Here is a 71,773-nt window from a genome sequence, read left to right as displayed (position 1 = left end):
TGCCCTTCACATCTTACCAGAGTCACAGTAGTACAACAGCCACAGAAAATGGAATCCTATCATACCCTAGGCTCATATTCCTCTTCTGTTTCCTTAAGTGTGCAAGTAGCACAGAACCCCAGAATGGCTTGGGTTGGAAAGGACCTTAAAGCCCATCCAGTCCCAGCCCCTGTCTTGGGCTGGGACACCTTCCACTACCCCAGGGTGCTCCCAGCCCTGTCCAACCTGGCCTTGGACACTGCCAGGGATGGGCCAGCCACAGCTGCTCTGGGCAGCCTCAGTGCTTGGGCCTCACCACTTCACAGGGAAGAATTTCTTCCTAATATCTAATCCAAATCTACTCTCTTTTAGTGTAGAGATTTTCCCCCTTGTCCTATCACTATGTAAAAAGTCACTCTCCATCTTTTTTATAAGCCCCCTTAAGGTACCTGAAGGATGTATCTTCTCTGTTTCCTTCATGCAGGTGTAAAAGAATTCCTCCATAAACACAAACTTCATAAACTCATAATAAGCTGTTATCATACATATCATTAATTCTCTGCTGTAAATCCATCCTCTGGATTTCAGCCATGTACCCAACACTACCAATAATATATCTTCAAAACTCAGCTAACATTTAGTTCTTTTAAAATGAACACTTGAAACCAGTTCAGATGCCCTAGCTCCCAAGCCAGCCTTCCAGGGCAGAGCGAGGTGTCTCCTGGCACTTCCAAGCTTTCAGTACTATGGAGCTGTGGTAGCTGCTCACAAGGGGCCAGTCTTGCTTGGGCAGCAACCATGGGCTCAGCCCTGAGGGCCAGAGAGACCAAAAGGTATCTGCCAATTTTTCTTCCTGCTTGGTACCACTCTTATCTCATAAAAAAATTGTGCCTGAAGTCCAATTTCTGATCTCAGTTTTGCTGTCCAGACATATAAACTTAATTTCCTGATCCTGATTTTTTTTTGCAGATTCTTGTTCTTTCTTAGCTTCACATTTTTAAGGCTTCATTTCTCTTTGCTTGTAAACTGTGTTGTTCTAAAAATAATCCTGTGATGAACTAGAGGAGGAAAAACCCAGTAACACCTGTATTCGTAATACCCATTTTCTTTACAGTTTTACACAGTCTTGTAAATTTTTTTGGAACAGCTCTTTAGTGCTGTTCCTGCTCTCTGCAAATAAATGAGATGATGGCAAAACACTCTGAAACTTCAGTGGGAATAGAGGGGACTACCACTGTGATGAGACTGCTGAAATTCTGGTCTTCATAAGCACACTGGGCTGTTGCTGTTTGAGGAACCATTTTGCTCATTCCAGCAGACCATATTGTCATTATTAGTCAGTGCAGTTACTCTTTCCCCATGGGGCTGGAAAACTGTAAATAGCAGAAGGAATAAGAATAGGCAGCAGTCAAGAAACAGAATATTAAAAAGGTCATATGAAGTGCACAGGACCAAAATAATGGCATGGCTGTATTAAAGGGTAGAATTCTGATAAGAGCCTCCCAATTCCAAGATAATATTAGCAAAGATAACTAGCACAGAATGTGAATTTGGAAACAAGAACTGTTTAAAAGACAGGGTTTTCTTTCTTCAATACTCAAATTCCTTTTCTGAATGTCAGCTAAATTCTGTGAGCTTTGTCATCCTTTCACCGGAGGTTTTAATGATGCTCCATTATATGAGACTGCAGCAGAATGAAGAAAACCCTCAGTTGTTCTCTTTGACCCTCCACTTCCATTTCCCATGACATGTGCTTCCCTTAGTGGCTGGCAACCAGGCCCTGTGGAGCTCAGTAAATCCAGTGTATCTCCCACAAACATGAGAACACACCCAGCTCCCTGCTGGCACAGGATCAATCCATACTAATCACGGCTGCAATCCCAGGGAAAGAGTGGAAGAGGGAGATATGTAATTGCATATTGGATGAGAGATCAATGGCTCGTGAGCCCATCACCCTGGGAGATGGGACCAAGCTGCTGAGTCATTGATTATTTCAGATGATGTGCCTACACATCAGTGTCTGCTGTTCCTGAACACCAGAGCGGCTTCAGTGATTTCTTCCATCACCCTCCTGGAAAGGAAGCCAGTTCTCAAAGACTTCAAAATCTCTGCTACTTCAATAACTGCAACAATTGGTTTGCTTCTAGGAGTTTAATCTAAAAACTATATATAACCTTTCAGGGCTTCAGTCAGAACGCCAGAGATGGGGAGAAATCCGTGTTGCTACTGGAGACCAGAGCATGGAAGGGATAATGGTTTCTGGCAGCACCAGCTGACAGCACACAGCGAACACAGTTCTCAGCTGGAACAACAGGCAGCACCTGAATGTCACCTTTTAGCTGGGTAAAGCATATTGGTATCAGACAGGGAAGCTGGAATTTGACAGGGAAAAGAAGTGTGTGGCTTTCACAATTAAATACCTGAGCAACAGGTTCAGGGAACTGTGAGCATGTCACTGGGAATGAATGAGGGGCTGGTGTGCTTCAGTGCACACTGGAAACTTAAATCTGCAATTTCCATTACATTGGTAATGTAATGAAAGGGTGTGAGGGTGGGCAGGCCCTGGCACAGGGTGCCCAGAGCAGCTGTGGCTGCCCCTGGATCCCTGGAAGTGTCCAAGGTTGGACAGGGCTTGGAGCAGCCTGGGACAGTGGAAGGGGTGCCTGCCCATGGTAGGGGTGGAACAAAATTATCTTTAAGGTCCTTCCAACCCAAACCACTCTGGGATTCTATGATATGTAATAAACTGCAAATAGGGTGACAGTTTCTAGAGGGTGAATGTGCTGTCCTGTGACAGACCAGGAGCTGAGGGTGGCTTCACCTGGGCACAGCATCACCTAAATCTGGCTTCCAACATGCTGATCCTACTTTTTCCTGCCAGGGAAGTCACTTCTTGGCCATGCATCAGGTTATGCATCAGAGAGGCACTCTAATTTTTTGGCAGCTTTTGACAACAGGGCACAGAGTATTCTTTACTGCATTTCATTACAAGTTTGGGCAAATCTGAATAACAAAATCTTTGGTACAAATTTATATCTGTTGTACAGATGGACTTACAAAGTTTTTTCAGAGCTTTGCAGAAAATATTTACTAAAAATAAATAAAACCAGTTAATAAAATATTTTCATTATTATTTTAAAGCAAAATTCTCAGTTCTTCCCTTTGTGCAATATCCTGTTACAGCTGGATCTCTTTCTATTTCATTTTGTGGGGCAGAATTGCACTCCATAAGGCAGTAAGGTAATACCTCAGTAGGGAATTCTTCAAGCTCATTCTTTTAAGCATTTATATTTTCTAAAGTATTATTCTATTTTTACAAATAGACTCCAACTTCTATAAGTAATTGAAACTCTGTGTTCACTAGATCGAACATCCCTGATCTGAACCACAGGGGAGCAAAAAGAAACCTTTATCCTCTGCACTGAAATCCTGATGCCTGAATTCGACTCTTTCCAGTGATCTTGCAGATTTTATAGCAGAATTAATTACTCAGTGCCAAATTCTGCTATTGGCTTCACATCCATTTGGTCTAATTACTAAATAATAGAAACATTGGAACAATAAAAGATCAGTTTCAAGTGTGTCCTATTTAAATGCATCTGCTTATCCCTAAGATTGTTTGTATCAAGGATAGAATAGCATTATTGCAGTAGACATCAGGGGCTGTATCACAGCAAGGAAACCACCACTGCTTGGGAATGCATTCTCCCAGTGTGATATATATACATACACACACATAACCCCATCCTTCCCAAACACGGCAGCTGTGGGGACTTCCAGAGCTGGAAGAGCAACAAAGGGAGCAGAGGTTCTTGGGAGTGCCATGGAGACAGACAGGGACAGCACCAGTAAAACCATAGAACCATAGAATCTCTTGAGTTGGAAGGGCCCTGGCCCTGCACAGACACCCCAGCAATCCCACCCTGGGCATCCCTGGCAGCGCTGCCCAAACGCTCCTGGAGCTCTGGCAGCCTCGGGGCCGGGACCATTCCCTGGGGAGCCTGGGCAGTGCCCAGCACCCTCTGGGGAAGAATCTTTTCTTGATATCCACCCTAACCCTCCCCTGGCCCAGCTCCAGCCATTCCCTCGTGTCCTGTCCCTGTCACAGGGAGCAGAGATCGGAGCTGCCCCTGTGCTGCCCTTCGGGAGGAGCTGCAGCCCCCGCTGAGCTCTGACCTCAGCCTCTCCTGTTCTCCAGGCTGAACAGACCAGGTGCCCTGAGCTGCTCCTTGTACATTCCCTCCAGACCCCTCGCCATCTTCACAGCCCTTCTTTAGACACTTTCTAATGGCTTTATTAAAAATCATCACACGGTGTCTCTCTGACACGGGGTAAGAGATCACAGTAACAGAAATCTCTTCATGCAAGGCAGATGTCCTAAAGGCACTCAGCCTGCTTTTATCAACATTCTCTGAAATGCTTTGCCAGCATTTCTGTAGGTAGTTGTGCACTATCAGCCTTTGTTTCATCAAAGGACGACACAAGCTCTGCAAAGCTGCCTGCCCAGGGCAAGGCTGGGCTGTGATGACTCTCACAGCCCAGGACAAGAGACAGCAGCCAAGACAAAACCTTCTTCGAGTACATGTCTGCATTTAATGCCTCTTCCAATGTCTTAAAATAGCTCTATTTGCTTTTCTTTTGTCATGACACTTTCTTCACTCAAAGGCTGGAGCAAGAGTATTTTCTCACTTGATTAATGTCCCCTAGCAAAATGACTCATGAATAGATAGAGAGCGAGTGCTGCTGAAGTGTCAAGGGCTTGAGCCTGTCTACCACTTTGGGTTTCATAACCATGAACATGCTGCTTTCCAAGACTTAGCCCTCCTCTTTGCCATTCTTCTGACTCAAAAATAGGCCTGTGTTAGGTTTTTTCATAACCACCATATGGTGCCTAGAAAACCTTTGGTACATTTGCAGTTCCCTGGGGCCTGCTCCAGATTTAAGAAGTAGAGTTCTGAGGATGGCAATCATTTATGGCAGCTCAAGCAATTTTTAGACGTGGTTCTTTACATCTTTTCTTGTGCTTAATATTTTTCCAGCAAAGAGCCAGCATCTGAAGACAAGTGGCTCCTCAGTGAAACTGTGTACTGCCTTTTCAGTACACCAGATTTGATGCCTCTTGATTTAAAACACTTGCTCCTGCAGCAAAAGTACACAGAAGTGCAAGATTCTTCTTCAGGTCTCTAAGCACATCCCCTCTTACCTGTACACTCCCTGCCTGCCATTTGTCTGGCTTATTTCCTACCTTCTTTTCTCACTACTTCTTATTTAAACAATCCTTTTGCAAACAGAATTGAAAGTTGCGCTGCAGGTGAGGCTGCGATGTGGATCTCAAATAGGATGTGGTTACATTTGCTGTGGCATTTATCTAGATTATTATCCATCTTCTCACACTTTATGACATGGCCACGGCCACACTCTGATCAGCTTCCTTTAATTTCATCCCTGCAATATCTAGAGATGCTTCAAGTTTCTTTTTCATTGTGGGTTGCTTTTTATCAACCCTAAATTTTATCTATTTTATGGCTTGGTTGGTTAGGTTCATCTGAAGTATTTAGGTTTTATCTTTTAAACTAAATTTCTCCTTGCAAAGTGTGGTATGAGTCATTCACATTTACTGCCTTGCCCTCTTTGCTTTAACGCCTTCTGCAGTTTCTTCTGTTCCAGAGATGAGAATAATTAGTACCCACTCTTAATTTTATAGTTTTGGAGTGTACTATTTTTGCTAGAATGAATATTCCCCTTCTTCTGAATGCGTTTTAAGACAGCTGGAGGTAGGTGACTTGATCTGAATAAATTAACAACTAAACTTCCCTACAGAACAGACCAAGATGTACTCTGATGAGTTAATTCGTTATTTCCCTTTTTTTTCTGGAAGCTGGTTTTGACCCCCACAATGGAAACAGAAATATTTAATAATAATCATACAGGTTACCTTCTTTAAACCACTAAAGTCTCAAAGACATGCTCCAGATTGTGCTGGCAGTTTGTTTTGGGGAGACTTCTGACCAATTCATCACTCCAGGCCTTTGATCAGCATTTTTCCAAGTAGCTAATATGTAGCTGTCATTACTTACAAAGTAAATAAAAATAAATGAGCTCGCACTTTCATTATGAAAATTGGTTTGAACAAATACAGCAGCCTGAAATTAATCTACAGTGGATGTACTATAACCCCCAAAAGCCAAATGAGTGCTATGATGGGAGCACTCTCATTAGCATGGACTTACTGGAATAAGCCATTGGAAGTAGGTGCTTTTAGACTAGACCCATTAGACTGTGGAATTTTCATTAAACACATTTCAGATGTTAGCTAGGAGAACAGTTCAGCAGATCATCTCCTCTGGCTTAGTCAATTACTGTGACTTTGAGATACATAGTTTCAGACACAGGGATTGACAAACTCATTCCTAGTGCAGCCACCTGGCAAAATACTGGAACGGGCTTGGGGTGCAGAACTCCTGCCACCAGCTTGGTAAAGAGCTCCCAGCAAGAATGGCCCTTGTGGGTAAATCTGTGCAAGAGACAGGTGACGCAAACAGAGTAGCTGAGAGTGTTGTAAGAATGAATTAGAGACATGGGTTAGTGGCAAACAGGGCAGTGCTGGATTAACCGTCGGACTTGATCTCAGGTGGCTTTTCCAGCTTTAAAGATTCTGTGATTCTGTCCCTCCATGTGTTGCACAGACCAGGCAGCAGCACAGACTGCTCTCTGCAGCAGCAGGCACAGCTACCACCATACCCTCACCTGGGGACAAGCGCTCCCCACCAGACACAGATTCCCTCTGCCCAGGTCCCACCATCCACACAACCAGCTGGAACTCACCAAAGGTGCCTTCTCCTTTTGTTAGAGGGTTTTTCTTCACATTTTCCACTTGGGTGGTTCAAACACCTTATCTGGTGGAAACATGCTGCACAGGGCAAGCTCCCAGCAGAACAGCAGAGGCATTTTCCTTGTTAAAGCAAATAGTATTTTGAGAAACCTAAGACCTTAAAAGCTATAATAAAAACAATCAGGATAACCCATGCTGCCATACGTGTGCACTTGTCAAATAGTTTGCGGTTCTAACCACAAAAGAACAGAAAGGAAATGCTACAGAGATTCCTGCCAGTGCTGCAGTGGGTGCATGCCTCACTGATCCAGACTTACCACAGCCTGCAGGAGCTGCCTGTTTGAAGCAGGCTCTCACGCTGGGTCACTCACTGGCTCCTCACTATCATGAACTAGCAGCCATGGGAAGATGCATCAGGGTCTTGCATTCTTCCAGGTTTCAACAGTTTATAGGGAAACATGGGCTGATTCCAGCTGCTCATTCTGGAGCTGAAGTTAATGAACATAACAGCAGATAGAAACAGCTTCAGATACAGAAAAATAAGGAAAACCAGCATATAAGGAAAACCAACCAAAATAAGGGAAACATTCACGTAAAGTTAAAAAATCTTTGGTCAAGCTTTTTACTGGGTCATTATTTCTGCTGTCAGAGGGGACATACCTTACCAAAGAGAGAGAGTTCAAGTGTGACTGCAGACAGTTGTTGTTTTCTGCTAGAGCTAGATAAAGATTCACACCATCCAAAAACACTTTCTGATGCCAATAACACAAATACAGTATATAGTGCACCACACTTTCAGCAGTCCTCCAGCTTGTTGTGTGTTTTCATTAGGGCTTCACTGCCATGCAACGCTATTCATAACTCATGTTAACTTTCTTCAGACCTCCCTTCTGCAATAAATAAGAGTTTCTTAGAAGAAAGACAACTCAATGATAAGAGGTAATGGACCAGGCAATGTCTGTTACATATCATGGCTAAGTTGTGAGGGAAGCCTGGTTTAAGGTTCATTTCAGTGAGCTGTGCTTCCTCTACCTGCATGTTCCCCTCAACATGTTCTGAACGCAAGATTATGAAACAGCTGGATAAGATGTGCACATCAGGTGAGGGTGCTGTGTGTGTGGAGTGGCAGCAGTGGTTAATATCCCAGCTGCCTTACCTCTTCTGGGAGCTGACATATACAGAATTTGAGATAGACCTGGAAAACCTTATTTAAAAACATGATAGCAAAAAATATATAAATGCAAATATGTGAAAAATCAAAGTTTGATGGTAGTGGCTGCCCAGTTTTGTGACTCTTGGGCTAAAGAATATATGGGTTGGAACTAGCTTATCTTTAAGGCCCTTTCCAATATAAACCATTCTGTCATTTTATGATCCTATGTCTTTTGTCACAGCTGTAAACCAAGGAAAACCAAGCAAAGTATCATGGTCCTAACCAGCTAACTGATGACAAAGTCAATTTCAAGAATATTCTCTTCTTTATTATTAAAAGAAGACTGTATTAGTATGCACAAGATAGTAAAGCAAAGCTGTCTTTATTAAAAACTAAGCAAGGGCTTCTTGCTATATTTAGACTAGATCAAGAGAGAGAGAGAGTTTTTGCCTATTTTCATTACATTACTTTACACTGGATGCATTTTTAACAATAATGGGACACCCTAGAAAGGATGCAAAGACCTGTCAGTGGTTTTCACTGAATGCTGTGACATTTCCAGAGTACTCTGAATGATTCAAATTATGAAGAAATGTAATAACTTCTGGATAAAAACCCTGTTGGATAGTCACTAGCTGAATATTGCTTAAATGCCTTTTGGGTGCTAAATTGCCTCAGAAGGGAAGAAGAGAGGAGTGATTTTGCTACATTCCCACCCTGCCCAGCCAAGGACTGGATGAGATCCATTTGCTTGGAGAAAAACAAAAGAAAAAATTAAAAAGCAAAACAAAAAGCTCTTGGATCATAATTTCTGATGCATCATAACTTACTTAACAGTGTTCATTCATGTCAGTCAGAATGTATTAAAACAAACCACTGCCATTAACAGCACAACATCCACCACTTCAGGATGGTTGCATTTCCCAAGGAAATTAAGGCCCCATCCAGCTTTACCTGGAGACATCATTCTAAGAATCTAAAAGGCCTTGCATTGAATTAGGGCAAATTTAAATATGTTTCTTGTTATCATTTCTTAAAAGCAAATACATTCCACCTTTTGTGCAAACTCAAAAGGTTACAAAGGCATGGGATGGTTTTAAAGAATTGCTGCAGGTTTTCCTAGAGGCAGGAATTTGATCTGGATCAACTCTTTCAAAGTTTTTAAATGACAGATTTAAAGGAATTTAAACAGCTTTTGGAGCACCCTCCTGGAACCCATCTGCGTATCTTTGTCTTCTCTGTGTGTGTCCTGCATTCTAAGACCCCTTGACAGGCTTGTCCATCTGCTCTGCAAGTTCTGAGTGTGGGGTGTGGGCACCTCTGGAGTGCAGTGCCATGGGAACAGCACATGGGCTTTCCCTCTCCATGCTCCCACCAGAGCTGTATACTCCTCTCCATCTCTGCAGCCCTCCCCTGGGGTCTGAGCCAACCTCCACTTCTCTATTTTCTCACAGACAAAGATAGAAAAAATGACTTTTGGGGGCAAAACTTCAGAACTAGACAGAGATGTTGCTTAGCTACGCACAGGCATTTACATTCGTATCGCCTGTCAAGAGGAAAAAAGACAACTCAATTGGAGTAGCAGGGATAAAACAGCACTGTAGAGAGGTCACCCAGGCCAGCCCGATGCTGTGAGGCAGGCTCCTCTAGGCATGCACCCCTCCTGCCAAGTTACATGTTGTTCCAGCCTGTTCTTAGCAGACCTCCAGTGGTGGATAACCCACATCTCACAATGCAGGCTGGCGGCCAGGGCCCCGGTGGAGGATCCTTCCCTCACACCAATAATGGTCCTTTTTATTCTGTTTTGGCAAACGCAGAAAGGGATTTCTTCTATCCCATAGATCAGGCTAATTCCCTTGCTTGGTTTGTTTCTGCCAGCTGAGCTTTGAAGATGTCCAATAATTCTAGCCCTAGGAGAGTGTTACGAGCTGTTCTCTGATGAGCACATCATCAAGGACAACACTCTAATGGTTTTTAAATTGTTTCTCTTAGTCATAGGCTTAAAATAAAAATTAAAAAGAGGCAGAAGAAACAGTACAGGCTTTAGACAAATGTAAAAAGAATGCTTAGACACTGTGAAAACCACGGAGAACATAATTACAGACCATGTTTCACTGAGAGCATGACTCATTAGAGAAGACTAAAAAATGCTTTAAACATATATATCTTAGCTGTTTGGCTGATAATAAAAGTGATAATTAAAAACAAGAACACCAGACACTTTGGGACTCCTCAAATCCCTCAGATTCTTACATCCAGAAATACAAATCAGAGCACATCCTCAGGTGTTGCACAGAGTGTGCCAGTTCCCCCCAGCTGCAGCAGCTGCAGAGCATCTGGACCTTGGACAAAACACATGTGCAGACCCAAATCACAAAGCCACAGGCAAAAAAACCCCACAAGCCTGAGAACATCTCATCTAACAAGGAGCAAGGAGTTGTCCTTGTGAAAGATACTGCTCCTGACAAAAAGCAGTGCAGTCTGCTGTACACCTGCCTCCAGCAGTGGCCTTGGACACTGCATGGTGCAAAGCCAGTAAAACTTTGGAGTGTTCACCTGTACCCAGGGCATTCCAACCCATCCACGTCACATAAACACAATGCCATCAATCATCAAGTGTTTCCTTCAGCAGTTCAGTAGTTCAAAAAGAGACACAAAAAAACCTTAATTCAAGAAAAAGAACTTTGGACAGCCACAAATATTTATGTGTGTATTTTACATTTATATATATATGTGTGCAAAAATGCACACATGTGCATTTGTGTGTAAATACATGCAATGTAAATGCAGCCAGGAGCTGCCTGAACTGTAAGCTACCTATGGCCCCTTGTTGACAAGAGGAATCCCCTTCCCAGCAGCATTCCTGGCTGCTTTGCTCTGCCTCATGATCAACTGGTGAATGTGGAAATGGATGTGGAGGGAAATCAGTGGCAGAGGCAACACTGGGGAAAGAGCCTCCCCCCTTCCACAGCCTGAGGTATCAACCAAGTTTTCAATCCTCAGGGAAGGCTGTAAAGCAGGAAAAAGCAGCAGCAACCCCAACAAGCCCATTCCTCAGACAAAAACTGCTGACAAGGCATGGACTCCATCCTAAGTCCTTTTGTCATAAACTGCCCTGGTTTGCCTGGCAGCTGAGATCAGTTTTGAGCTTGTTCTACACAGAGATGACTATATTTTATTTTAATTTTTTTTTAAATAAATAAGCAATAATATTAACATAACTTCAAATAACCTCATTTTTGTGGCAGGATAATCTATTCTCTCCTTAGCTGCCTGCCAGAATTGACTGAGACATCCTTGGTAATGTAAGTGCTGAAGCCATCTCTACAGAACTGCCTGGGGATAGCTGAATTCGTATGACTCACACTATTACATGCCATTAATTTTGTCTTCAATTATTTAATTTTTTGAAATGTAAACAAGTTTGTACACTGATTTCAAAATTACTGCTGTTAATTTTCTACCCAAATGAAATGTCTGTCTTTCTGCCCATCTACATGGGATATCCAGGTGTACTCCAGCAAGTAACAAACCAAGTGTTATCTAGGAAATAAGGCACTTGTTGTCTGTAGAACATTTAGCATGTGTTGAATGTTCTGCATCATCAGCAGTATTCAGAACTCCTACAAAGAGAACAAAAATTTGCCATGAAGGGTGCAAAATTTTACCCATCTCCAGCAAGGCCAACAGGCAAGGCCAGATTTAACGTTCTATCATGCCTCTCTTTTGTTGAGAAAAGTGAAAGAAAAAGAAATCTGTTGATATCCAATCACTGAACAGGTATACTCCAACAGGATTTACATGGGCCCCCACATACACAGAGATGTTGTCTGATGTGTGTAAATACAGGGTAGACACATAGATATGTGTATTGTTTAAACTCCTGCAGCAGTTCAAACCAGCTATTAAAAACTCCAAAAAAGCTATCAAATTGCTTAAAAGTTTAAGGAAAAGCTACTTTTCAGGTTTGATTATTATTATGCATTCAGTCTAAGAGCACTGCAGAAGTCTCAAGGCATGTGTAGAGAGACATAGTAATGCTGGTAAAATAACCTCAAGATGCTTTTGTGGAAACCTGTACTATGCTGTGTCCCTGAAGTCCCATCAGCCCACGAAGATAATGTTTCCATAATGTAATTGCAGCTGCATGATGTTACCACTATTGCATTTTAATAACACATGTTTAACTGTATCAGAGAATGAACAAGTGCACTGCAAAAAGTCATGGCACAGTAAACATACTCAAGGCAATTTTCTTAATAAAATTTGAAAGAACCCTGGAAACCTGATTTTACATAAGTTAATTGCAGAGGGGAAAAAATTTAATGGGAGGCGTTAGAATTGTGCCGCAGTTAAAACACAACAGTCAGCAAGGCAAATTAGAGACTGCTTTTAAAATTAATATCCAACTCCAGCATGAAACACCAAATATGCAAATGTCTCAGAAGAAATTCAGCTCTTTTCCTAAAATCAAATGTACAGACTCCTCTTTGGAGTGTATAACATATCCTTTGTGCCTCTGCCTAGCAACAAGCTGCCTGGGGCTGGATGCTCCGGGGCGGGACATTCCTGTTACCCAGACCTACCATCTCTTTATGTCTTCTGCTGGGTTTTTGGGGGAAGTCAGTCCTATTTCAGGTTTTCTCCACACCCATTCTGTCTGAAGCGGTGGGTAAGGTGTGTAAGTTGTGGAGCTCTTACATTAAACAGAAAGTGGTGAGCTGTGTTCTGTCACTGCACAGCTGTATTCACAATTGCAGTCTCACACACAAGGTTGATTGTGTTTACTGGCAAAAGCTATTTTGTAAATGATGACCAATGCACCTAATGGCTTTAACTTATTTATAGGACCACACAAAGGCTTCAGACCCAACCTTTGCTCTCATATTGCCAATGGCTATAATTAAATTTTAATTGACAACCTGAATCCGCCCAAGAGTTTTTTCCTCATCTCTCCCAAGGACTTGCAGGGCGCTGTTACCTGGACCTGGCTTGCACTTACTCAGAGCCAAAAAGTGGTTAGGGTTTTTACCAAGTTTAATTCAAGCTCCAGATCTAGAATGATGAGTACCACACCGTCCTGGGGTGATGTTATGAAGCTGCTTTATTCCTTAACCATCCACTCAATGCCCAAGGACACGGTGCCTTTAGGATGGGCCCGAGGGGCAGTTGAATGGTTCGTCCCAACAGCTCCGGGGTCTGGGCAGGGCTCGGGACGGAGTGTGCTGCTTTTCTGGGGTTCCTTTGTGTTCCAGCTAGCCGGGAAAAGGTTCTGTTGGTTTTTTTTTCTTGTTCTTTTTTCCCTTTCCTTCCCCTTGCCTCACTGCCTCCCTTCACTCCTCGCCAGTCCGGGGAGCCTGCGGGGTGGCCCTGGCTGGTCCGAGCCCCCATGTCTGTTCCCTCTCCAGGAATCTGTTGTATTTTGAGGGTTGTTTTTCCCCTGTTCTACCCTGTTTTGTTCGTGTGTTAATAACCAGTTTGGTTTCTTTTTCCCACTTTCACTCCTTGTGACCCATTTGTCTCATCGATGGAGGAAACGGGGAGGAACACTCATTCCGGAGTGTTTCCTACTGAAGTTTTGTCTCAAAAACCAAGACACACACCTAACCTTTGTCTGAATTAAAGGCTTTTCAATTTTATGTGATGGATTAGAATTCCTGAGGATGGTGGCCATTCCCCATGGGAGGGCTCCCAGCAATCCAACATGTACCTGCATGAGTGCCTCCTATAGCTCCAGCCTGAACAGAGAAACCCCTTGACTAGTGGTCTCAGATCCTGTTTATCAATAATGAGGTTTGATAAACTCTGTAAAGAGGATATCTTTGCTCTTCCAGCCTACACCTCAGCAGAAATTGTTCCCTCTGCACATGTAGAGGAGCAATTGGATATGCTCTAGAGGATTAAAGGAAAGTTAAAACACTGGGAAGAGGGAAGATACCACAGGAAGATGGAACAGGTAAAATAGTAAATAGCAAGGAAGGAGATGGAGAGAGCAAGATAGATTCTTTACTGAAGTACCATCACATTACCAAAACCCCAAACCAACCAAAAATCCCAACCAAAATCCCCGCAACAAAACCCCACAGCAATTCAGACTTTAAATAAGTTGGTTCTTTTTTTCCCACACAGGCTGTGAAGGTCAATGGGACATTTGATACAGGCAGTATATTTTCATTCTGGAAGCAGCCTGGTTCTCCCTCCTGACAGTGTATGTTATTCCTACAAAAGACTACCAGCTAAGAAGAGGAACCCACACCTACAGACTCTGTATAAACTGAAACAGAGAATAGCTATTGTAGGCAAGGGAGATCAAACACACAAACTACACAGCGGGTATCAAATGTCTTTTTTTTTTTGTATTTAACACAATGTTAAATACAATGTTAAATAATGTTTTACTGCAATCTTGGTTCACATTCAACACACTCAGCAAAAGCTCACTGCAGGATTTCCTTCAACTTCAACAAGATCTGGATCAACTCATGAGCATACAGGCTCCCTTTCCATTACAGAACCACAGCACCATGGAATGGGTCAGGTCAGAAGAGACCACAGTGGGCTCACCCAGTCCAAACTCCCTGCTTGAGCAGGGTCCCTGGGAGCACATTCCCATAGAAGATGCACAGTACACGCAGGCATTACGAGCAAGGGGCTCTCCCACACATCTACAACTCGGAAATCATGTTGGTAGCACCTCCCTGCCCATGAACTACTTCATTTTGACAATCAAAAGTGTCTTTAAAGATGCATCAGGACGATTGCTGTACACTAGCAGATTCAGGAATGTTGTCTGGCAGCCAGCACACACAGCTGTGCTCTGTACTGCAGTACTAGCCAGTTAGGACATAAATATTGGAGCTGGGTAGGCAGTTTACCTCTCTCTCCAGCACATGTTTCAGTATAGATATTAGGAAGATAATGCCTGGTTGTGCCAGGTTGTTTCTCAAATCACTAGCCCCATGAAAAAGTGCTATCAATTATGTTTGCATATGTCTGCAGATCTTTTCTTTAACTGGGCCATTGGCCTTCCCAGTAACACACAGGTGCTTTTCACAGCAAGTCTGTAATGAATTGGGTTTGAAGAGAATGGCTCTAGATACCCTTGAGGTTCTAAATCAAGCTGTATCTCTAAACCTGAGCAGATACACAGAGAGATAGAAGAAATACTTTTTTAATCTTACTCTCCTTTTGCTAATTCAGTAGTGTTACAGAAAAGCCTGTGCAAAAGTGTACAATTGTATTCTAGAATCATACTTTGAAAGACTAACCCTCTAACCCTCAAAAGACTATCTTCAAATGTACTGTCTATAGACCTGGTTTACCTTTACTAAGAAGCCTTTTGTTTCCTTTGAGTAATTTCTGAAGGCACCATACTTTTGATTTTTGGCTTCTAACTTGAGCTGGAAACTGAGAGCAGCTTTCTTGTTTCAGTGCATACTCAGGCTCCTTGGCACAGCAGAAATATCAGGGCACCTCATGGCCTCAGCACAAAAGCTGCTTTTTGTACTGCCTACCTGCAGCCCCCCCGAGGCGATGGCACGACAGGTCCTGCTGCAGGGAAAGCCTTGCACACCATGGCACAGCTCCACACCAGATCTGCTGCCAGGCCCAGGGATGTGGAAAACTCTTCCCTGGCACAGAGGCAGCAGCTTCCCCCACAGCCTTCCCAAAAGGGCAGAAATCCTGGGCCTCAGCTCTCACTCAGTATTACCTATAGACACAGTCTTATGACTTTTCTTTGTTTGCAGCTGCTTAACCAGGGTTTAGCTCATGGTCTAACAGGGCCCCTAACTTTGATTACTCGAGAATTTTAAGTTCTGTTAAAACCTTTGTGAAAAAAGTAAGTTAAACACACCAGCCATTTTCAAATCCTCTCTAAGAATCAAAGCAGGTTAAAGAACTGCAACGTGCAGTTGGTTCATTTGTGCCGCTTTGGCTCCATAGGGCTGTGTTTTTTTCAAGCCTTGTGTAACTGTCCTTAATTATACTTTCAATTAATTTCCTGAATGGACAGTAATGCTGTCTGCAGCAAGGCACGCCACTTAAAAGCAAAGCAAATAATTTCTTGGGATCATTACTACAACATGGTAATATAAACATGTATTTTGTGCCCTGAGCAGCATCAGAACAAACTGACTCAGACCACTGACCAAAGATGCCCTTTCCTACTGCTTTTGACAGATATAATTTAAAAAAAAAAAAAAAAAGGGGGGGGGGGGAAAGGAGAAAATATATTGTGGGATAGATAGTCAGATAAACTGACAGGCAAGCTTTGTATACTTTGTATATACTTACTGGATTAAATTTCCTTTAATAAACTGGAGCTGTTTCAATAATAATAATAGAATCCTAGGTGCTGGTTTCCAATAATTTATCCCATATAATAGTGCAATTCCATTTTGCATTGTTTTCTCTATGACTTGGATGAACACCATCTGGCAGCAGGTGTCGGGAGGATTTACATTGTGAACTCACCTTCAGAGTTTGCCCTAAGGTTACCAAAAAAATTTTAAGTTCCTGGAAAGCCACACTGATCCTACATCTCAGAGAAAATGGAATAAATATCTAATTTCTTTTCCTAATGGCCCTGCTGTTCTGCAAGGACAGAACACGAGGGATCTCTTTACATGCTAGCTCACACACATACCTCCTATTTTATCCGATTATATAGATGCTTTTAAGACTCCACCAAAATTAATCAAGATGCACTTGACTATATCTAGTCTGAAAAACAGTTGAGAACAATTAAAAAAATTAGTGTTTTTTCGAACTAGGATGTAAAATTCATCTTGGTTTCTAAATTGTGTGGTCTTTGAAACTACCAATGGATCTGACATAAAGGTCTCAAAGCTGAAGCTTTCTGGACTCTGAATTACGAATTTTTTAATATATTAAGACAAAAATTATTTGGAACATATATATAATCAGAAACTGGCATCCCTCAAATTGGGACAATTGGAAACCTTAGTTTTCCTGCAATATTTTCAGTCAGATGGTTTGGAAAACAGCCCCAATTTTAAGCTTTTAATCCTCATGCCAGGTGTGGGAGAAATGTGTTTTTAGGAGGTAAGTAACCAAGCAGTAGCAATCAAGTACATCTAGAGCAGTTTTATTTCTCACATTTTGCATTTCTCCTCACAGCAGTTCTTTAAGAAGGTCTATGCTCAAGATATTCATGTCTCACTTCCCATACAGCCAGCACCATTGCAGAAGCATCTGCCAAGGAAATCTGCAATGTTACTTACCAAGGAGATTAACCATAATTGTTGACAATAATTTCTTTCAATATTTACACCATACCATAAACCAAGGCTTTAGAACACAGTGACTGGGGCACGGTGCAGCCAGGCTAAGGAGTCTACATAGAGACTTCTTTTTCATCTTCCTCATTCATCTTTATTTGCCACCAATACAGAAAAAATGCAGCGTTTCTAAGCTAGGCTGAGATTTTGTGTTTTCCTTTCTTAAAAATGTGAAGGTGTTAATTTCTGTCTTGCTCATTTTATTTTTTAACTTTTTCAAAATCGCTGTTCTGTATTTTGAGTCTATAGTTGCAATCCTTTTATAAAGATCCTGAGACTGCCCAGTGTTGTGGTATAAGTATCCATTACTCTTAAACACTACCATTAGAGTTTCTCTTCTGAAATAAAAAACAAGTGCCTAGAGATGCAGCACACAACAGCATCCAAACCACAGCTGCCCTGGCCTCAGCATTAGGACGTTTCCTGTCTCTGTCATTGATTACCTCTGGTTTGTATATTAATCCTGCAGAAAAGCAATGCCAGAGAGAAAGATAAATTCATATCTCAATCCGCCTGCCTACTTAGGAAGTCAGAAAAATGGTTTGGTGGTGCTCAAGAAGGAAATCCTCAAAAGGGACTAATGACTTCCCCTTGAATTATAACCCTTTTACAATCCATCACACTGATTTAGGGCCTCACAGCTCACCCTCCTGGCAGCCACTGCACTGCAGTGATTCACTACAGTCCTACAGCAGAGACATAGCCCAAAAGATTAAATTCTGCCTGCATCCATGCCTTGAGCCCAGGCCCCCCTGGGCCTGCGGAGGCTGGCAGTGAATTCAGGTGTGCAGACGCAGACACCTGGAGCCTGCTCCAAGCACGGGACATGGCCTGTGTTTAGTCACTGCAAGCTCCCTTAGGAACCAGATCCAGGACAGAACTCACATTTAGCAGTGTTTCATCCTGAAGCAGCTGATCCCAAAGCAAATCAGGGGATTCTGTGGTTGTACCTAGTTGTTCTATCACAATGGGATTGGACACAGGCCAGCACTGCTAGATTTCCCTGTGGGGCTCACTCTCATTAGCATGCTTGGCTTGCCAATGTTTTGAGGCAGCAACTTTTCCTCCTTCTATCCTCAGACATTTAAGTCACTCAGCTTCAATGAAGATCCACAGCATAGAATGACCTTCCCCCTCCAGCAGAGATGGGTGAAATTCTTTTCTGAGATGAAGGAGGAACTGTGTTTCACCTAATGAAGTGCAGCAGTGTAGCTGTCAGAGCACTCAGCTAACTCCTTTCCCAACAGGATGGTTCAGACCTGCGCCCCAGATACCATAACCATGGCTTTATCACTGTCAGAGTCGGGGCGCTCAGCCTCTCACGCTGGAGTCACATCACTACCCCTGAAAATATTTCCTGGATCAGCAAAAGAGTGATTTTGGATTGGCTTTCCCTGTGCTCCCCAAAGCACCCACTGAGCACCCCCATGCAGGGCTGAGACCTTAAACTTCTTGCCCTTCTGGGCATAACCGCAAATTTTTATCTCTAACTACCAGTTTACCTCCTCTAAGGCCTATGTTTTAAAGTAAAGTTGCATCTTCACCCTGTAGACTAGAGGGACCTCAGCATTATCAAAACAATCTGGACATTCCTGGGGTGAGGGGAACAGCTCCATCCTCAGACTCTCAGGGAGGTGAATTAGCCAGAGTTCAGCTTCCAGGCAGATTCAGCAGTCAGATACTCAAAGAAAGCATTTCTTTAGGCAGAAGCACAACTATTGATTCTAATCTCCAACTAGACAGGGGTTTTAAAAATCACATTTGCAGATCTAAACCCCATTTATCTATGGGTAATTTCCTCCACACCTCAATATTTCAGTAACGCTGGACTGATGTTCAACTCCTTCACATGAGTAATGGGAGCATTAAACAGAGATGCTGGCAGCACAGTTTGGCAATGGCAGAAACTGTCACAGCAAAGTTAAAAAAGTAAAATATGCATCTTAATAGGGCAGGTATCCTAAACTTACATTTCATGTAAGTTTCTACAAAGCTTCTATGAAAACAGATAGGAATTACTTATAACAAATACCCTGTAAATACAAAGATGTTTTTATATCCATGGGCTATATAACTGACATTATGATATTCTTGATACCTTTTGTATTTATTTTATGTCCTATTAATTCCATTATCACTATACTCTAAGCCAAAGAAAATTATTCACAACTAGTTCAACCATCAAGATTTAACAAAAACACAAGAGTCACTCAGCAAATAAAGTAGAAAAGCCAACGACATGAAATAATTGCAAGTATAAGCATCTAGTGAAGTGAAAACATGGCAACAGTGCTAATAAACTGGTTATGTTGGGATTATTTTTACACACTGCATTAAATATTTGGTGAAAAAAAGGAAGACAAAGCCAGATGGCGCTGCTTTCGTTAGGCAACAGGTCTTGTGAGAAAAGCCCTTATGTAGATACACGTTTTTGGAGATAGGAACCAGAAAAGAGAAACATTTGCAATGTGTTTCTGATAGTCTGCCAGTAAAACACCAGAAAATTTGTATTTTTACAGACAGCCCTCAGCATAACTGCAGAGGGGAATGCAGACCACAGGCAGAATTAATGTCTACAGGTTCTGCTGAGGCCACTCAGCACTACCAGGTGAAACAGATTTTTAAATTTCCTTATGTATCATACTTAATGGTTTTAGTCCAGTCTAGTCTATAGACAGTGTTCACCACATCCCAAAGCTGTCAAGTTCTTTTAATGTCAGCTTTAAAAGCAATGCCAAGGACTCCAACAATGCCAACTGTCCTCTGGTTCAACCTCAAGCTGCTGGGCAAACTGTGAGTGGTGCTGCAGGAAATTCAAGCAAATTAATTATAATAGTGATTTCCAGCCTTGAAATTCCATCTGGGATTGAATTTCCTCTTGCTATTTTAAACTGTGTGTCAGCAATAAACAGCATCTGTGTTTGGTACCTAGCTGGTCTATCACAATGGGATTTGAAGTAGGTATCATTTTAAATGATCCAGACCTAAAGATTTCATGTGGTTTCCTCAAAAAATCAAACAAACAAACTGTCAAATTTCTGGCTTTTCAAAAAGCTCCTGTCTATGAACCTGGCAAAAGAAAGCATGAAAGGGATGTAAATTTATATCTGTAAATTCATATATTGGAACATTACCATGACAAAGAAACTACCAAAAAATCCTTAAAGGCCAAGAAGTATGAGCCAGCCCTAAGTCACCTGGTCTGACCTCACAGCTAATCCTACGTGAGCAAAATGTTAGGCTAGCTGACCTCCTGATGTTTCTTTCAACCTAGATTACCCAGAGAATCTAGGGACAACTTCAGAAATTCTGGAAAAAACAACCTTAACTAGGAATTCTTTCTAGAGAACAAAACCAGCCCCACTGCTTGCACACTCAAGACATGGACTCCCATGTTACACATATCAGTCACACCCATAAGCCTATTTTGCAGTATTTATGGACACATGCAATGCACATGAACTTATCCCATTGCACACAGTGGAACCTGAACTCAGTCTTGAGAGAGCACAAAAATCCCAGAAGGGATCAGGCCCTACAGCCCTGCACACAGACACAATCCTACTGCTACACAGCAGCTCTAAAGCCTTGACTGATGCTGCAAAACTGGGATAGCTGGCAAGATCACCGATTTCTTCTTTTTTTTCTTTTTTTTCTTTTTTTAAGGATAGTAATATTAATAAAAGACACGAGGAATGGGGGGGCTGCACCTCGGCAATGAAGGCTGCTTTCTTCATGCCTCTGGCCCATTGCAGAGCAGGTGCTTGGGGGTCTCGGGATCCTCAGCACTGCTGTTACCTGTGGAGATGGTGCTCTACCTTGTGGGGAAATTGTCTCTTTTTCTTCCTTCCTCTCTCCCTCCTCTCCCCATACACCTTGGAAGCTGGGAACTACTCCTAAAAGCATGAGTCTGATACAAAAGAACCCTTTGAACAGCTCATTTATTTCCTTTTTTCCTTTCATCTTTTTTTTTTTTTAATTCATTTCAACAGCATACATTGTTTTATGAATTACATTTGTGAGTCATTCCATATACAGAGGCCTTTTCACTTAACTGGATTACTCCTTTCATTGAATCAGCCTTTGCCAACAGTAGCTCTAGGGCCTGATTCTTCTCTTATTTACCTGGTTGCTGACAAGCTATGTAGGGACAAACAATTCAGATTCACACCTGTACCAAGACCTGGCATTTTAAACAGGTGCATTCTTTACTCTGGTTTACAGATACCCTCCTTCCACTCCCTCTTCTAGAGCACTGCTCTACCTCTGCACATACCTGAAAAGTACATTAGGTTTGATTTTTCTTTGAATTCCTTGTTTTGGAATATATTACTGCAAATGGGTCATCTCTGACCTATCACTGCCTACACGTTTGATGAAAAAAGTTTAAATTCACCTTTCAAAAGTAAACATTAAATTCCAGAGTTTGCGCATACAGGTAATTAAGTCAATCTCCATCTGCTTGATATAATAAAATCTATAAAAATAATTTAATGATAGCAAGGAAGTTCCGTTGGCTAGAATGAAACAATAAGAACACAGTTTGGGAATGGAAATGCAACTGATTCCTGATCTCATTCATTACCCAGATGGAGATTCAGCCCTCTGAAGTGAATTACCAGTAAATCCTCTAAAAACACACCACCACCTCCTAAACCCCTGTGTTATTTGTGTATTTTGTAACACACAGCTAAGTTACGCAGCTTCAGGCACAAGCAAATGTGATTTTCTTAGCAAGACACTTTACCAGCTAAGAGAAATCATTAACACTCATCACAGTTTTATAAAAGACAATGCTCAAGCTCAGCAGAACTTTTCGACCAGCCTCACCATGCCAAATTTGCAACTTTATATGCCATTTCATTTCAGTTCTACAATTTCCACAACAAATTTTGCATAAAAATCACATCCTCTAATTGTACAAGTGTGTAAATATACACACACATATATATGCTGTGGTTAAAAAAGGTGCAGGGATTCTATTAGGACTTTCAAAAGGAGAAATTAATATATAGAAATAGACTAAGGTAAGCAATTTCAGCCAGAAAGTGTAAAAGTTATGAAGTCTTTAAGACAGAGGATAAAAATAGGAGCTTTATTTCCTCCTATTGAGTCTCTTCTATCCAAACTCTTGACATTTCTTTCCTATTTGAGGTACAAGGCTGTACCTAGTTTCTCAGATAGAACTGTGTGGTAACACTCCCTGAAGCGTGAATCCTGTTCCCTCGCACGAAAGGTGCAGCAGTGCAAGCACACCCCAAAGTAGGCATTCCAGGAGGGAGTTAATAGAAAGCTTAAGCCAAGAGTGCCAGATCTCCTCAGGAAGTGTGCTCCAGAATTAGAGAACAGTAGGACCACCTCACAACCTGGCAGGCTGTCATCATCGTCTAAAAAAATACATTAAAAAACAGATCATCAGACTCTCCAGGGAGGAATGCCAATAATTTGTGTAAAGGGCCAGGCTGGGGGACCACACAGCTGTCTCTGAACACGTGGCTTGTAGTCAGACAACATGCTGCCATGCCATGCCAGGCCCAGGCAGAATTCTCTGGTTTCCAGATGACTTGTGGCCATGCTGCAAATCCATACTTCACATTCAGATGAGATACCCAGGAGCACTCCCAGCCACCTCCCTCCCAGAGGAGCCCGAGGCCATTGGGTCTCTCTTCTCCCTAAAATTAGCCCTGCCAGGCACAGCCTTACTAACATCTGCACTACAGGCACGTCGGCTGCTCACCAAACAGCACTGAGCACTCCAGACTACAGAACAGCTGTTTGTACAAGGCAGAATAGAGCAGCTGAGAGGCTGATCTGAGTGTACGACTGGCATGCTGTGAACACAGCACACTGTACAGCAATGTGTGAGTGCATGGAGGGCAGCAAGCCCAGGGGAAGTGAGTGCTACAGCACAGAGAAGTCCTCTATGTAATGGGTAGTGCTTGCTCTTTAAAGAGAAAATTAACTGCCTTACACTTCTAAATGCATCAAAAATTAATCCAGAAGAGTACTGTTAAATTGTATATTCTGGGTCAGATCATTCTCACTAACTCCAGACGTCCCCCATTTTAATGCTAAACCACTTGTGTAGATGTTTCTGCTTATTTCTAGGTAGGAGCTTGCTCATTTCCTTCTGGCACAAGTCCAGCACTGCTTGAAATCTCCTCTTTCTCAAAAAGTCTGTTCCAAACGTGTGTGCCAAGCAAGGCAGCACACCTTAAGCAAAAAAACGTATTTAATCACTGGCTTCGAGATTTTAAATCCAAAATGAACAAATGTGATTGCTGAAACTGATCTTCCCAATACCAGAGGCCGGAAATTTCCATATGCGCTTCATGCATTAAGCCCACAACCAGTTGCTTGTGAGCAGGCAAAATCAGAGTCACAGAATCATGGAATGTTTTGGGTTGTAAGTAACCACAAAGATCATCTTGTCGCAACCCTCTTGCCATGGACAGGGAACCTTCCACTAATGTCTTTCCAGAATGTCTGGAAAATGTTCCAAAATGTCTTTCCAGATCCTACTGATTAGAAGGGAAGGGCACTATCCCTTGCCTTGATCATTGGCTTTTCATTAAACTCATAGTAAATAAAAACACTCAGGTCACTTTCAGAACTCTGATATTGACATAACCATTGATTCCTGGGGCTGCCAGGCGGCCCCACAGTTCAAGTGATTCCGGAGCAACTCCAGCAATGCAGGTAGGTTATTATACAGGGGATTCAAACACCCTCCTTACCCTGTGTTATGCAGTGTAATCACTCACTAAATGAGTTCTGAAGTAGCAGAGAATTAGATACCTGCCTGCAGTACAGAAAACTGCTTGCCATATTGATATTATATACCCACAAAGGTGACCCTCTCTTCCCCAGACACTTGTCACAGCACCTAAAAATATCCCAATGAACTGCTTCTCTAATTGCGTGCCCACAGCAGGTCACTGATTCACAGAAGAAGTTGAAAAAGACCTTTAAGATCATCAAGTCCAATCATCAATCCAGCATCACTATTTTCACCAATAAACCATGTGTGCCATATATACACTTTTTTTAAACACGTCCAGGGATGGTGACTCCACCACTACTCTGGGCAGCCCATTCCAATGCCTGACCACCTTTTCTGTGAAGAATCTTTCCCCTAATATCCAATCTGAGTCTTCCCTGGCACAACTTGAGGTCATTTCCTCTTGTCCTGTCACTTACTACCTGGGAGAAGAGACGGACACCCACATCACTATAATCTCCTTTCAGGTGATTGTAGAGAGCTGTAAGGTTTCCCCTGAGCTTCCTTTTTTCCAGATTAACACAGATGTGGTGCTACAATTAATTCTCAACCCAAAACTTTACTTTGACAAAGTTAAGCTTATCTAAAAGTCCTTCAGTGTGCATGCCCAACCAACTCCTCCTTCCACAACCCTCTCCAATATTAGTGATGGCTGCAGTCATAACCCAAAACAGTTTTGAATCCTTCTTCCTCTTTCTCCCCAACACAAAGCCATGTCCTGATAGCCTATTTAAACTTTTTTGCAGTGGGTATGTGCTTGATTGCCACAATCAGACCAGACCTTCCAGCCTTACTTTCCTTTATCACTCCGGACTAAGCTGCAGTTTGTGGGAAGTGAGTAACTTTGTAAGATAAATATTATGGCACTACGGAATTAATAGTGTCACAGATTTACTAAAGATCCAGGGTATGCAACAGGTCTAAATTATGCATCATGACCCCTGGACACAAAATGAATTGCAGGAGATAAGCTTGCAGCATTGCTTACACCGCTGGGTATGTCCAACCAAGGGAAGTAATTCCATACTGGCACCATTCATTATAGAAAATAGCACCATTTTCATGCCCATTATGAAGCTATTTGAAACAGCTGGGAAGAAGCAGACAGAAGCACATGAAGCAAAGACTGATTTTAGAGGGATGAATGGAAGATGCAGGGAATTCTGCAGTTCCACTGCCAGTCTTGGTGTTTGTCGGGCCCTTCTCCTTTGCTTTATCTCCAAATTAATGCTTTGATTTTTTTTTTACCCATCCAATTTTTGTTTAAAAAGGAAAAGTGAGATAGTTCTCTTGTCCTTAGGTGAACATCTCTGCTGCATCCCTCCATTCACAGAGAGCATCATGGAAATGCCTTTTTGTCTATCTTCTCCCAACTCCCAAGCAGTTCACATAATCACAAGGAGGAAGCATCAGACAGGAAATTATGACAAGACAAAACAAACAAACAAACAAAAACAATTAAGCAAATCATTCAGGTGAAATGTAAAGAAAGAAGTCAGTTTCCTTCCTAGAGACCTACAAGTAGTCATGAACTAAAGAGATATCAGACAGCAACACCTAGCTACTTTTTATTAATGTTATTTTCATTAAAATCAGCCAAGCATTTAGAAAAAGAGCTGCCTAAATTAAGCATTTATATTAACATTATTTTTAAAACACCACTAATTTCTGCAGGATGTAGTGCAAGGCTTGCAGGAATAACAGGAAACTAAAAAAGGAAGAAGGAGCACCAAATAATGTGCTTTCACTCCAAGTAGTTTCAAAGATATGATGCACTTTCACCTCTTCCCAGAATAAAGAAACAATCAAACTGCACATATCTTGCAGTAAGATAAAAAGGGATTTTGGTTTGCTTGTTTTTTTGTTTTTTTTTTAGCATAGCTCCCCGGGCAAGGAACTAAAATTTCATAAATGTAAATTTAGATGCCAGAAAAAAAAAAGAAAAAAAAGCAGGATGTGATGAGGAAGGTAGGAGGAGATTATAAAAGGTGCTGCAGTAGTATCTGATGCAAAGTACCAGTCCGGGAATTTTAACATCTATATCCATATTAAACACCTCAAGTAGCCTCATTTTTCATCATCAGCACCCTCCTTCTTAGTTCCCTTTCTTCTACGTTTTTGAATGACTGATCCATTTCCCCACAGGAAGATTGCACCAATCTCTTTACTTAAACTTGTGTTGTAGTTCAGAAGTACCAGTTTGGATTACAGCGTGCTGTTATGGTGACCACAAATGCCAGGGAGTACCATATACTTTTTATTTTGGGTTTCTCCAGATTGTCTCTTTGGCCACATACATAGTATTCAGGCAGAGAAAATGAATCCCTAGCAAAATAAAATGCAAATCCCTCCCCAAAACCAAGTCAGAGCAAAAAAATCTTGACATTTTTGTGAAATGCGAAGTGCTGTCCTTTCTAGTTGAGTTTCAGCAGTGTTTTAGGATCATTCTGTGCCTGTCACATCATCATCACAGTGGTTTTGAGGAAAAAAAAAAAAAACACAAAATGGTTAATAATTACTAACAGCTTGAGAGTCTAATAGAGACTGGAAATTCCTTTCATAGCTAAAATGTAAAGATGCAGGTAGTGGGGTTTTTTTGTTTTCAATACTCCCATCCAAATTTCAAGGGCTGTTCTGACAGTGGTCCCAAGGATTGTCTTTGCACTCTCCAACACGTGGTCTGCAAAACACTCACAGACTGCCTGCCTCAGACTCCTGTGATAACACTTGCAGGCTCTCTCTGTGTAACTGACATGCAAACAAGACCTACCTACCACAGAGTGTTGCTTCATTCCATGGCTGAAGACTGATCACATCACCAGTCTGCCTCTCTCTTACCACAGTTGGAGTCTGAGCCTACTTCCCTGTAGGAAGCACAGGGTCTTTTTCACAAGCAGCAAAAGGTTGTTTTCTTCAGATTCAACCCACAGAACTAACTCAAAGGCTGGATAACAGGAAATTTTATTGTTAAAATATTATACTGGACTGACAAATACAAAGTTTCAACAGAGAACTGACTGTTTCAGACCGTATGTCTCACAAACACAAATTCAGGTGTTTCCCAGTTCCCCTGAAATTACACCCATTTCCCATAGGATTAACAACAGATCCTACTCTCAGGTCTCCTTGGCATGTGTCTGTGCAGCACAAAGCGAGCCACCACACAGGAGGAATCACTCGGCACTATCATTGTCATGTACAAAGAGCAGATCTCTCATTTCTAGGACTAAGGGCAGCATAATTTCACTAGAGCACATCAAACCTTTGCAACTGCCAGACAAGGCTCTCAAAATGCATTTGCAATGAGGTACAGAAGATGAAAAAGGAGTCTTTAGAAAAACAACAGTATCTCTGAAAATGTCACTGGATGCTTGCAACCAGAGAGGGTTCTGACCAGGGGTTCTTGGGACCCAAATGCACCAACAATTATGCTCCATGCATATTTAATAACTTTTGAATGAACAGGTAATATATCTGATAAAGGCTGGCCTAGCTGAGCGTATTACTGAAGTTTAGCTACCACAAACCCAAAAATTTAGGAAAGCAATGTGCTTTTTTAAGCCTTGGACTTGTTAAGAACTGACAACAGTGTGGTTTATACACATACACATATACCTTTGCTGTAGTAAAACATTGTTTCTTCCATTTTCTACAGGCTATAACAACAAACTTTATTTCTCTCTCTAAATTACTGTTTCCTAGCCCACTGCATGAAACAGGCAGCCAAGGAATCAAGATAGATGAGGATTTCCTGTAAGGTCTAATTAAATAAATGCTCACTGTGTCGTTTGTGAAGGCAGTAACTTGTGAGTGTACATTGTGTCAAAGGAGTTTTGTGTGATGAACATTAATGATCAGTTCAGCGCAGTGTGGAGAACAGTGAAATGAAATCTTCAACAACCTTTAGCATGAAAAATAGAAGCCCAACATGTGCTTAATTTGTACTTTGCCACATCTGGTTGTCCATTTGCTTTCGTGTGGACTCCAAAAATGGATTCAGTCACCAATTAAGTCTGCTTTAATAAAAAATCACTGTGAACTCCCAAACAGAACTCAGCAGTTTAAAGTCAGAGAAGTCAGTGCAGCTTAAAGTTGAGGTGAATATGAATTTCCATCACACCCCACTGGAGAAACTCCACAGCACTAAACAGTCAGAGACACATAAAATTTTAAGGTGGTTGCCACAATTCCCCTCTCCTACCTGCTCAGAAGTGCATGTGAGAGAGGTGGGCTCAACTGCTGCATGGGTAAAGCTGCAGGGATATGGCATACAGGGGAGATTTTTACTTGATGTGTCACTTGACATTTTATTTGATGTGTTTACTTGATGTGTCATGTGAAGTCCTTAAACTTCAGCCTGCATTTGCAAGTTTATAGTATCTTTTTAAAAATTCAAATTATGTTTATATATATTTACATTCTGTATGCTTGTTTATATTCTATAAGTTTACTTACATTCTGTAAATAGAATATCCTTTAATTCTCTTTAGAGGACGAGAAAAACAATTCCTAACAGTGGATTTTGAAGGAGTTCACTTGGGGAATACACATTTGGACTCTTCACATAGAAAGTGGCTCGTTTAACAACTACTCAGGAACACTTTCAGTGCAGATGAGCAGATCAGGCTTTAAAAGAGATCACATGTGGTGATATAAAACCCAATTACTTACATTTATTTTTTTACATTTCTGCTCTTGCTGGCAGCTGTTTCTATGCATCTGAGCGTTGCTCTGATGTCCCATTACCATCAAACCTGCATGTTGATCGGTTTTGTACGTGCTCTTGGCTGCAGCACAGATGGGAAAGTAAGCATAGGGAGACAAAAATATATAGGATAATGAGGAAAAAAAAAAAAAAAAAAAAAAAAGAATAACGATACTGAAACCCTAAAAACACTGATCAAAGAGCTCTTAAAAATCAAACTCTAGCCTTCCACTTTGTCAAGACAGATTTCTGAAATGAGCCATTTGCATCCATTACCAATTCCCTACATACAGAATAACACGCAACGTGATTCTTGGCCAGCACTGGAAATTGGGGCTCAACCCCGGCTGGTTGGGCTTCGCCTCCGGTGCGGGTGCGGGCTCCGCTCCGCCGGGGCTGCAGCCGCTCTGCCCGCCCGGGGCGCGGGCCGGGCCCAGCGCGGAAACCTCCACCCGCGGGCAGGGAGGGAGGAGGAGGAGGGGGAGAGGACGGGAAGGAGGCGGGGAAGAGCGGGGGAAGGCGGCCCCGGCGGCGGGAAGGGCCCCGGGTTCTGCGCGGGGAGGCCGGGCCAGCTCCGGAGACCGCTGCTTCGCGGGGAACCTTCCCCTCCGCTCCCCGGCCCGCCCGGGACCGCGGGGAGCAGCGGAGCCGCGATGGACTCCGGCAGCGAGACCCACGAGCTCAACGGGCAGGCGGAGGGCGCGGAGGCGGCGGCCGAGGAGCGGGTGAGGGCCGGGGCCGGGCTCGGCGGGAGCGGGGCGGGGCGGGGGGACCCGGCGCCCGCGTCCTTCCCGGGGCTCTGCGGAACGGGGACTCCGCGAGGTGCGGGCCGTCTGCGGCCGCGCCCTGGCGATCGGTGCTGCTCGGCTACTGCTGGGTTTTTACCTGTCTTGGGTGGATTCCACGCCGTTCCTATAGGGAGGTCGCTGCGCTGGTCCGTACGCCAGGGCAGGGCTGAGCAGAGCATCCCTGGCAGCCCCTGGCTCCCACACCTGTCACCCAGGACCCTCCCCTGCCGGGAGCCCGCCCCGAGCTCGCCGCACCTGCAGGGCTGTGCCCACCCAGCCGGCTTGGGAGACGATATCCACGCAGAATAAGCAATTACAAAAGTACGAGGAATTACTGAAGGGGTTGTGCCTGTATGGTTAATTTCCATGCAGTAATCCAAATAAAAACAAGAATACCCAACTTTTTCCTACTCCGTGTAGTCAAAACATGACCAGAGATCCTCACTGGAAAGTATTCATCCCGTATTGTTTAAGTATAAAGGATGTTTGCTGAGCATGTTACTTATCTGAAAAAAACAGACTGGTAAAGAGTGTCTTTTATCTTGTTTTGGAAAGGACTAAACTTTAAAGGCAGCTCTTATTCCAGCCTAAGTCTCTGCCACACAGAAACCATTGTACTAAACCCTCTTCTGTGTCACTGGTAAAACTCTCTGGTTACAGACAGAGGGGGCTGATTGTATAGCACATCTGTCCTTTCTCCATCCCTTCCTCTCTGACAAACCCTTGGAGTCATGAATATCAAACCAAGGAAAATAAAAATCTGTTTTTAATAAATCCTGGAAATCCCACCTAAAGTGAATCATAGCTGGGATATGCAGGTCAAACTGTTGGTCTGGAGTGCTTTCCTCTAAACCTCTGACTTCTCAGCAGTTCTTTCATTTTCTTGACACAGCTTTGTGATTGCATCACAAATACTCTTGATGGGGTTTTTTTTCCCAATATGGTCTGCTCCAAGAATTTTTCGGCAACTTTCCTGTTTTACTTCATCTTCAGTTGCAAGCAACCCTCATTTTGTTACATCCTTCCCATCAAAACTCAAGTTCTCCGTGAGTGCCATATAAAGAATAAGCAGTGAGACATGCTATTACATTGTTTTAAATGTATACAGTGGCACTTCAGGGAACTTCATAAACACTTTTTAAATTTTCTCACACACACACACAAAGTAAATGCAAGGTAAAACAGATGGGGACAGATTTTTCAGAAGCCCGTCTGAATAGAAGATGCCTTAAAAAATCTGCCAGTGTTCACAATTCACACAAACAAAAGAACACCCCAGCTCAGCAGCCACCTAAACCTGGAGAGACCATCTGCAGGTGCCTAAATCTTCCATTACTGGAGTGAAAAGTGTGTCTGCTTTGAGGAATGCTCACAGGCATTGGAACGTGGGCCACCCTGGTTTCCTTCCTGCCCATCCCAGCACCTGTCCTTCCTCTCCTCAAAACAGACTCTCTTGCACATCTTCACCACAGACCACTACCTTCTCCTGCAGAAGAGCTGACATGAAATGCAGGTGTGGGTGTTACCTTCAAAGCAATCAAAGCAGACAAATTTTAGAAAGACCAGTTAAGCTCTCAGTAGTTCTGAACAAGTGGCCACACAGTGGTTTGATGTGGTTTATTTTTACTCCATGGTTCATTTGAATACATTTTTTTTAGCAGCTGTCAGGCTTTTAGAAGCAAGAAATTCCTTGCTTCTAGGTTTGGGCTGGCGTGGCAGACCTCACTGACTAATGTGTGTAATTACACCTGGCAGAAGTATCTGGTCTCTTCTTCAAAGAATCTGTTCATACAAGTACAGAGTGTAACTGTTTATTCATCCATCTAGTTGCTTTCCTTGTTCATGATCCATATTGAAACGCTCTTCATCCACTGTGTTGTAAAGTCTAGTTCAGTGTTTCCAAGATAACAGGATGTGCTAGATAAAGGAGTTAAAGAGGAGCTATGAAAAAGGTGAACAAGAATTGGATAGTAGAAATAAACAGCTTTAATCATATTATTCCTAAAAATGTATTGAAGTCTGTATATTAATTCAGAAGTAATTTGGAGCATAAAAGTAATTTGAAACATGGCAGTTTCTTGGCATCATATTGCATTTGCTGCGTATAGCCTGACATGGTATGTTCTAGAGCATTACTCATATCGAATTTGGAGTATTCAACTTACTCCAAATATTGATACTATTGGTGATAAGTTTTTCTTTGCATGTTTTTTAAGTAGCTAGAGTAAACAAACAGTGTGTTAACCACACAAAATAGATACTCCACAGCCCAGTTGTGAGAAGTAGTATTCTAAGACCAAATGACTGGAATGAGTAGTAATGGTGCAAGGCAGAAAAAAATTATACAGGAGCAAACTTCTATTTAAATAGCTGTGTGAACAAGTTTAAGTTACTCCTTCATTTCACAAAGTTAGTAATGAGGTGTGCTGATTATTTTAAAGTCATTTAATGAGTAGAAATATTCTAACTGGATCCTGGAACCAGTACAGCTTTAGGAAAACAGTGCTCAGCCCTCAGCAGACTGTACTTTTCCCTTTTTTAATATTAACTTTTCTAGCTCTCAGGAGTCAACATGATTGCTGCTTTTTTTTCTTAATGTAGTCATTACTTGCATTTTATGTTTGTTTAAAAGTGATTCCTCTTAAGCACAGGGTTTTGAAGCTGCAAGAAAATCATGATGTCTATGAAATACAAACACATGCTGAGTTTTTCCCTTTTCTCTTTTTTCCTTTTTTTTTTTTTTTTTTATTTGCCTGCCACCACAGCGTCTCAAGACGTGATTGCAGAGTTCTCACAAACTAGTTAGTGTTACCCTGGTACTTGGGTGGACATCTCCCCCCTGTCCTCAAAATGAAATTTCCATAGGAAATGAAACTGATGATTCATGCCAGACCAGAGATAGGGGTTTTTCCTCTCTTGAGTCAGTGCTAAGACGGACAAGTGATGTAATGTTTTTTTGAAGGAAAAACCACGAAATACCTTCTGAGGAGGTGTACAAAGGATCTATTAGAGATGAGGACATGAGATGGTGAAGGGCCTGGAGGGGGAAACCTTGGTTTGTTCAGCTGGAGGAGACTGCGGGGAGACTCATTGGAGTCAACAACTCCCTCGTGAGGGGCCAAGGAGGGGCACTAATGTCTTTTTGTGGTGACCAGTGATAGGACCTGAGGGAATGGCCTGCAGTTGTGTCAGGGGAGGGTTACGGTGGATATCAGCAAAGGTTCTTCCCCCAGAGGGTGCTGGGCACTGCCCAGGCTCCCCAGGGAATGGTCCCGGCCCCGAGGCTGCCAGAGCTCCAGGAGCGTTTGGGCAGCGCTGCCAGGGATGCCCAGGGTGGGATTGCTGGGGTGTCTGTGCAGGGCCAGGAGTTGGACTTGGTGATCCTTGTGGGTCCCTTCCAACTGAGCCTATTCTGTGATTCTGTAATCATCCACTGCATGACCAATATGGCTTAAAATATTTTTGTTGGAAGAGTATTTTTTTTCTTTGTAGAATATTTTCCCTGTTTGGTTTTAGATCAGCAAGATCTCTGAGATGGAGGGGAACTCTGACTAAAGAGTAGCCATATATGACCCTTTGCAATTTCAGTGTGTAAGTGATGGAGATGTGGACAGAAATTTTACAACTATAGGTATTATTAAATACTAGGATGAAGTTGCTAGTGCAATCCTGTAACTGTAGGTTTGATCTTTGAAAAAAAACTTCTGAAATTTGTTCTATTTTAGCCCTCTATTATTCCTTTTATGTCTGATCCATCTCTTTTTTGATTTAACTGGAATTTTTTCCAAACACGAGATTCCCCCTCAAAGATCTGGAAAAATTAGCTATGTGCTATTTTTCTGAAAGATTAATCCTTCAAAACCTTAGCCAGTTGCTTCTTAAACAAAATTGCTTTTTAGCATCTTTTTAACTGTTCTGGTTAGGAAAAATATTGCAGAACACAAGAAAGAGCAGCCCTGCTGTAAGTTCAGTATGTCTCAGCTTTAGTTCTGCACAGCTTCATTATTATGTAGCAAGTTTCCATTGTTTTATAATTCAGACTTATTCCTAAACACAAGATTTCCAGGAAGCTTGCTCTATGGCATTACAAACCCAGAGGTCATTCTGGTTCAGTCTCATTTTGAATCAAGGCTGTTGGCCCATAAAATTGCATTAATAACTAACCTCAAATAGAAAGAAAACTGCTGTAATCCTTACTATAGCAAGTTACTGTATTTAGCAAAGATACTTTATTGGTTTCAAATATTTCCATTTTCAGTGCTGTTTCCTTCCTGTTGAACCACCAAGTGGGGCTTAGCTGTGATTCATGGAACTGAGCACCCAAGGACATTTGCTGCAGAGCTGCTTGTATTTGCTTTTTAGTAAATGTAACGAATAAATCCTTTCTGTATTTCAAAGGGACTCAGTTCTTCTGGGTGTACCATTGAAATGGGGAGTGAAGCAAAGCAGTGGCAAAGTCTGTACTAACACAGGGAGACTGTAAAACAGTACCACGTAATCTTTGAGCAGAGGTTTTGTGTTACAGAGCCAAAAAAGTGCCCATTAATGACATGGCATTGTAGCTTTGTCCTTGCAAAGTGCAGTGCTCTGGGCAAGCAAATAGCCCCTGCTTCTGTGAGGAGACCCAGAGTGGTATTGTCTGTGGGAACAGCACCATGTCACTATGAAAATAAGCTCATCCATGGGATTCTTCGAGTCACAGATGGAGCAAGAGGGAGAGGCTTTTCAGTCCTATCCTTTGTCTAACTGTGCTTAGACCAGCAGGGCAGGTTGTTGTGCTGAGAGGCTGCAGCTTTGCAGCACTGGGGGCCTGCAGGCAGGCAGGGAATACTGCAGGGAATGTAGTCCCAGCTGCAGCTGGCTCTTAGACACATGTGAAAACCAGCGCATGGTGGTTTTGCTCAAACTGCTTTGGAGACATGAACACAAGGGCTTAGCTTGTCTCTACCAAGTAATTTGAGTATTGAGTGTGTGACATGGTGTTTTGGTTACACTGACACTGAAGCAGGTCATGTGGAATGCACACTGCTCTTTTGCCAAGTGACGCTGCAGGAAAAGCCTTACTTTCCCTGCATCCTAGGAAATCTGCAGACAGTCCGCCTTCCCTCTCCACAGCCCTGCAGGTGATCACGGCACAGTAAGTGTTGCTTGGTGCTGTGGGCTGCACACATTGCCACATGCTTGGAATCTCCCTAAAGCCACATAACGAAGTTCTACTGTCATTTCTGTTGTACAGACTGGCACTCTCCTGAGGTTAAGGCAACATCTCTTCTTCTTTCATTGCCTGTCTCTATATTGCTGTGTAACACATAGTCTCATCTTAGAAAGTGCCCATGTAGTACTGACTGCATCAGTTTCAATACTTCTGGCAGTGGCCTCCAGCTTGCTCCCAGAAGACAAGGCTAACTGGCTTTTTTTGTTTGTTTTTTGTTTTATGCCTTTCCAACATCAGTCAGGAGACAGGAAGTGAATGTTTCTGGGGTTTTCATGATTACAGGTCATTTTTCTTGGTGAAGGCAAGATCACAGGCTGAGAAAAAGCTCTGACATATGCTGCTGCCCTATGACAAGTTACGCTCAGTCACATATTTAGGCTTGTGATGGATTACAACACGTTTGATGAAAATAGGTCAAATTTGGTGTTTAAATGCCCTGGAAAAACTGGCAATGTGTACGTGAATATCTGCCCTATTTAAAAGGAGGCTTTTAGGTCTGGACTGTGGCAAGCCTGGCTTTGGAGTTGATCATGTTTAGTGCTGCTGAAGAGAGTAATTAGAAGGTGTCTTCTCTATTTGAGCTAACCTGCAAAGCCAGACTTCTTTCACAGGATTTTCTGGCGGTCAGGAACGCCTTTGGGCAATAAAAAAAGTCTCTAAGAAGTAGGTTTAAAGAAGTCAGCTAAAATAAGCTTATTTTTCATATATTTGTCTATTATTTTTGAAAATAAAGTCTAGAAGTAAGAGCAGCAAGAATGAAATTCCTAACTTATTCAGAGACAGCAGGATAGAGGATCACCTACTCTTCCTTCATCATGGAGTTGGGCACCTAAGACTAACCTAGTTACCCTAAGCTATATCAAATCCAGGGAGAAATAGGCACCTCTGGGAGACAAGCAGTCAAATTTCAAGTCAGGTCACATGAATCATCATCGGGAAACACTCATATATTCATCCCGGTGGGTTAACTAGCTCTAGGTTTGCCCTGCAGTTGGTTTTTATTTTCTGTTTGTTTGCAGAGCAATTAAAACAAACAAACAAAAAAACAACCCCAGACCAAAACCAGCTGATGTGAAAATGGGGAACAAAGGATTCCCTTGTAACCGGACAATTCTTGGCAACAACGGATCATATGATAGTTAAGTGGAAAAACATCTGTGTATGGGTGTGTGGCTGGCCCTGGAGAGTGCCATGGCAGAGGAAGGAGTAGCAAGGAAAGGAGGGCAAGCAAAGCTCACACAGTGGCCAACTTCACATCAGTCCTTAAAATAAGACTCATGAGTAATGAAGGAACTTTTTGGATGTGTGATGAGAGAAAGTGAATTTAATAAATACCTGTATTTTTAAGTGTGCCTTCAGGGGTAAATTAGTCACAACAACCTGTTGTTTGCTGGATTGTGTTACAGTGGTTTTTCCCTCCCAACTTTTTCTCAGTGCAAACTTTTCATCTTTTCCAGTCTCTCCTTTTCCCAGGGTAGAAATATGCTGACTGTTTAGACTGGTCCTATAGGCAAGCTGGAAAAAGTGCCATAGGGCAGTACAGGCAGGCACTGTTTTCTGCTCTCCTGTCTGGAGGACGGGGGTAACAGTGGGAAAGCTGCACAGGAAATCTCAGTACTGCTGTGCCTCTGCCCGTATGATTACAGAAATCATTTGATGGGCCAAGTGATCTCTCACTCACCACCAATTAAAAGAGATGTGAATAACAGTTTTCCTCTCTGCTGGCTTCAGCACAGAACGTCACAGTGGTTCCAAAGGAACAGACCCATCAACATCAACCACTACGCCAACAAGAAGAGCGCTGCCGAGAGCATGCTGGACATCGCCCTGCTGATGGCCAACGCGTCCCAGCTCAAAGCCGTGATGGAGCAAGGGCCTTCTTTTTCCTTCTACATCCCGCTGATCATTCTTATCAGTCTGTCACTCACCCTGCAAGTTATGGTGGGAGTGCTCCTGATATTCCTTGGTAGGTAGCAACAGCAAGAACCATTGACTTGTATGTTTCTTATAGGACACAGCCTATAAGATGATATACAGACGCACCATTTGCTTTTAAAATGCCTTTACCTCAGAACCACTTCAAGTTAGAATCATAGAATCATTTAGGTTGGAAAAGACCCCTGGTATCATCCAGTCTAAAAGTTAACCCAGCATTGCCATGTTCACCACTAAACCACATACCTAAACATCACAACTACATGTCTTTTAATTCTCTGCAGGGATGGTGACACTTCCCTGGGCAGCCTGTTCAATGCTTGACAACCCTTTCAGTGAAGAAATTCTTCCTAATATCCAAAAATACAGATTTTCTCTTGAAACCATAGAAATACTGCAACAAAGGGAGGAAGGGCAGCTTTATGTGAAATCTTCAATTTTTATCAACTTCCTCCTACTCATTTGCCCATACTATGAATACTTTTCTTTCCAGAAAGCCTGAGGAAGAAGGAAAATTATGAAATACTGTAAAAGAAACATCAGTAGGCCAGATAGGATAATGCAGTCTATCCAGTTTCATAATACTGGTTTTGGCAAGACCCGTTACTTAATCTTATGACTGAAATGTATTTCTTCCATGTCAGTCATATAAGAAAATATTGTGAATGCAGAACGAAAGGGAAGTGAAAGTCCAAATGTCCATCATCCTGTTGGTGTGGCATGTTGTCTTCAGTTTGGCTGTGTTGCAATCAAACTGTGTCTACCATTCCCCACCTGGAATAAATGACACCTCCACTGGTAGGAAACAGCTGTGGATCATTTCTGCTAGTGCTGTGTGATCATTTATTCTCATAATGTTTTTCAAATTTTGCCCTTTACCTTAGTGAGAACTAGGTAACTGACCTTGGGCCTAATGTAAATGAACAGGCAGAGTTCACACATGGCATTTAATGAGTTTTGGGTGCCACCTTTGGCATCCCTGTCAATCTTTCAGTGTTCTGCTCTCTTATCACAGCTCAAAAAACAATGTTCTGTTCAAGGAGAAAGTTCCTAGGGATCCAGGATACACATAGCTTGTAATATTAATACGCAGTTGATATAGCTTTTTTCTTTCTTAAAAAAGAGATGGAATACAGCTGTCTCTGCATTTGGTAGAGTTGGTGCAAGAGCAAAGTCCAGGTCTTGGCTCAGAGGAGATTCCAGAAAGGGACTGGAAAAAAACTAACCTGTTGATGCTGGGAGGTGTGGGAAGGGAGTAATGGAAAAATCAGCAAAATACTTCTGTGTTCCTCAGCTGAAGGTATCTCCCTGGTTGGTTCAGCAGGCTTTGAGGCTGTAAACAAGCTGTTTCTGTTGGGCAATAATTTCCCAGTATGTGCTGTGATACTGCTTTTTAATGCTTGTTTCTGCAAGACATTGCTGAAATGCTTTAAATTGCTGTCAGTTTTATCTTTGTCACATTGAGGGTGACAGAGCCCTTGGCCTATGGTGACGCACTGTTGGAGCAATGCTGTCCTGCTGAGCTCAAAGATAGGGAGGAGACAGGAAGTAGGACAGGAAAGTACAAAGACACAGGCAGCAGAGCAAGGACTTGCTTTTTACAATGTATATTTGATAGTTTTAGCTTGCAGGAGTAGTTTGGTTCTGTCCAGCCATGAAATTCTGTCTCTACAAGCTCTCACAAGGCCAAGCAAAAGTCTATGCCACCATCCAGTTTCTTTCCTTGAGTCAGAGTTTTATCCTGGGAGCTGCCAGTTCTCACAGTTTCTACTAGGTATTAAAAGCTTTTCCTCCTTCAAAAGAGCCTTTCACAAAAACAATGTGAGAAATGTTCAGCAGATTTGTCCTTGGAAGTGATCTGGTGACCTTAACTTTTTGGAAGAAAAGCAAAAATGTCTTGAAATAGTTTCAGTGACATGAAATCATAGTAATCCACTATAATAAAATGCTTAAAGAATAACTGTTCTTAAGGACATTTTCACAAACACCCTCATCTTAAGTACTGTAATTACAAAGATAGGATTACTGCAATTCTACTTCAAAATTTAGAGCTCTTCCTAAATTGACAAGTATTACTTGTCTTCTCTAACCCTCCTTTGGACAAAGGGACAGCTCTGAGAGTGTCAGTTTGCCTTTCAGCATGATTGCTTTTAACTCGCATAACAGGTTAGGCCATTGTTGCCTTTCCTTTTTAAACCAACCATCTCAAATGCTCTTACTCCATGTTTCAGAATGAATTCATTATTCCATTTAATTTATTCTTCTTCATTCACATGGCAGTACCAGAGTCCTTCCAGGTCCTGTTCGGATGCAAGCATCCACATGCCTTCAGATGCTTTACAGATGTGTAAACTCATTTTAAGGTTGAAGTACTACTGAACTTCAATTATTTCATGACTACACATGTGTGCAGTAGCTTCTCAGGCAGTTCCCCCACACTGTTCTTCAGTGCTTTGCCTGGCCTGTGTTGTTTGACTACACTGCTTTAGCAAACAGGACTTGAACAGGCGCCCAGAATTCCTTGAAACCAAAACAGCATTAGACTTCCTAATTAGGGACCCCAGGTGAACCTGGCTTTTAGCACTTCAGCATCACGAGTGTGTTTGTGACCACTGCTTGTTAACTGCTTCAACAACAAGGGGTATTGGTTCTGTGGTTCACTTCTGCAGTATGGAACAGGGTGATGATGTTACAAGCGAATAACAAGATTTATTTTGTGTAGTAGAGACATAAGCTGTATATCTATGTGTGTGCCTGTCAGAAGGAGCCCTAAGTTTTATGTTTCTGTAAAAACTTGTCCGGTACAAACTTTGTCTCGCATGTTGTGCACATGCAGACACAAGCTCCAGTGATCTATGCCCTTGAGAACCAGGAGTCTTAATAGACAAAACCCATTCTCAAAACATGCTCCAGGATTCATCAGCACTCACTCCACCAGCATCAAAGGAATGTAGCCAAAAGTCTGAGCTGCAGAGCCCTTACTGCCAGAGAACAGAGACAGCAAACTCTTGGGTTTTCACATGGTGTTTCAGTGGGCATGACAGTATTTGGTCAAAGGTTAGACCTGATGATCTTGGAGGTCTTTTCCAGCCTTAATGATTCTGTGATGCCAGGCAAGCGCCCCAGACTTCTCACTGTCTTAAACCAAACCTATTATCAGCCCAATGTAACTAATTTGTATGCTATCATGAGGCCTGGAATCAAAGCTTACACTAAATTAATGCTATCTCCCTTGTGTGAGCCTCCCTCATTCCCTTTAGCAGTTCAACCAAAAAACAACTGCAAGAAACAAAGGAAAATGTTTGCACAGCGGATGCTGTCTGTAGAAGGGACTGCAGCTACACTGCTCTCACACCTCCCTCTGTTTAACAGATAGAGTGCCCTTGCTTTCTAAAAACAGGATCAGGGCAAAAGCAGGGACTACAAGGGAATACAAGCTGGGGAAGGGCACCAGTACAAAAAAAATCCAGCACTGGTGAAGAGATTTGTAGCATTTTAACTAGGAAATTTAACTTCATCTTGTCAGGGCTTCAAGCTTCATGTATTCAATAATTTTTAAATGCTCAAAGTCGGCAACAAAGCTGGGCTTCAAAACAAAAAGAACTCGAAAGATTTCTAGTGATGTTAGTGCATCCTTCACTTCCATGTGTCCCCACAGAGATTAGATGCTAATTACTGGAAGTTAATAGGCTCCTTGTGGTTACAGACCTTCCCCTTAGGGCTTTTACTGACGCTGCAGAATCTGACTTCCCTTTAAAATATGACTGATTCAAATAGCTTAGCATAAGATAAATTCTTGAACTACATCAGTAGGAAACCTTTTATTCTGGATTTTGAAATATACATATCATTAAACGTTTTTTTCTCCTTTCTCTTTGAAGTAAAATATGACCTTAACAACCCTGCAAAACATGGAAAGCTGAACTTCCTCAACAACCTTGCAACTGGACTAGTATTCATTATAGTAGTTGTGAATATTTTTATCACTGCCTTTGGAGTGCAGAAACCAGTTGCTGAGTCAGCATCAAGACAGTAAGGACCAGGTGAGTGTGGTCTCCCTGCAGCATGAGGTAGCAGGGCATGGCAGGGCACACTGGGGCAGTTTAGACAGCCCCAGCCACAAGTTTATGTGTACAGTTCAAGTTCTCACAGATACCTGAGTTCACTCCACATTAGTGCAAAAGCAGAAGCTGCTGGGAACTGGTAAGTTATTACAGTGTGTTTGTAAATGTGGAGTTCAAAAGTTGATGGCAGCACAGGTGTCACCCATAGGAAGTGTAAGGATTGTCCTGGTCTAGCCACTCCTTTTCCTTACTGCTGACTAAGACAGTAAGGGAAATAATGTTGTTCTGCGTTCTCCAAATGCCTCTCCTTTTTATAAGGACAGTTTGCATCCAGTCTGTTACTTAACACTGAAGACAATCTGTTTCCAAGTAGCTAGGGCTATTAAGTCTGACATGTAACACTGCACATGCTGGCGCCTCTCAGTTCCTGTGCAGATCGTGTGGCTCTTCTGTCCTCCACAGGACAGGGCTTTGCTCTGTGGGAGACAGCCCACAAAGATGAGCACTATCACTTCACATGTGGCCATTTACAACAATGTTGTTGCTCTACCTGCATTTTCAACTTCGTTCTTTACTTGCACAGAAGGATAAATACAGGAATTGTGGGGACCAAACTGGGTATCTTCCTAGCATCACAGCTATGATGAGCAATTTGGGAGGAAATAAACCTGAATTGTAGGCTTGTAACTCAAGAAGCACCATGGTCAACATCTGCCTTTAAAACAGACTGCTGAGTGTGTGTGTGCCAACACTGCTCTGGCTCTTGGTCTTCCACATCTCAACCCAGGGTCAGAGACCTGCTGAAGAAGGAATTACTGGCCTGACAGGCCATGGTACACTCTGTGCTGCCCAGACAGCCCATGCATGTAACTACTATTATGCACCCCTTTTCACAGAAGACTTAATTCCCCCTTTAAAGCAAATGTGTCATTTATTATAATTCCTGTATCACTAAAATATCAATATCTTTGTGTTTCAGAGACCTGGAGCATTCATTTTAGATGCCATTTGCAGTTGAGCCAGTTACACTGGACACAGTGGGGAAAGAAAAATAATCTGAAGAAGCTGGACACACCAAGCAGCTTTCTCAAGTTTCCAACACATTTGTATACCTAAAATTTTCCCGTGTGTTAATATTTAAACTGTTTGGCATCTAAGAAAAGGTTGATTTGTCCCCAAGGACACTGTTTTTCTGGAATATTGGCATTTCAGTTTCTGGAGAAACTTCATTTTTTTTCAGAGAAGTGACATAAGCTCATGAAACAAGGAAATATCATCTGGTAGCACTTCACAGGACTTCTCTTTTTACATGCCTTTGGTTTTTGTGGCAATTTGTCATTTCCACCATGGTAAGAAATGTCAGGCCTTTGATTCTGGCATGGTCACACTGTCCTTTATTTCACAGCTTGGCACCAAGCCCATGTACTCTGTAGCCCAGCAGGGCTCTTCCTTTGCAGCCTGTAAAGGTAGCTGTGCCTTGTCTTTCTTTCCACTCTAGCTAAAGCAAAGATGAGACAAACAGAAACAAACAGCATTCTTTTGTCCAGTTTCCTGTTCTTCCTGCACAGACACAAATAACCTAATTGCTAATAGTTTCTTACCATGAACTGCTATTCTCTGTATTCTTATATGTATTTATTTGAATCCTAGAGTAGTTCAAGGGACATTTAAAGGTCATCCCATTCCACCCCCCACCATGGGCAGCGACACCTCCCACTGTCCCAGGCTGCTCCAAGCCCCATCCAGCCTGGCCTTGGGCACTTGCAGGGATCCAGAGGCAGCCACAGCTGCTCTGGGTACCCTGTGCCAGGGCCTGCCCACCCTCATTGTAAAAGGTCCTTCCTTATATCAAGTTTCTGGAAACCCTATTAGAAGTGCCACCTTTTCTAGGCTCAGCTGGTAAACTGGAGGATCCAGGGTGAACTTTACCTGCTAAACTGGTACCAAGTGCCTGTCAGCAGCAATTCAAATGGCAAAATGAATTGAGTTTTTCTCTCTTGTTTACTCTCCCTCTTCTCATCGCTGATTGCTGCAGTTTTGTTACTTTTACGAGTTTATGGCTAAAAGCAGAACAAATTTTTAATTTTATATTTTTAAATATATATAGAGATATAAATATCTTCTAGGCTCTTACCTGCTGGCTCAGGAACTTACACTTTTTCTAAATACACTGTTGCTAGTAATGGTATAGGTTACAAGAATTTCTTCAACAAAAACATTTTAGTAATTTTATTTCCAAAGTATCATACCTGCAAGCAGAAAAATCTGAGTGTTCTAGGTTGCACTTGCATGTAGATGCAGATTTATATTAATCAATTTTCGTAGCATCAATTTTCAAATGCTCCCTTGTACATAAGAATAGAAGTTTGATTTCCATGTGTCTCATCTCATTTATATTACTGACCTTTCTCTTTAATTATGTCTCAAAGCCCATTGATGTACCAGATTTTCATGTATATGCTATGTAAAAATTACTAACAGAAAACAAATCGGAAACTTGTGTGGTTAATAATGGAATAGACATTCTTTTTTATTTTCTAATTTGTCTTTTGTTGCTTCATTTCCATTGTAACATGCATTTAAACAGTATCTAGCACGCAGTGGTTTAATTGTGTGTGCTGTACTAATTTAAACGTAGCTCAGAACAAGTTCTGAATGAGGCATGCAGGACAACTTCCTGTGTTTATTTTTTACAAACCACCAACTGTTGTGGGACTGTTCATGCCCACTCGTGGCTGTCACACTTTGGATCCTTCAGAGGAGCGACTTGGCTGGCCACAGAGCAGTGCTGGAAATCTGAAAAACCTTTCCTTTGGAGGAAATAGGTGACTGTAGGCAGAGTCCTTCCAGTATGAAATTTGTCCATAGCTCAACACTGGTCAGTAATTTTGATAAGATTCTTGACTGTACCAACAATGCTACCTTTTAACATTCTCCTCACTGGAATATTTGCCCATCTGCATCTGATCCAGTCTGGAGAGGCTCTCTGGGGGCAGCTACCTCTGTTCTGTACAGGAACTTTGTACCTGTATCTGTTGCTTTCTGTTCTCCTAAATACATAACCTGTCCAAAAGACATTCACCTTAGGTATGAATATTATATATTTTTCATTGTCTGATTTGTATTTTTGTAGTTTTTTAATCAAGACATAAAAACAAGAAGAAAAGTCTTTCTGGCACTTAGCAAATCCTAATTTTTTTACTAAGGGCAGATGCAGACAGATACCCAAGCTCTGCTGATGTTTGCTGGCTTCATATTTGGGGTGATTTGGCCTAGTTTTAAACAGAGCTTCCCCTTCCCCTGTTACTGCCACAGTCCTGTCCTGTCATAGAATCCCAGGATGGTTGGGGTTGGAAGGAATCTTAAAGCTCATCTCATCCAAACCCCCTGCCATGTCAGGGACACCTCCCACTGTCCCAGGCTGCTCCCAGCCCCATCCAGCCTGGCCTTGGACACTCACAGGGATCCAGGGGCAGCCACAGCTGCTCTGGGCACCCTGTGCCAGGGCCTCCCCACCCTCACAGGGAGCAATTCCTTCCCAATATCCCATCCATCCCTTCCCTCTGGCAGTGGGAAGCCATTCCCTGTGTCCTGTCCCTCCATGCCTTGTCCCCAGTCCCTCTCCAGCTCTCCTGGAGCCCCTTTAGGCTCTGTGCTCTCCCTGGAGCCTTCCCTTCTCCAGGTGAACGCCCCAGCTCTCCCAGCCTGACTCCAGAGCAGAGGGGCTCCAGCCCTTGGAGCACCTCTGTGGCCTCCTCTGGACTCATTCCAACAGCTTCACATCTTCCTTGTGCTGAAGCCCCCAGACCTGGATGCAGTGTTTCAGGTGGGGTCTCACCAGAGCAGAGTGGAGGGGGAGAATCACCTCTTATGAGCATGATCATGTTTGTCTGGCACTGAGACACTTGAAAGCAGTCTGAGGGTACAGGACGAACATACCAGTTTTTTCCTATTTTATTCTTTTCTTTATTGGACCATAATTTTTCAGGTCACTCAGACGAACAAGCTGTTAGAGTGGGTTTGTCCTGAAAAGTGTAACAGCATCCTTAGTGCTGAGCTGTTGTCTGATAGAAACTACCATGGCTTGTGTATCCCATCTCCTGGGAGCCTGTGGACCTAACAGGATCCAGAGCAGTAGGGCAGGGAACACCCACCAGGCAGTTCTCAACTGCAACTTCTCTACTGCAAATTCCAATGGATTGGGCAAGACACAGCTTTTAGGATACACAGAACGGAAAAAAAAATTACTTCAAGATTGAACACATTGTGGGATGCCAAGAGCTGTATTTGGACCTCTGCAGTGAGGGATGGGGGCCTGTTCACGTGGAGTCTGCCAGAGCTGGGCTCAGAACCACAACAAAAACTGCCATGAATCCTTCTGCCTCCTGACCTCCTGAAGCATCATACCAGAGAGCTTGGTCTCTCTTTTTGGTTCTAAACATATGAAAACCTGATCAGAGAGTCATCCATCTGCCTCTGAGGCTGTATGGGCATCAGCAGCGTTCAACTTGCTACTGGATGTCCTTTTTAAATAAAAAGGCTTCTGGTTTATTCCCACATCTTTTATTGTGATTAAGTAAAATTTGCAAAACATCCTCAGACATGAAATCAGTATTTTAAGTCTCTAAAGCCTTCGGAGTTCATGTATTTTTTAGCAGACAAAAGCATCTGCAAGTTGGTTTCAAGTATAAATAATTTAATCACAGGGTTATTACTCTTTTAAGTCAGGTGCTGCTTTAAAATCCTGGCAAGTATCTTTTAGGGGCAGCAAACAAATACATAGGTTTGACTCGTTCTTGGACTCATTCTTTGGTTTGCTGTGCTTTTTCAGAGTTCTTGGTTGGAGGCAAATACTTCCCTTAAAAAGAGGTCATCAATAATGAAGCAAGATGAATTTTCCAGGCTGTGTGGGAAGCAGTTCGTGCCAGGTCAGCCGTTTGCTCCTATTGCATAAGCTCTGGGCAGGGTGAGCATTGCTCATGGTCCTTCTCATTAGTCCCTTCAGCATCCAGAACACCCTGGGCTGGGATTTTCAGTGTAGCTGTACTTACTGAAGCAAGTGACAACAACCATATTTACTGGAACTGACTCTTAAATTTGTCTTCTAAACCAGGTCAGGTTTAGAATAATAGAATAAGCTGGAGCTTATTCTGATGCTGAGTCTTACATAAAATAGGCTGAAGCAGAAAACATCATCCTGGTTTCTGTATCTCCCTCAACTGCCGGGTGTTTTAATTAATAACTTCTTTATCCTCAGTGAGTTGGCAGATGACACTAAGGTTGCTGGGAGTATTGATCTGCTGTTGGGCAGGAAGGCTCCATGGTTGTATCTGGAGAGGCTGGATCCGAGGCCAGTGGTCTGAGGTTCAGCAAGGCCAAGTGCTGGGTCCTGTCCTTGGGTCACAACAGCCCCTGCAGCTCCAGGCTGAGCCAGAGGGGCTGGAAAGGCCCTGGGGGTGCTGGTGGCAGCAGCTGAACAGGAGCCCAGGTGGGCAAGAAGGACCAGGGCACCCAGGCCTGTTCCAGCCATGGTGGGGCAGCAGGACCAGGGCAGTGCCCATCCCCTGTGCTGGGCACTGGTGAAGCCCCACCTCAGCTCCTGGGGTCAGTTTTGGGCTCCTCACAACAAGAATGACCTTGAGGGGCTGGAGCATGTCCAGAGGAGGGAACGGAGCTGGGAAGGAGCTGAGGGAGTTGGGGGGGGTGCTCAGCCTGGAGAAAAGGAGGCTTGGGGGAACCTTCTCGCTATCTACAACTCCCTGACAGGAGGGGGCAGCCAGGGGTGGTCGGGCTCTGCTTCCAGGGAACAAGGGACAGGACAAGAGGGAATGGTCCCAAGCTGTGCCAGGGGAGGCTCAGGTTGGACATGAGGAGGAATTGGACAGCACCAGTTCCTGGAGCGGACGGTGTTTCTGATATGCTCAAGAGGAGCTGCACCCAGGCGCATTTCTCAGATCGTGGTGCAGCCTGAAAAGGGGCTGGGGGAGGCACCACCACCAGGACCTCATCACCCAGTGCATGTAGTGGTCTCACCACAGCCCTTTAATACTCACAGGTGATCAACAAAGCTGAACCAGAGGCAGAAGTGAGACATCCCTAGAGCAAGAAATGAACTGAAATAAACAAGAGAAGGCACTCAAGGAAGAGATAAATAACAGCATGGCCACAGCAGGCCTTAGAGCAGAGTTTCCATCAGAGGCTGGGTTGCATCCAAGTGCTGCAGGGTGATGTGTCAGCTGTACCCAGAGTTTTACCCTTCTCCTCACCACTAATTATTCCCATCCTGACATTTGAATACGTCCAGCAGCGGTGGGAGGGCAGAGGGGGCAGAAGCGTGGGCAGAGCTGGCTCAAGAACAACTTGAGAACAACTCGAGACCAACTCGAGCTGATTGATAGCAGACAGCTCTTGGGCATGTCAGGAAGCAAACACACATTGTTGGAAGTATGTCCACAGCAAAGAGACTGACAGGAAGAAACATGGTATATAAAGGCTGCTGCTGTTGGCAGGAGTTTCTTATTTTCACACTGATCACATTATTTGCACTGTATGAATTCACAGATTCACAGAATCACTGAATCATTTACATAGGAAGAGATCTCAAAGATCATTGAGTCCAACCTTTGACCAACTACCATCTTGTTCAGATCTTCATTCATCTTCATTCAGACAGACCAGAACATGCCCAGTGCCACATCCAGTCATTTCTTGAACATCTTCAAGAATGGTGAATCCATCACATCTGTGGGCAGCCCCTTTAAATGCCTGGCAACCCTTTCCATGAAGATATTCTTCCTGAACCTCCCATGGCCCAGCTTGAGACCATTCCCTCTTGTCCTATCCTTTGTTCCTGGGAGCAGATCCTGAGCCACCCTGGCTGCCCCCTCCTGTCAGGGAGTTGTGCAGACCCACAAGGTCGCCTCTGTGCCCCCTTTTCTCCAGGCTGAGCCCCCCCAACTCCCTCAGCTCCTTCCCAGCTCCGTTCCCACCTCTGGACATGCTCCAGCCCCTCAAGGTCATTCTTGTTGTGAGGAGCCCAAAACTGACCCCAGGAGCTGAGGTGGGGCTTCACCAGTGCCCAGCACAGGGGATGGGCACTGCCCTGGTCCTGCTGCCCCACCATGGCTGGAACAGGCCTGGGTGCCCTGGTCCTTCTTGCCCACCTGGGCTCCTGTTCAGCTGCTGCCACCAGCACCCCCAGGGCCTTTCCAGCCCCTCTGGCTCAGCCTGTAAATGCTCCCACTCCTCCTCACTCCTGATGTTCTTAGTCCCTGGCCGTGTCAATGGAAGGGTCACTGACATGTCATTGCAGGATAGGTTGTGAAAGACAGAATACAATCTTCTCAAAATAATATCTAACCAATAATTACCCAACTTCCTAACAGCGTGGTGACAAAAAATTACCTGCCTTCCTATTGGATGCTATGGGTTATTTTGAATTCCCTTTCCTCTTCCTCCGCAGTCTGTTGAAGATCTGTTTTCATTTCATCCCCTTGGCTTCTCATAACAAGAACTATTTGCTAACCTGGCTGCCTTCCCAAGGAGAGTGCCACAGCTCCCAGCCAGGAACAGAGACTTATCAATGGCTCCTCATCAGGCAAGTCAGGCTTTGTCAGAAATGGAGATGGCAAAAACTCAGGTTCCTTTTTCGTTCACCCTCCTTCCTGATGTTTTCCACTCCTCTTTTTTCCAGTCTTCCAGCCTAGAAGTTGCCCCACCCCATTTTTAATGGTACAAGTTTTAACTAGTTGGGAGGTGAGTGGTAAATATGGTGCCATGCTAGGAAGAACCACACCAGGACTACTGAAACATTGCTAAACATTTTCATTGGTGCCAAAAATATTTGAGAATAAATTGGTTTCATCACCACCCAACATTACCCCAGATTTCTGGCAATGAAAATAATTTAAACTGTTGGGAAGGCCTTATGTTTCAGATTTGTTTTGGACTTGTGGAAGATACAGAAGGAGACAGCTATGTGTCTTTACCCTGAAACAGGAGTTATTTTTTTCTGTGTCAGAAAACATGATTCACCAGACATGCCAGGGAGAGCATTGCTCAGGAAAGAAATTACTGTATCCCTCCAGGCCTTTCCATCCCTTGGAGAGTTTCAAATTCTGGGAACGTGACTTGGGAACATGACTGAACTTCACAAACTGTGTGAAGTGTACTAATTGGGGAGCATTGGGAGAAAGCCACAACAGGCCTGTGTGGGTCAGTGTTCTCCTTCATACTCCACAAAAATTCTTTCTTCTCCATGCTGATAAAAAAACAGGTTTGAAAGCCCCACATCCCACAGCTCCACTGGTGGGACTCCTCACAGTGTATAGAAGGGACCCTGGTTATCACAAAGAGGTGCTGGAATCTTCAAACCTGATGTCACTGTTAATATTTTGCTTAATTTGCACATCCTCCTCACTTGTAGACACAGGGTGTGATGGAATGATGAGTCTTGTTCATCTTTCCAGAGTCAGGACCAGCCTAGACTCATCCAGGGCTGAATTTCATTCAGCTCTGAATGAGGAATTTACTTCCTACTTGTTTTCTTATTGACTCTGAGCTCATTAAGATGAGTTTCACTTGTACCCCACAGGGCTCCTGGCCTGGGAATACCCTGAAAGATACCATTGCAATTCTTTCATAGAAAACTGCTATCTAAATTATTACTATTAATAATAATTATTATTTTCTGCCATAATTTTACCTTTTATACCTGGACTTTGAATTTGGTTCCTACCTGATGTAAATTATCTCCCTACCTCCTGGCAGAACAGAGTTCTTCCAGAGCAGAGCAATGTAGCCATGATAAATTGACTGTGAGCCAGCCCCAGAGGCACAGGTGGGACCTCAGTGGAGGATGAGCTTCCTGACCTCTGGAACCCCTGACTGCACCTTGCAGCTTAACCATAAACCAGCATAAAACTAAAGCAAAGCAGACCTGCTTTGGGGTAGTGTGTGATTCCAGGGTACAAGGAAAAGCTCCTGTGCTTGCCTTACAAACCCTCCAGGTGAGAGGTTCAGATGCAGGTTGAGCCCCAGGCTCACAGCAAGGGGACAAGCTCCTCCCCTCTGCAGAAGCCTGCATCCACCAGAACATGGCAGCATGAGGCAGGGAACAACAGCTCCCAAGAGCATGTGGAAGTCTTTCTGGCGTCTGTAACACGTCCAGAAAGGATCCAGAAGAGCCTCTGACTGGGCAGGGCTCATCTGTGCATAATGGGGTCAGTTTTGCATTTGAAAGTAGTGATGAATTCTGGATTTTCCTCTTTTGGTGTGCAGGAGAAAGCATGATCGTTGGAGCTATCACAGAATCATAGAATCAGACTGGTTTGGGTAGGAAGGGACCTTAAAGCTGAGCTCATTCCACCCCTGCCATGGACAGGGACACCTTCCACTATCCCAGGTTGCTCCAAGCCCTGTCCAACCTGGCTTTGAATACTTAACAGGGCTGGGGAGTCCACAAACCCTCTGGACAACCTCTGCCAGGGCCTTCCCACCCTTATAGTAAAGAATTTCTTCCCAATATCTAATCCAAACATGCCCTTCAATCACTCCTGGTTATTGCAGCATGGCACTATGTCCCTTGTGCCATCCCACACCCCTGTGCCAGCATCCCCAGCACCAGCCCAGGGAGTGGGTCATTGTACCCTCGGAGTGGGACCAGGGAGCTGTGCCCTCCTGCCGCCTTGGCTGCCTGCAGAAAGGGGCAGGAAGCACCAGCGGCCGCCCAGAGCAACCCTTTGGTTTTGACATTTTGGAGTTTTTAAATGTGTTGTCCTTCCAAGCAAGGATAAGCCCCCAGTTAGAACTGGTTGGATGAAGATGGCAGATTTTTTTGCCTCTTCTCCCTCCCTGAAAATACACAGGGATCTGCTTTGTGCTTGGAAATATTCTTAACAAATCTTTATTAAAAGTGAAACACCCAGGCAAGTGGAAAGGTGACTGAGGACACAGGAAGGGTTGGAGAGGAACAGAGGGCTGAGCTCAGAAAGGAAGCTGTGAGGCCAGGGAACACACCTCTTCCAAAGATTTCCAGTGTGCTTCTCAGCCCCGTGGGATTTGGAAATCTCAGTCTCAGTGGGTGGGATTTTCCTTCACAGAGAGATGTGAAGCAAAATCCAGCTGTATGCAACCATTATGGATCAGGAATATTTAAGAGACTTCTTTCCAACCTCCACTAGAAGCTTTTAAAATTATTTAGCTCAGAGCTCACAGAGGAAAAATGTCAGATCTCTCCCTTTCTGCTACTGCAGAGCGTTCAGCAGGGAGCTGCCACGGGGACCCAGCAGCGCTGCCACTCCCGGCTGTCACTGGAGCTGGTGGGGCCAGGGGGAGTGAGGCACTGCTGGATGGCACAGAGCAGCCTCTGCACAGGGGCGCAAGGCTGGAGCACTGTGAGACCCCCCGGGTAGCTAAAAACCAGGGCTTAAAAGGGAAAAAAAAAAAGCCACCTGAGTGTTTTGCTATGGTAAAGAGAGGATTTAATGTAAACCATTCCTTGAGGACACACCTCACCAGAGATTTATCCAGGCTTGAGGTCCAGTGGCACTCTGGGTGCTGGCACCCAACTTCACCTGTTAACAGTTCATGAAGCACAGACTGAGTCTGAAAGGTTTTTGCTTTACTAGACACAAATTAAAGATTTATCAACAGCACCATGGCAGAAAGCTTTTCCTTGTGACCACAGTGTATAGTGGCCTGTGCTCCAAAATAGAAAGGGCAGCTCAGGATTCACCCAAAATGCTCTTTTATGCCAAAGCAGTGGCACTGAATTAACTGGCGCAATGTTACCGCATGACACATTCCTGTCTCATCTCCTGCCTCTGATTTCTTTCCATTTGGCACAATAACATCCCTCTGAAGTGGGTGAGATGAAGATAGAAAGAAAATTACCCCCGCCCCTGAATCCTATAATTTTGTCGTTTCATCAAGCTGTTGTTTCAGTCGCATCCAAACCTTGGTGATGCCTGTGATGCTCTGCACTGGTCCCTTCCCCTGGCAGCCAGCTCGAGGCCACTCCTGCAGAGGCAGGGGGTTGTGGCAACACTGCCCAGCACAGGCATGAGCACAAGCACAGCCTCCTGGTAACACAGCTGCTCCTCTCCCCATAGGGCCACAAACCAGTGGGAAAGGAGGGGAGCCTAGATCCCGCTTATCAGGGAGTCAGGCCACAGAAAGGCACAGGACAAAGAGCATCCCTCCTGCTGACTACATTATCTCAGAGATCCTCCTCCATGACCACCCAGGCCCTGTTCAGCAGCATCCAATGCCAAGCTCTGGGGCTCCTCTTGCCCCCAGAGAGAGTCTTGCAGCAGCGGATGCGATCTTGGCTGTGTATCAGTGACTCCGCCTAAGATTTCAAGTTGTGTCAGGGGAGATTTAGATCTAGATATTAGGAATACTTCTTCACAGAAAGGGTTGTCCAGCCCTGGCAGAGGCTGCCCAGGGCAGTGGTGAAGTCACTATTCCTGGAAGTGTTTAAAAAACATGTAGATGTGGCACTTCAGGACATAGTTTAGTGGTGAACATGGTGGTGGTGCCAGATCAGCCTTAATGATCTTAAGAGGCCTTTTCCAACCTTAACAAATCTGTGATCCTATGATTCTCCTGCTACAGCAACAAGTTCCTTTGGTGGGATTCTCAACACTGCTCATAGAGGCACCTGGGCCAGCAGTTCCCCCTTATCCAAAGGAACAGGCCAGTAACAAATCTGTCTGTATGTTTTTCCTTACATGAAGTCCTTTTTTGGGTGGTCAAAGTAGCCCTTAAAGTCAGCTGTGTGTCAAAGTCTCTTCACAGCAAGCACCAGTGCATCTCCAAGGCTTCATGGGCAGTGACCCTTGGGACTCCCAAAATGACAAAAAATCGAGGATTAACCCAAAGACACCCAGTCTTTGAACGGATGAGTCCTGTTTAACTCCAGATCCCTAAACAAGGTAAGCAGAAAAACTGCTATTTTGAAAGCAGGTGAAAATGTTAAAAATCCTGGTGCAAATACCCAGAAAAATTTAACCATGAGAGGCCAGAGCCCAGGAGGGGTTGATCAGCAGCCACGGGAGGGCAACAACCAAAGGGTGCTTCTGGAAGGAAGAACAATGCATTAACTACAAGAAAAACAGCAGCATTCTTCTCTCAGATTTTATTTCAATTTAATTTCCAGCTTCACCCCATTAAAATAGAAACCCGTTAATTTCTACAGGATTCAAGAAGACGTACATTCAGAGAAATTACTACAGAGAAATTACTGCAGGACACAGGACCTGTGAAGTGCAGCAAACTGATTCTTGGCAGCACAGCCAAGGCATGGCATAACATGGAGTAGCATCTGTGCACATAGAACGGCAGGGAAAAGCATCCACAATGGCACATTTTGACCAAATATATTTTCAATTTATTACAGTACAAGAAAAATAAAGACAAATGAAAGAAACAAAAGGAGTAACTTTGCCTTGGCAAAGGCACTTTTAACTGCAAACTCCATCCAGCAGCTGTAAAACAGCCCAGTGCATCCCAGAATGAATCATCACTTCATTCCCACTCCAGCTCATCAGGCATATCATCCTTCACCAAGTCCTTTAAATAGCAGTCTGGCTTTAAATGGAATTGTGCAAATTCATTCTAGGATCTGTCACTTTGCTTCCCAGCTCTCTGCACACAGACAGTCCCATCACTCAGCCTTAACCATCTTCATGGCTCAGGCTGGTACCTGCACATCAGCCTAGGGTGATCCCACTGGACAGCTCTTGTCCTGGGATTGAGATAGCCCTGACACTACCACCAGGACAATCAGAGGCACTTCAGCTTTACTTTAAATCAATATGCCATTCATTAAAAATACAACCAGGGAAGGAACATGATTTTTTGCTAGATATCAGGAGACCTTGGGGCTGAAGAACCTGGAGCTCATCCCCCATTCCCTTCCCCTCAGGATTCATGCACAATCACTCAGCTGCAAAGGGGGACAAGTGGAAAGCAGCACAAGCTGAGCAGGCAGGAGCCAATGGCTCGATGACCTGCACATCCCACCCTCATCTCCTTCCCGAGGGGCACATCCAGCTCTCCAGGAGAGCATCCCTGCCCAGGTTGCTTCTCCTTAGTTCCTGTACAGTTCCTGCCTGCAGCATGAGAACCACGGTGTTCACAAGGATGGCCTCTACCCTCTGCATGGAACCACCTACAACCCAGCCAGGACAACCTCCCTGCACAAAGAGTGAAGCACGTTTATAAATCAATACCAGCACAGTTTCAGCAGCAAAGGCCAAGTTATTCTTTACTTGCCAGGGAAACCAGAATTCTGCAGCTCAGCAGCTTCATCCAAAACCCTGTTTGATTTATTCCCAAATCCGTAACACTGTTTGCCCACAAGGACCTGACTCCCCTGCAGGTACACACGTGCTTCCTCCAGGAGCTGAAAATGGAATTATCACTATCCATATGTGCTGCATAGATGTGCCTGCAGAGAAGCAAGCTCCTGAAAGAAAAATATTCCAAGAAAAAGAATGTCTCCCAACCTATGCACATGCCAATTTTATAGGCAGCCTGACTTTCACTGTTCAAATTAATAACTGGCACTAATGAAGGAAGAGATTATTTTCTATTCTTTGCTGTTAGGTCCTTTCACACCAGGATGAACCAAGACTCATTTTTTCTTTCTCCTTCCAGCTCTAACCCATAGCTCATTCTGGATCATCGTTTTCCCTGAGAGACATCCTCATCTCAAGCTACCTCAGGAAGGGAGAAAATATAGCCCTAGCCATAGTAAACTTTCCTGTACCATACTGGGAAGGAATTGTTCCCTGTAAGGGTAAGGAGGTCCTGGCTCAGGTTGCCCAGAGAAGCTGTTGCTGCCCTAGCCCTGGAAGTGTCCTTTGGAAGCTCTAATAGTTAAATGTCTTTCTTATATTGTGGTGCCCAGAATTGCCCCCAGCACTCGAGGTGAGGCCACCCCAGTGCAGAGCAGAGCAGAGCAGGACAATCCCCTCCCTGGCCCGACCGGCCATGCTGGGCCTGGTGCCCCCTCCTCGCTGCCAGGGCACTCACATTCAGCTTTCCACTGACCAGGACCCCCAGGTCCCTTTCCATGGTGCAGCTCTCCAGCATCTCATTCCCCAGCCTGTCTGTACATCCAGGCTTGCCCCATGCCAGGTGCAGAATCCAGCACTTTCCCTTGTTGAACTTCACTGGGTTGGTGATTGCCCAGCCCTCCAATTTTTCCAGGTCTCTCTGCAGAGCCTCCAATCACTTCACTGGGAAAGGGAAAGCTCAATAAATCTGGAACATTTTCTTGGTAGTCTGAAGTGCTTCACGTCAGACATTCCAGTCCCTGAAACACCCCATGGGCTGAGAACCAGCCTGCACCAGCTTCAGGGCATTCAAACCAGGGCCAGCAGCTGAGTGTGATCAGGAACAAGGCAGGCTGGGATGAGGCACCAACAGGGAATCAGGAGTCACAGTGAATACAAGGCAGACATAAAGGGAACTGGCCCCCATAAACTTTTCACAGGTGCCAGTGCCCACCTGAGCTCAGGCAGTGACTATAAAGGATCTAGACAAAACAGACAGTTCTGAGACAGAGATCCATTTCTTAGTAAGGCTTTGAGTGCATGTGTTCAAGTGCTTTTCTTAAATTAATTCTCACAATAGACAGGCCAGAGTTCTTCAAACAGTTGTGATCCTTCATTCCAGTACAGAAAACACATATGCAAACATGGCTTCAGACCCACACTCACTTAGGAGATCATTTTAAAGCTTGTAGTAAAAATGTTTTTTTATACAAACGATAAATACTTTAAAATAAGCATTTACAAAAATAAAACGGTCCGTTCCCATAAAGAAGGACATTTATAGCTGAAATTCTGAATACATCTGGAGGCAAGGCAATTATTGATGAAGCTAGTTAATGAAATCTTTGGTATGAGTATAGGACATTAATATTTATGCACCGTTGGCTTCCTTTGGCCGGCGTACTGTACAGACAAGTGAAGAGACAGCTTTTCCTTAATTTCTTGGTATGTCTTCCAAATACAACATACAAATATTTCTAACATGTCTTCCTATGATAATAGGAGAAAAGCCCAAGATTCTCCTGGCTCTTCCTGTGACTTGTGTTTCTAAAACAGAATGATGAGAGGAAAAAGAGAAAGTGAACATAGTTAAATTTCATTTTAGCTAGGAAGCAGCACCTGCAAAAAATAATAATCAATTGAAAATAACTCTAGAGGAAAGCCCATTTCCTTAAATTTGTAGAAATCAACTGCCAAGAGAGGCAAACAATGAACCTGTTCAGTTTCATTGCTGCAAGTTCAGACAGGAAGAGGAGATTGGTTAGGGAAGGGGGCAGCTTCACACTGGATGAGCACAGCACTGGATGGTGTGGAGCAGTTGACTGTCAGGTGGCAAGGTAGAGCCAACACCCAGAGCTAGCAGCACAGGGACAGCTGTAGCTGCTAGGACTCAGCAAATCCAGCCAGCATCCTCCAGCCCTGGCACTGGTCAGGCTTCCACCAGCTCCCAAGGGGTGTGGGAGTCAGAAGGTTTTGGGTCTGTCTCATGACTGCTGGGCATCATGACCCATTGCTATAGCAACAGGAACTCAAGTGACTACGGTCTTTAAAAAGAGCCCCTATTTGTGTCATCTTTTGTAGGCAAAATTATCTACACCTCAGCATGTCTGCTGTGCAATTTGTATCCTGAGCTCATTAATGAATGATGATACCTTGTCCCACCCTGTTCAGCAGCCCTGTCAAATGACAAGCCCAGCTCACTCCATCCCTGCTGAGGGAAAGCAGCCAAGAGAAGCCCCTGAGTAGCTCACCCGAGTTACAGCAATACCAGAACAGGGCCAGTCCTGCAGCCACGCTGAAACAGGCCAGGAAAAACACTGGGCCTAGAGAAAACGGGAAGGAAACACATTAACACAGAACAGGGCAGCAGAAGTTTAGCTCAGTTCATAAATCACCAATTGCTATCAATATGCATAATTAAGCATAGTCAAATGAAGCTAACACATTCACAATTCTGTATGTTCTGTAGCTAATGTACTATGAAGCACATTTACTAGACTGCAATTAATTTTTACTTCAGTTGCTTTGCCACCATTCCCTGTTCCCTTCTGCTCATCTAGCTACAGCCTATGGACTTTAAGGAAAAGTTTCCTTAGATGTTTTCTCACTCTAAAACTTCGTGCAACCCACCCTTTAAACACTAAACAAACATGCCCCAGGCTGTTGGCCTCCCCCACAGCCAGGCACTTCACTCCACACATGGTCCCAGGCCCTGCTCAGGGGAAGAGGCTGCAGCCCCAGGAGGCACATTTTTAGTTTTTTTTTTTTTTATTCCCCACAGTTTTCCCACAAACTCCACTTTCTGGCAAGAGCAAATATTCTTGTTTGTGTTTACAATTCTCCTGGGGGCTGAGATAAAGAGCCACATGTGCACCTAAACCAAATCTCCTGGAAACTGCCTGCCTCAAATTACACACAGCTTAATGGTGATGGTCAGTACTGATGTTCAATAAAACCTTTCTAATTCATACTTATCCACTGACGAAACAGCACAAAAATTTATATCTACTTCTTTATTACCTAATATTCCATTTGTATTATCTCACTAGAAACAGAGATATAATTAAACTGCACCTCTATTTGTAGTCACTATTTCACAAGAAACAGAGAAACAATTAAACTACACCTATCAATTTAAGGACAAGTGTAGTGCCTCAATAAATTCCTGGAGCTGACTGTGTGGACAAGGACACTGGAGAAACAGCAAAGGGGCAAGGATTTGGTTGCTCCTTGGCATGTAACCTCCGAAGGAGGGTGGCTAGTGGCCAAACAATCTCTAGTCTGAGGCCAGCCCAGAAAAAAAAAAAGTAATAAGTAAAAATAAAATAAAAAATTACTTCGTTTTCTTATTTCCAAGCACTTTCTCTGTTCATCCTGTGCTGTTATGCTGCCAACAGCAACAGCAATGTTGAAAGTCTGAACAGCAATTTGGTTCAATATTCAGAGAAACACCACCACCACAGACAAAAATATACATCGAGTTAAACAGTGTTTCTTCTCCTTATTTCAGTTTTCTCTCAGGAAACTGGAAAAAAAAGCATAATTCATAGAAGGTGTTTTGAATCGTTCATTATTGTATCTAAATCTCTAAATAAAATATTAAACTTAAATGATACAATAGTTCATTATAAATTGTGAGAAGTCTTCATCTTTCTTTCAGATCTTCCTTTTCAAAATATCCTACTGCGAATAAAATATTTGTCTTTATAATCTGGCAGTGAACAGAGGAAGGTGAAAATAATTAATATGTTTTCCTAAGGAAAATATATTTAAGTTTTTCCTTCCTTTCTGTCATTGCTTTCAAATAATTTCTAATTAAATTGAGAGCTTAAAAAAATTGAAAAAAAATTGAAAGTTGTATCAGAAAGTAATTGATGGCCTTATGCAAAATGACAGCAGCAGCTGAATAGACCTTACTCTTCAAGCATTGAAGAAATCACAGAAAATTAAGAGTTTAGCTGTAATAGTGTAAGTAATACCATTGTAAATATTGATTAAACTCTACAGTCTCTTCAATTTCCTGGCACTGGTTTCCTTGACAGTAGCTCAGTACATTTTCCTCCATTAATTCTCCTTAACTTGTGACAGTAAAGACATCATAAGCCAAAGTAGTTGTTACATGAAGTGCAAATTACATGATATAATAAATTGCATCATAATCTGCAAAGCCATTCCATCCGGTGACACTGTATGATTTATTTACCCCTGTCATTTAGCATATATTGCTCCTTGTCAGTGTCTATCTCTGTGGGATCTGGGGTTTCTAGAAATAAAAGCAACACATGAAAAGTTAGTACTCAGCTCAAGCAAACAAACAAACATAATCAGCACATGCAAAATGGTGCAAAACAACACATTTCAGAAAAATATCCAATATTGCCATAAAGTATTAAGCCCTCCAATGGTAAATCATTGCTAGAGTTAAAGCTGGACTGATCAAAAGACACAGGTACAGAGTCATCTGAATGCAACTACAAACAACCCACCCATGCAGCCCCACCTCTGATCTGCTTAAGCACTGACCACATAAATAACATTACACTTGTTTCCCAAGTTAGGAAAGCAGGAGATAATCCTTTCACAATGCCAGCAATTTTCATTGTAATAAATACAAACTATTTGTTAACAGATGCACTAATCTGAAAATACCTCCATAATTTAATGTATCACCATTCTTTTTCTTGAGCAAATCTCTGGCATTGATGTATTTAGCAGGTAAAGCACATAGAAAAAACTTCTTGGTGGAGATTATTTACTAAATGCAGGTCTCAGCTGAAGACATGCCCAGCTTCTTTAAAACTCTGGAGGTTCTCTATGCCAACATTTGGCACAAGTAATTTTGACCTCTATCCTTCTGCAAATTCTAGTAGAAAAGGAGGCTGGCCTTAAGACAAGGTGTTCAGTAGTTTCCACTCTGGGCAGAAAGACCCGTGTTCAGAGCTGCCTTTGCCACACGGATGTGGAGATCACGCCGTCTGCAGAAGGGGCATGCACAGCTGTCACCAGACATGGCATAGGAGTGACTTTCCATAACACATCCCCAATCTGCAAAACAACTGTTTCAGCCAAACCTTTTTGCAGTCACAGAATCATAAAGGTTGGAAAAGACCTCTAAGATCACCAAGCCCAACCATCAAAGAGTTAAGAGGGTTAAAAAAGGAAAGGAAAAAAAAGTAAGAGCTCTGAATCTGGCTGCCAATAGGGAAGAATTTAAGACTGATCAGTTTCAACTGCTCTCCTTCCACATGACACCTGGATCTAGGAGAGGTACCTCAAAAACTGCCCTGTCCACCCAGGCAGCAACAGCGGAACATCCATCTCCCCTGCTAAGGACATCCCTCTCCATGGCGGGACAGGCCATGGCACTGGAGCATGACAGAAGCATCTGGAGCACTTTACTGTGAAGCCTGAGAGTCACTGAAGCAGCAAGGATTGCTGCAAAGCCTCTGTGAGCACTGTGTGCCCCCAGCAGCCTCACCCAGCCTGCCTCCTTGGGGGGCTGATATCTTCCCTAGGAAATCCTCCCACTGCACAGAAGAGCACAGACAAATCTCTGCCATGTCTATCGCTGCGTGCAGCTGATAGGAGCCTTTATCCTTTTGGCCTATGTCAGCACGGAGAGAAATAAAAACTTTTCTGAGTCCCTTGGAAACTCTGGTTTGCTTCAACAGCTCCGAGGCTGCCCACACCGTGTGCCTTATCCACCCTCTAGTGGGAATGTTCAGACATTACCAGACACTTCACTGGCAATTTACACTTCAGGCAAAGAAATTTTGTTCTAGCACAAATTTTAAAGCTGTCTTAAAAATGAAAAAGAAATATTTGAAAGGATTTCCTCTTAGAAACAATCTGTCCTATGTATAGCTGCATGTAATCTATTACAGAACTCAGTCCTGGCCATGGTTCATCCATGGAAGGGACACCTTCCACTGACTAGGGTGCTCAGGACCCCACAGACCCTGGCCTTGAAGACTCCAGGGAGCACTTCCAAGGAGTAACATTCAAGTAACGAAATGTGTGTGTTGGAGGTCTGAAGGATAATGCCTTTAATACTGAAAATGTCCAAGTTTACTTAAATGAGAAGTTACTCCTCATTGATAAAGGAGCTTTTTCTGAAGAATAAAAGTGTTTGTTGTTTTAGCTTAAAAAGCTGCACAGATGTTTCTTAACCATTCAATCCAGACTGCAGACATTTGTTTTAATTACAGAACTCTAAGAAGCAGCAAGCGTATTAACACAGTCATCTCAATATTTATTTCTCAGGTCAACAGGAAGAAGCTGCCGAACCTCGGCACACAGCATTTTAACTCAGTTCTTTAAATTATCCTCATCCTTCTGAGGATGGTAACATAAAAGACTGTACCAAGATAACAGAGCATTCAATTACTTTTGATGGTTACTGAAGTCCCTTTGCAGCAGCAGCAAAACAGTTTTCTGGTGCCACAAGGAGCTGTGTTTAACGTGAAGCACTTCTAGCCCAGGTATTTGCTATGCATAGTCTGAACACGAGAAACCCTAACCCTGCCTACTCGTGGCTACCTGAGGAAAGCTCAGAGTCACCACGTAAATAATGTGCAAGGATGAGCATGCTTCTGCTCCAGCTAAAAGTGAAAACATCCCCCAGACCCTATCCAAGTGTCCTTGTAAAGATATATATCCAGAAATGGCTTGTAGAATGTGCTACTGAACATTAAAAAAGCTTCAACTCTCAAACATCAAAACAGTCTTGAAATTTTATTCTTAGTGACTACACTAAGACTTCTCAAACTGCTCTTAATTCATAAAGGCTGTCTGCTAACTTCTAGTCAGCCTGGCAGAAAAACCTGTTTCTTGAGCTCTACCCAAGTAAAAATGAGATCCAAGACGATTTGATTGAAGAGCCTGTTCCCCAAAGTGCACAATTTCTGCAAGGTGAACATCAGATCAAAGCACTGCCTTCAAGCCGCTGGGAGGCTCAATGAATTGGGATTGGGGCTCATTTGAGATTCTGAGGCAGGATAGGCCCAGACTTCCCCAGTTCAAAAGGGTTCAGGTATGGATGTGGGGTAACTCTGCATCCTCCCTGTGCAGACAGGAAAATGGCCTTCCATCAGTTTGTGCTGGGTAGATACAAATTGCTTCTTTCAAAATGGAAGACAAAATGAAGGTAATTACAATTTTACATTACATTTTCACTGTATAAATAACAGAAGTCAACCTACAGACTTTTGGACTAATGGTTTGAATGTCACGGGAGTTTGCCTCACATCTGTAATTTCCCCTGGCACCTAATGGAGTTTCTTACAACTAGAAATCAACTGACTAGTGAAGCATTAGTGCTGGTAGATACTTTATAAGGATTTCTTAAACTGCAACTTCCTTAGGTAAATGTGGGAGCTTTCCCTCAAGCTCCTCAAGTCATTTCTTTATGGGATGCCTGAATGTATTTCCCATACACTTGGAACAGTGTTCTTCTCTGTGTTTTTTAGGTAGGGGGAAAAAAAAAAAGACCAGTACATAGTAGCAAGCATTATCCCACACTGGCAAGTCAGGCTTGAAATCTTTCCTTAAAGAAATGAGCTCCTTTGCAATACAGAATCAAATCTGTATGAGCCTCAGTCCTTCTGAAGTGCATACAAGTGTATTTGGGGGCCAGCTTTATGGACATCGGTCAGGTCTGTCACTGCACAAAACAAGTCCTAAGTGATTTTAATATCACAGTCCATCTGTGCAAGGGCCTATGAATGTGTGCTTCACGTTAAACTAGACACAATGGGGAGATTTATGGAATTGAGGGGAAGCCAAGTTTCTGGGTCAGCAGAGTTTTGAGCTTAACAAATTAGAGGTTTGTAACGTTTCTCCGGTTGCCCGTTCTACAAGTCAGAATAAACATAGAGGAAATAAATAAGCCATTATGTAACAATGGCTATGAAAGAGAAGCTGTGATTCATAGCAGTTATAGAGCTGTCTGACGTTGCACTTAAACTGCTTTAATGATGTATTTCATATTTCAAAACAATCAAACAGTTTTGCCCACACTAATCCCAAGTAACAAGAAGTCAAATCCCCTTACAACTTTTGGAAAACTCAAGTCAGAAAGAGTTAAGGTATACCCCAAAAATTATTTAAGTAACTTGTTTATTTATATTATTTATAACCTGTTTAGGTTGTTTAAATGACCTACACTGCATCTGAAATGAGGTTTTACATTGGTGAGGAAATCCACAACTCAATCAACTCACAAGTCAACTTACTCAAGATTTTCCTGCTTGGCAGGTCATTAAACAGCTGTTCAGCATTGATCTGCAGAGCCCTGTAAAATTCCTGACAGTGTCTGTCTCCTTTCTTTTGGAGGTGTTTTAACAGATCTGAGAGTCTGGTATGGAGTGATGCCTTTGGATTCCTGAACTGTAAGAGAAAAGTACTCATCAGAAGACAGACTAAAACAGAAGAGAGATTGAGAGATCAATTTCTCATCACTATGCCAGGGAGCAAAGTTACGGAGCTTCTTTGATATTTACTAAAAGAATGGGCCAAAAAACCAAGGGAAACATAAAAAGGACATACATGTACTGCACAGCACTGAGCTTCATCTGGTCAGCACCGTCTGATGGAGAGTATATGGTCTCTGCCTCCCCTCCTGCTTTTTTTTTTGTCCCGATCAAGTGAAAGCCACTCCACATTTGATGTCTTCCCTGCATCCAAGCTAACACAGTACTTGCTATTCTACAGTTTAATTCTGACAGCTGCAGATAGAAAATTTCAGCAAATCTTATAATTTGATATAAAGTTTGATGCTTTGAAGTTTGCCTTTAGCTGCCTAGTAATGATCCCCCAAAAAGGCACTTTAAACTGCTTATCCTAGTCCCAATACTGAAGTGTTCATCATCTCAAGATTATATATTTCATTTTTTTTTCATTGTTTCCAGCACAATTAACTGCTGTGTACCTACTTCAACAGGCACGAATTCCCATTAATCAGGTTGGCAAGCAGCTGCAGATGAAAATACGTTTTTTCTGTAGTGCTAAATGGGATGAGTATTAGGAGACCTTACAAAGAGAAGGAAAATGCATCCCTAGCCTTACACATCAAACTGATTTCAGTTTATTTGGAAAAAATCCAAAGCCATTTTCAGCAAAGCATCATATTTCATAGAAGCACAGCGGATAACCTTTGGAGCAGACTGAGTTAGGAACAATTCCTGCTTGAGGGGGACAGGAATGCCACAGATCTTACACAACACTCCTTATTCTGACAACATTCCCACAGGGTCTAGAAGATACAGCTGAGATTGTAAGATTCCTAAACACTCTATTGAGTTGACATGAACTTGCCTGGACCCATAAAACAGCAGTTCATTTCTGCCTAAGTGCAGAAGTCACAAATCATGTTTCACAGATTCTCTATGGATTTATTTTGAAGCTCTTGAGGGAAGCGGCAAGACTTGCTCAGCTAATGATCTAACTCTGCTCTATACCACAAAACACTAATTGTCCCCATGGAGTTTGATTATGGCAGAATTGGACCTATTTTTCCTGATGTTAAAATACTGATACGCCAAAACCCTGTGCAGACATGAAGCCAGCAGAGGGCAAGTACAAACTATTGTAAGCAGGATTGGGGAAGCTCTTAGCTGACTTTAATTTTGTCTCCACACAGCTTAGAAGCTCTTTCTCCCTAAAAACAGCTACCCAGTTTTGAAAGCTTCATGTCAGGGAGGGTGGCCTTTCTCCATACATGGTGGCACCACTGCAAGATCGTACTAACTCCATCTACTTCCCACAGCTCCATACTTCTCTACCAATACTTAAAATTATTAATTGGTTGCCAAAACTGATTGAGCTAATATAGGTGATTTTGTGGACAGAGATGGATGCAGCACAGATGAGCTGGTGAGCCACTCCACACCACCTCATGTGAGGAGACAGGCACGCCAGGCCTGTGGTCCCAGGATGGGTGCCCTCCTGCCCACAGACTGGCCGTACAATTGCGTGCTCCTGGTCATGGCAGGGACTTCAGCTACTTCTTCAGCTACTACTTCAGCTGCTGCTGAAGAGAGTGTTCTCTCTCGTGACCAGGGAACGTGCCAGCCCTGTGACTGCTCCTCTTACATGAGATGCCAGATACAACTGGTCCACAAGCAGGAGGTGGAGCAGACCAGCTGCATGTGGCACCAAGAGTAGTATCAGGAAGAGGGCAGCTGGGTTAGTGATCCACAAAAGCAACACAATAGTCAGAGATACAGCAAAACTCATCAAATTACCTTTTCTGCTTCTTCATTGGTAAGAATTTGGGGATAGACTCTGTTAAGCTGAAGAACAATTTTATCAACCACTTGCTCATTCAGTCGGCTAGTGCTTGTAAGGAAATACATGTCATGCTGCAGCCGATGACAATATGACTGATCTAGAGATAAAATAACACACAGAACAAACCACAGCAGTTAATTAACAAGACATTTTAAAATTCCATAAATTTTATTTTCCTACCAGTAATTAAATAGCTACAATAAAATTATCACCACGACCTAGTATTAGAGAGCTGAACTATCTGTTAAGGAAACACAACACTGCCATGTACTTTCAAAGACACATCCACTTGAAATTACACAAATTTGAACTCCTGGCTGGTCACTCCTACTGCCTCTCTCTTTCCAAAGGGAGAAGGTTCTAAATAGTTTAGAAGTCAAGCTCGGATGGATATTTAATCAAATACAGCCCTAAAGTTAATAAATCACTGAAGATAAATTTTCTATCACTTATAAAGTCAGATTATGACATTTAGGGCACCTGCAAGATGCTTCTCCCCTCCAATGGGATGCTCTGATTCTGCTCTTGGAATAACAAGGCTCATAAAAAAACTTATCATACATGACCATAAGGTGCCAGACTGTCTGCTACAGCACCTGCAGAAAAAACATCAGGGTAACAGGGACACTCTTTCTAAAGTTCTTCCTGATTTAACAGCAGTGTTCACAGAGAGTTTGTCAGAGACAATTCCTAACTTAGGCAGGGACCTGCCAGACCCTGGCAGCAGCCAGGATGTCGGACAAACCTTTGCACTCCTGCTCCATATGCCTGTGGTGAGGTGTGTGGTCCCTGAAAGCTGTCACTAGCCACTGGCACAACACAAAACAGAACTTTCAGGTTATATTGGTTGCCAAAAACCCCTTTGTAATTTTGGCTCTGCTTAACTATTCTTAGCATAAAAAACCTCATGTTGCTTTCTGTACAAGGAACATCAAACAGGATTTTGTCTGTCGCAATCCCCTGCATACATTTCTCCATGATCTACTTTCGCTGCCCTTCTGGATAAAGCCACAGGGCCCGAAGGAGCTGCATTGCCACTTCATATTTATCACAGTAAATTAATAAATACAGCTGCATTTCAAATTTGTACACTGAGATCAGCCCTTCCTTGCCATGCTGCAACATGTAAGCACTCTCATCCACACCTGGGTCCTGGGAGCATAAATGCTGCCAACCACCTTAATGTCAGGCAGGTACACATTCCCAATTAATAACTCCACTAATATTTACATAAGGACTCTTGACACTGTCTCTGACACCACTGTATCTTTATTATGGTTTCATCTGTGGTTTGTTTTCCCCTTAAAAGCATTCTTAAGTTTATCAAGCAAACAGACAGGATCATTAAGGAGATAAATTTAAATACAACAGACAGAAAACCCAATGCAGCTCTCTGACATTCTCTGTAACACACAGAACTTGCAAACATCCACTCCAGAAACCCTAGTGGTGTCTGCTGTGCAGTGCAAACACAAGCTGCTACTTCCTGTAAAACTCCTGGGTAATTTTCATAAACATTATACAGGAAAGCTGGCAACCAAAACCTTGAAGGTTTGGATCAGATGATCAAAACCATTTGTATCTGTCCATGGCAGCTCCTTTCAGAAGCATTGTAGGAAAGAGAGGAAGAAGTCTCTCTCAACAAAGTATTAGATTAATTTAGTTTTGGCTTTTCCCTTTCGAGAGCCCAAGAAAGGGATGTTAAGGATTTAAGGAGTCTGGCTGCAGAGAAATTGTCTGAGATGATCAGATGGCACTGGTTACCAAATGCACCACAATGAAGAGCAACTGGTCTGCTCCTCTGGGCTGGAAGGATAAGAGGTGAAAAACAAGATGCTGCCCTCCCCTGCTACCCACTGCCATGTGCTACTGGCAAGTTACTAGAAGTCAAGAGTCTCTACCAGCACGCCAAGAGAATCATAGAATCATTAGGCTGGAAAAGAACCTTAAGACTACTGAGTCCAACCATCAATCCAGCATCACCATGCTCAGCACTAAACCATGTCCTGGAGTGCCACAACCACACATTTTTTGAACATTTCCAGGGATGGTGATTCCACCACTGCCCTGGGCAGCCTGTACCAGGCCTGGGCAACCCTTTCAATGAACAAATTTTCCCTAAGATCCAACCTAAACCTCCTCTGGTGCAACCTGAGGCCATTACCTCTCATCCTGTTGCTTGGGGCTTGGGAGAAGACTGACACCCACCTGGCTACACCCTCCTGTCAGGGAATTGTAGACTTCGGTAAATCATTTTTACTTGAAATATCTTTTAAAAACAGAAGAGGAAAACATAGCAAAACTGCAGTGAGCAAAATATTAAAAGACATTTGATACTCGAGTGTGACATTAGGTTACACACAGTCCCAGTCCTCCAAGCTCCATATGATGGCTAAAACAACAGGGCCTTCGAGTTACCAGGATAGCCTGTGTGCTCCCCAGGTGTAAAGGCACAGTCCCAGCGAGCTGGATGGAGGCTGGAGGTAAAGAGCAGATTTCGCTGCCACACAATATGCAGCCAGTGCGCCAGGGTGTGAAACGTGGCACTGCCCAGCTACACCTGGAGACACCAGGCTGGGGCTCCGCTCGCACCTGCTGCCCCGAGCCCCGCGCCCAGCCCAGCCGAGCCCTGCCCGCGCTGTCACAGCGGCCCGGCCGTGCGGAGACCCCGCGCCGCTGCCCAGGGCCGGGCCGGTCCACGGCCCCGCGGGAGAACACCCCGACACACGGCCGGGCCGCGCAGCCAAACCCGCGGGGCCACTGGGCCGGCGCGCGGTGCCGAGATACCGCAACACCGGCGCTGCGGCCCCACGAAGCCGCGGAGGGTCCCCGGACCCTGCCCGTCCCGCACTCACCGGCCATAGCGGCCGCGGCCCCGGCCCCGGCCCCGGCCCCGGCCCCGGCCCCGGCCCCGCCCGGCCCGCGGGCTGCTGCCTCCGGACTGCGGCCTTCGGCCTTCCTGCCAGGGCCGGGGCGGGCACGGCCGGGGCGGCCGGCGCTAGGCACCGCCTCCGGGGCCCGGAGGCGGGGCGAGGGAAGTGCGGAGCCGGCGGAAGGGAGCGCAGGGAGCGCTGGCGGCCGGAGGAGCCGGGGCGGTACCGGGGCGGGCAGCCCTGCGCCCCCTTGAGCCCACACCGGGGTTTCCCATCGCCTTGACAGCTTCGAGGTAAAACAGTTCTTAAAATGTCTGTGCTCATCAGGCCGTCCAGTGCAGAAGCATGAATTTAGACTTGCACAGCGATGAGTTTTTAAACAATTAATGCATAATTAGTAAAGCCGCAATTTCCTTTTCCATAAGTAATTTCACTGTCCAATATACCACGTCTACATCTTTACAATATACATGTAGAATTTATATTTTCCTTGTGCTGCAGCACAGCACACATTTAAGTGCAGCTGGACACATAAGGTACATTGGGCAGGTAGTGACTCAAGCCCAATGAACAGGGACAACTTCTCTCATAGAAAAGGTTGCAGAGAAGCATCTAATTAATTGGGCTATTTAACTTCATGAGGGAAAAAGTACAAGCAAATCTGTGGATGTTTGTGAGAGCCACCACTTCGAGGTATCACAGGGGGAGTAGTGTTACACCCAGCACAGCCCTGGAGACGGAGCTTGGGGCACATCTGGGCATACCCAGACTAGTCCTGGGGCAGCATTTTGACTGGCAGAGTTACCCCGGCAGTCCTGATGCTTTCTTCTGGATCATTTCTCTCTCTGATACTGTCACCTTTGCTTTCAGAGTCTGGCCTTCCCTGCCAGGGTGCAGCTCCTAGTGTGGCACAGCTCTCCCAAGAACGCGGTATCCCACACTGTGCGATATCCATCACAATGCAAGGAGCTCATCGTGGGACCTCCCCGGTGGCCGCAGCCAAAACTGTTGCATCTCACACAATTTAATGCACCTCCATTAACAAACGAGATACCTGCAGCCCCATGCTTACTCTTTAACATGTTGATCTGTACCTCTGTGCACAACAAAGCAGCTTCATCTCTGGAAACTGCAAGAACATGGGGAAAACACTTCACTGAAATATTTTTTGTGCTGTCAAATGCTGTGACATTCGTGGTGCATATCCTTGAGAAGATCACTAGAGTATAAACATCCTGGGTTTATTCTATTTACCCTCTGGAATCCAGATCTTCCTAACAGAATGAAAATAATTTTTTAAGTTATTATTGTTGCACATGGAGACCTTGATCACACCTGTATTGGTGTGATTTTGGCAACGTATTTTAGTAAAGAAACAGGAACCTTGTGGAAAGGAACTTGGAATTTTGTAACTCCTTTTGTCATATATTTTTAAGACTATTTTGAATGGGGCTGAGCTACCTGGCACACTGCAAAGTGCCCCTGCCCATGGCAGGGACTTGGAACAAGATGATCTTAAAGGTCCCTTCCAACCCAAACCATTCTTGTATTCTACAATTCACTTTCATATGTTAAAATTTTTGTATATTAAAACATTACAGCAAGAGGGGTTGCCTAATATTAAGAAGCACTGGGGGGAACGCTGTGCTGAGGATTTGTTTTTATGATCCTTTTATACCTCTGTGAATTCACTGCATTTTGTGCTCTGCTAAAAAGTTTCCCTGGAAACTTTTAGAAATTTTAGAAATTCTAAATTTAAAAACATTTAGAACTTTTTAAACTACTGGAATTTAAACCACTGAACAGAAAACCTGGTCATCTTAGTGTGACACGGGCTGAAATCTCCAAGTCTAAATGTGTTTCAGCACACAGTGATTGCAAGCACGGTGAGTGAAGTGGAAGTGAAAATCAATCCCTCAGGAATGCTGCGATGCACAGTCCCACACTGCCTGGAGATATTTTTATCCTACAGACTCAGATAAATACACAAGAAGCAGAGGTTAAACATATCTCCTCTTCATGCCGGTGGCACGCAAGACTTTTGCAGCAGGATCGCTGTCAGGTCTGCCTTGGACAGACAGATCCTTGGGGAGCCCCACGGGCACAGCAGAGGCAGCCGCCCCGGCCGCGCTCCCTGGGAGGCAAGGACCTGGCTGGGGCTGGGCGCCTGCCATGGTGCGATCCGTGACATCCACAGGCCACAGCCGGATGTGGAAGCCGCATCCCGGTCCCACAGCGATGCACGCGAACAGCGAGGCGAGAAATGCGGACTTCAAACCGCTCCCGGGGCGAGCGGCGCGCTTCGGAGCCCCCGCTTCCTGACTGAGCCCAAGGCCTTTCCAAAACTGATTCATTTCAGAGTTCTGCCTCCGAACTTAGTGCCCAAGCGAAGTGATCTGCGCAACAACGTTTTATTTCCCAGCAGATTGATTTCCTGGTTAGCTAATCTCAAAAGCCAGCACTGTTTCCTCCCTCTAAACCGACCGATTTGTTTATGTGAGTGAATTATTTGACTTGCTAAATATCACCCTTGTCCTGGCAACATCATAATGTAGTGTTTTGTTTTATCTATGAACTGCTGAATGCGCTTTGTTATTTTCCCACCGCCAGAGGACTGAATCTCTTTAGCAACAAATTGAATCCAGATAGCGCAAGCAGTTCCTCTAACAACGTCTTTCTTTGTGTTTAAGAAAATACAATTAAATATTTCTTAAAAGCTCAGATTGCGCACTAGACTCCCTTCAGCAAGTTTTAGTCAATAATTTACAAAAACAAGCTCTAAGAAGGGAAAAAAAATGTGAAGGCAGTGACGGGCTGGCCACTCCCGTCAGAGCCACTGCCCCTCTGGCTCTGAACTTCTGTTCCCACAGATTTGCACCTTTCAGACCGTTGTTTTGCCCAAATTCCTCGTTACAAGTGTGCACTTACAGCTTCTGTAGAGCATCATCCATCGGTTTCAGGGGTGGGTGTGTGCCGTGCCCGGCACACGTCCCACGCGGGGCGGCCGCAGCGCAATCCTCCTTGCCGGGAGAAGCAGAGGTCACGGGCAACTTGGAGAAGCGAAAGTAAACAGGGAGGGAGTGAGTCCGGCTGTGACAGACGGCAGAGCTCCGCCGGGAGCGATGGGCGGCTGCTTCTCCGCGCCTGGGAGTCAGAAGCAATTTGCTGGGGATTTTAGGGGACGTGCAATTAGCTCTGAAAACCAAGATGTTTGTTTACTCGAAGTTACGAAGGCTCTTTGTGTGTGTGCTAGTAATTTCTAGAGTTGCTTTGCATATAAAACGGGTTATTTTCCAGTCTTATTTATATAGTCGGAGTAGTATTATCGGTATGATTACTTTGTCCGTTAGAAAGAGATGAAGAAAAAAGTCCTCTGACTCCAAACACAAAGGCAGAAGCTGTGCTGCAAATTCCCAGGTCTTTATTTCCGACCAGTTAAGCCAAACCGTGAAATGGGAACAGAACTGACTTGGATGAAACCATCTTCCCGCAGAGGGTGGTCAGGAATTGAACAGGCTTCCCAGGGAACGGTCACAGCCCCGAGGCTGCCAGAGCTCCAGGAGCGTTTGGACAACACTCTCAGGGATGCACAGGGTGGGATTGTTGGGGTGTCTGTGGAGGGCTAGGAATTGGACTCCACAATCCCTGAGGGTCCATTTCAGCTATGATAACCTGGAGCATCCACAGGTCTGGACAGTTTTAACTTCCTGTGGATTTACCTGGTGAATTACACACCCCTGATTCTGCTCTATGACACCCTATCCTTGGAAATTTTAACAGCATTAGTAAAACAAGATGATGTAGATAATGGAAAAATTGCGTATCTCTTGTTCCTGGCACAAGGGAAAAATGGGCATGTAGAATAGGTCCATGTATGCTGATCACAAGTAGTTCTGGTAAGTACTGCACAGATTCTGTGTTGGCTGTTAGGTTGTATATGGGAGAACGAACAGCCAGCTTCACAGACACGTTCAGTACCGCACTTGGCTCCTTATATGATCCCTTGTAAAGCAGAAATCAAGTTTTACACATGAGAAAAAATACTCAACTAATTATTAAAAAACCAAACAATTGAACTCTTTGAAGACAGGAAGCAAATAAAGCTGCTAGAGCATCCTCCCCTTGAAATAGATGTGTAAATAAACAGTTGACAGATTTGGCAAACTGACATTCTGCAGAGATCTGGGAAGGGCACAAAGCAACTTTGGGTACATGTCCTCACATGGAAGTCATCCCTGTGACAGCTCTGGGCCTCATCTGACCCCCAGAGCCAAGAATGATGGAGAGGATGGTG

General features: G+C 43.7%; 2 protein-coding genes across 6 annotated transcripts; one reads left to right on the top strand and one right to left on the bottom strand.

Annotated features, from left to right (window-relative positions):
• Positions 1-29,269: 29,269 nt before the first annotated feature.
• NINJ1 (ninjurin 1) lies at positions 29,270-43,869 on the top strand. Its single transcript, XM_069028129.1, has 4 exons — positions 29,270-29,477; positions 36,487-36,721; positions 40,572-40,733; positions 41,734-43,869. Exons 1-3 carry the CDS (start codon positions 29,406-29,408, stop codon positions 40,724-40,726), a joined length of 462 nt encoding a protein of 153 aa, XP_068884230.1. The 5' UTR covers positions 29,270-29,405; the 3' UTR covers positions 40,727-40,733; positions 41,734-43,869.
• Positions 43,870-52,878: 9,009 nt separating this feature from the next.
• CARD19 (caspase recruitment domain family member 19) lies at positions 52,879-70,537 on the bottom strand. 5 transcript variants are annotated; one of them, XM_069027412.1, is made up of 6 exons: positions 70,408-70,537; positions 64,561-64,703; positions 62,551-62,704; positions 58,521-58,580; positions 56,569-56,640; positions 52,879-55,864 (listed from the first exon to the last, which is right to left on the bottom strand). In XM_069027412.1, the coding sequence occupies exons 1-6, from the start codon at positions 70,424-70,426 to the stop codon at positions 55,752-55,754; spliced, it is 561 nt and encodes a 186-aa protein (XP_068883513.1). In that variant the 5' UTR covers positions 70,427-70,537; the 3' UTR covers positions 52,879-55,751. The 5 variants fall into 5 exon arrangements, 3 of the variants coding, with proteins under 3 accessions (XP_068883513.1, XP_068883514.1, XP_068883515.1); XM_069027413.1 differs by lacking the exon at positions 70,408-70,537 and adding an exon at positions 67,462-67,593; XR_011154611.1 differs by lacking the exon at positions 52,879-55,864 and adding an exon at positions 59,202-59,362 and having other exon boundaries at positions 56,620-56,640.
• Positions 70,538-71,773: the final 1,236 nt, after the last annotated feature.

This window comes from Aphelocoma coerulescens, chromosome 12 (genome assembly GCF_041296385.1).
Source record: "Aphelocoma coerulescens isolate FSJ_1873_10779 chromosome 12, UR_Acoe_1.0, whole genome shotgun sequence".
In the NCBI taxonomy this organism is placed as follows: Eukaryota; Metazoa; Chordata; class Aves; order Passeriformes; family Corvidae; genus Aphelocoma; species Aphelocoma coerulescens.
The sequence above is the reverse complement of the archived record's forward strand: the minus strand, read 5'-3'. Positions and strand labels throughout refer to the sequence as shown.

Excerpts from the sequence above, each read along its gene's own strand:
- NINJ1 (XM_069028129.1), top strand. The coding sequence starts at position 29,406 with ATGGACTCCGGCAGCGAGACCCACGAGCTCAACGGGCAGGCGGAGGGC. Across the intron at positions 29,478-36,486 it reads AGGCGGCGGCCGAGGAGCGG|CACAGAACGTCACAGTGGTT; the intron begins GTGAGGGCCGGG and ends TGCTGGCTTCAG. Across the intron at positions 36,722-40,571 it reads AGTGCTCCTGATATTCCTTG|TAAAATATGACCTTAACAAC; the intron begins GTAGGTAGCAAC and ends TTCTCTTTGAAG.
- CARD19 (XM_069027412.1), bottom strand. Across the intron at positions 56,641-58,520 it reads ATATATGCTAAATGACAGGG|GCCCAGTGTTTTTCCTGGCC; the intron begins GTAAATAAATCA and ends CGTTTTCTCTAG. Across the intron at positions 55,865-56,568 it reads CTGGTATTGCTGTAACTCGG|AAACACAAGTCACAGGAAGA; the intron begins GTGAGCTACTCA and ends ATTCTGTTTTAG.